The sequence below is a fragment of the Hemitrygon akajei genome, chromosome 16, assembly GCF_048418815.1.
Source record: "Hemitrygon akajei chromosome 16, sHemAka1.3, whole genome shotgun sequence".
Lineage (NCBI taxonomy): Eukaryota > Metazoa > Chordata > Chondrichthyes > Myliobatiformes > Dasyatidae > Hemitrygon > Hemitrygon akajei.
The window spans coordinates 71,190,375-71,262,463 of record NC_133139.1 but is presented as its reverse complement, the minus strand read 5'-3'; the positions used below and the strand labels follow the sequence as shown (position 1 = coordinate 71,262,463).

Here is a 72,089-nt window from a genome sequence, read left to right as displayed (position 1 = left end):
CCTTACCCTGCATGGATCTCCCCCTTTCTCCCCTACTCCTGTCCCTGGATCTCTTACTTCCACCTATCCTGTCACCCAGACTCCCCCTTTGCCCTAGCCTTTTGTTGGATTTCCCACTTCATCCTAACCTGTCACTGAATATGCCCTTTCACCCTGCTCTTTATGGATCTTCCCCTTCCAACTCTCCTGTTCCTGGATAGCTCCCTTCCATCTACCCTTTCTCTAAACCTGCCTATTCCATCTACCCTTTCTCCGGATCTCCCCTTTCCATCTACCCTTTCTATGGATCTTCCCCTTCCCCTTACCCCTACCCTAATGCTAGTTCTCCATCTTCCACATCTCTTGTCTCTGGATTAACCCCTTCCCATTCCCTTTGTCTCGGGATCGCCCTGGTCCCACTACCCTGACTTTGGACCTCCCCCTTCCCCCTACCCTGTGTTTGGATATTCTTCTGCCCCTTATCCTGCCTCTGGACCTCCCCCTTCCTTCTACATTGTCTCCGGACCTCACCCTTCCATCTACCTTTTACTGGATCTCCCCGTGTCATCTTCTGTTTTTGTGGCTCTCCCAGTTACTTCTATCCTTTCTTTGGATCTCCCCCATCCATCTATCCTTTTTCTGGATCATCCCTTTCACCCTATCCTGCCCCTGGATCTTCCCCTTTGCCTTGACTTGTGCCCAGATGTTCCCGTTCACCGTATCCTGTGTCTGGAGCTCTCACTTTGCCCTACCCTGTCCCTGGATGTCCCACCTTCACCCTGCTCTGTCCCTGGAACTTACCTTCCATCTCCATTGTCTCTGGACCTCCTCCATCCATACACTCTTTCTGTGGATCTCCCATTCCATTTACCCTTTCTCTGGATGTCCCCATTCATGCTACTCTTTATCTGGATCTCCTCCTTTACCCTAACCTTTCTCCCGATCTCCTTTGCCCTAGCCAGTCTCCAGATCTCCCCCTTTGCCCTAGCCTGATACTCCTCCACACCCCCATCTCTGGGATGCCCACATCCCCCATCCAGTACCCTTGGTTGTGAAACCTCATTCCTCTCCACTTTCTTCCCTCTGTAACGTCCAATTCTTCTCCCTATTCCCTCCTCCCATAACTTCCACTGAGATGAGCCGCTCCACTCTAAATCCTGTATCTGTGGTGCCCCATTCCTCTCACCATCCCCCCCATACAGACATTTGTGACACCCTGTCCATCCCTGAGATGGCCCCCTATGCCATCACACCACCCATCTCTGTAAAGCTCTCTTCATGCCCCCTTAACACCATTTTTTCCCTCCCACTATCTGGGATAACATTCCTATCCACCACCCCTGGATGCCTCTACCCCTCATCTCTTGCACTCCCCTTCTCAGGGAAGCATATCTTTTGCTCCCCCCCACCCCAACATCTCGGGTGGACATCTAGCCCCCCCCCCATCTGACATGTGCAACTAGCCCCCACTCTCTGTGATGTGCACCCAACCCCTGCCTCTGGGATGCTCACCTAGGCACACCATTCACCCCCACCCTGGTCTCTATGGTACACAGCTACCACTCCATCATATAGGACTCCTCCCAGACTTCCATTCTCAATTCCCCTATCTCTCTGATGCCTGTACCTGACCAGTCCACCCTATCACTTGGATATTTTTTTCCCATCCTGTCCCTGCCCCCATCTCCGAGGTGCCACCATTATTCATTTCTTATGGTACCACACCTTCTTTAAACCATCTATGTAGCACGTCTTTCTCCTTCCTGTCTCTGGGACAATCCCACCCCAATGTCTCATGGATACCCATTTCCTCCTCCACCCCGCTCCCGTTTGTGCTCTAACTACGCCTCTTACACTGAGGAAGTCCCAGTCAATATTGGGGATGTTAAAAATCATCTGATTCAACAGCCCTGTTGTCTTTAGATCTTTCCATAATCCACCTACATATCAGTTCCCCTCACTCCCAGTGGTTATCAGGTGGTGTCTAGTATAACTGCATCCGAGTGAATGTATCTTTCCTATTTTGAGTTCTACCATATTGTGGATGGATTTCCAGTGTGTCCTGTCTGAGTGCAGCTGTGACTCCCTCCCTGGTGAGTAATGCAACAAATCATCCTCTTTACTTCCCTCTCCATCATGCATGAAAGATCGACATCTGAACTGTTGAGCTGTCAGTCCTGTCTGCCCTGTCATGTCCACCCCATCATACTTCTGTGCACTGATTCACACACAAAGTTCATCTGCCTTACCTTAAATGGTCCTTGCATTGACCATCAGTCGGATTATGTTCCTGAACCCATCCCTCACCTTAACGTCAATGCTTTGCATTTACTGATCTGCTCTTTGTCTCCCAGCACCTTCCCCATCCCCTGCACACTTCAGTTTAAACTCACTCAACCAGGGGCAACACCAATAAACCTCCTGCGAGAATGTCGGTTCTCCTCCAGTTCAGGTGCAACCCATCCCTCTGGAAGTGTCCCACCTGACCTTGAAGGGAGCCAGCAATCCATATACCTGAAGCCCTCCCTCCTGCACCAATCTTTTTTTGGAGATTTGACCAGCTTCCAATCAGAGGGATCAGAAGCTTGAGATGAAGTAACTCACCCAGATTTGCTCATTGACTATTAAAGGCAGCCACTTGCAGCAGTTTTTTGAAGCTTTGACCAGTGACCAATCAGTGTTTGGGTTTGATTTAGCAAGAACAAATTAAAGTAAGCTGGGTGCAAGCAGAGTGGTCATTATTGGAATGGACAGAGTCAGAGTGGAGATTTTGAGGCTTCAGCTCTTCAAGGCTTTAGTCAGAGAAAGCAAAAACAAAAAGCTGTAGGTAGAGGTTACCCCCCCCCCCCCCGCCACCCCATTTTTTTTGCATTTGCTCAGGACAGTAGAAGCGCCAGGCAGGATCATTGAATGCTCTTTTGGGATGTAGGAAGGCAGGGAGACTTCCAGTGTCCCAAACAACTGCACCTGCAAGAAGAGCATCCAGCTGCAGCTTCTAACAATCCGTGTTAAGCAGTTTGAGCTGGAACTGGATGAGCTCCAGATCATTCAGGAGGCTGAGGGCATGATAGATAAGAGATATAGAGAGGTAGTTACATCCAAGGTATAGCACACAGGAAACTGGATGACAGGAAGGGGAGAGGGGTGAAGGAGCCAGTGCAGAGTACCCACGTACCCATCCCCCATAGCATAGGTATATCCCTTTGGATACTTTTTGGGGGGAATGACCTAGCAGAGAAAATTTACAGTGGTCTGCTCTGTGACTCAAGAGAAGGGGAGACAAGATGCAAGCTGTGGTGATAGGGGATTAGTTAGAGGAACAGAAAGAAGGTTCTGTGTGCGAGAATGAAATTCTCAGAGGGTCTGTTGTCTCCTGGGTGCCGGGGTTTGGGACATCTCACATTGAGAACTCAGCTTTCTCAAGTGGGAGGGTAAATAACCAGGGGTCATGGTTCACGTAGGTACCAATGACATGGATAGGAGGAGTGATGAGGTTCGGCAAAGGGAGTTCAGGGAGTTAGGTGCTAAGTTAAGTGGCAAGGCCTCCAGGGTTGCTACTCATGCCATGTGCTAGTGAGGCTAGAAATAGGAAGATTATACAGTTTAATATGTGGCTAAGGAGTTGGTGTAGGAGGGAGGGCATAAAATTTTTGGATCAATGGGCTCTCTTCCAGGGAAGTTGGGACCAGTACAGAAGAGACAGTTTACACCTGAATTGGAAGGGGACTGATATCATAGCGAGAAGCTTTGCTAATGCAGCACAGTGGGGTTTAAACTGGAGTTGCAAGGAGATCGGAACCAGAGTGCCAGAATAGTTAGTGGAGAGGTTGTGGAGATGGTTGTTGGTAAGACCTCAGACAAAGTCAGGAATCAAGAAGTTCAGCATGATGCGACTAATGTCCTGAGCTGTGTATATTTTAATGCAAGAAGTATCAGAGGGAAGGCAGTGAGCTCAGGGCATGGATCAACACTTGGAATTATGATATTGCAGCCATTAGTGAGACTCTGGATGCAGGAGAGGCAAGACTGGCCCTTCTATAATCCAGGGTTCCATTGTTTTACACGTGATATGGTGGGAGGGATTAAAGGAGGAGTGGTGGCGTTACTAGTCAGGGAAAATAACATGGCAATGCTCCATCAGGCCAGATTGGAGAACTCGTCTAGTGAGCTGTTATTGGTGGAACTGAGAAATGAGAAAGGCATGACCACGTTAATGGGGCTATATTATATACCACCCACCAGTCCCTGGATTTAGAGGAACAAATTTGCAGACAGATTGCAAACTACTGTAAGAAGAATAATGTTGTTATAGTATGTGATTATAATTTTCCATATATTGACTGGGAATCCCATTCTATAAAAGGACCTGATGAGATAGAATTTGTCAGATATGTTCAGGAAATTTTCCTTAATCAGTACTTAGAAGTTCCAACAAGAAAGTGTGTGATGCTGGATCTTCTGTTAGGAATGAGATAGGGCAGGTGACAGAAGTTTGTGTTGGGGAACACTGCACCTAGTGATAATAATACAATTAGTTTTAAAGTAAATATGCAAAAGATAGGTCTGGTCTACAGGTTGACATGGTTCAACAGAAAAACATTATTTTTTGTCAAAGTGAAAACAGATCTCAACAAAGTAATCTAAATTAATTACAAATATAAAACACCGAATAGTTGATTGCATAAGTTTCACCCCCCCCCTTTAATATGGCACACCAATTCATCACTGGAGCAGCTAATTGGTTTTAAAAGTCACATAGTTAAATGCAGATCACCTGTGTGCAGTCAAGGTGTTTCAATTGATTGTAGTAAACACACACCAGTATCTGGAATGTTCAACTGCTGGTGAGTCAGTATCCTGGCAAAAACTAAACCTTGGAGACAAAAGAACACTCCAAGCAACTCCATGAAAAGGTTATTGAAAGGCACAGTCAGGAGATGGAGAAAAGAAAATTTCCAAGTCACTGAATATCCCTTGAAGTACAGTTAAGTCAATCATAAAGAAATGAAGAGAATATGGCACAACTGTAAATCTGCCTAGAGCAGGACATCCTCAAAAACTGAGTGATCGTGCAAGAAGGGGACAAATGAGGGAGACCACCAAGAAACCTATAACAACTCTGGAGGAACTACAAGCTTCAGTGTCTGAGTTGGGAGAGAATGTGTATACAACAACTGTTGCCCAGGTGCTTCACCAATTGTAGATTTATGGGAGAGTGGCAAAGAGAAAGCCACTGTTGAAAAAAAATTCACATAAAATCTCTGCTAAAATTTGCCAGAAGTCATGTGGAAGACTCTGAAGTTAGTTGGAAGAAACTTCTATGGTCTGATGAAGCCAAAATTGAGCTTTTTGGACATCAGACTGAACGCTATGTTTGGCAGAAACAAATCACTGTACATCATCAAAGCCACACCATCCCTACTATGAAATATGGTGGTGGCTGCATCATGCCATGGGGATGCAGCAGGCCCTGGAAGGTTTGTGAATGTAGAGGGTAAAATGAATGCAGCAAAATACAGGAAATCCTGGGGGAAAGCTTGATGCAGACTGTAAGAAAACTGCCATTTGAGAAGATTTGTTTTTTAGCAAGACAATGACTCCAAGCATAAAGCCAAAGCTACACAAGAATGGTTTAAAAACAACAAAGTTAATGTCCTGGAGTGCCCAAATCAGAGTTCAGCCTTCAATCCAATAAGAATTTGTGGCTGGACTTGGAAAGGGCTGTTCATTCATGATCCCCATGCAATCTGACAGAGCTTGAGTGGTTTTATAAAGAGGAATGGTCAAAATTGCACTGCCCAGATGTGTGAAGCTGATAGAGACCTATCCACACAGACTCAAGGCTGTAATTACTGGCAAAAGTGCATCTACTAAATACTGACTTGAAGTGGGTGAATACTTATGCAATCAATTATTATGTTTTCTATATTTGTCATTAATTTAGATCACTGTAGAGATCTGCTTTCACTTTGACACAAAGGACTCTTTTTCTGTTAATCAGTGTCAAAAAAGCCACATCCACTGCGATTCAATGTTGTAAAACAATAAAACATGAAAAGTTCCAAGGGTAGTGAATACTTTTTTATAGGCATTGTATGTTAAAAGCAGAAGGACTGCAAGGGACAAAATTGGTACTCTGGAAGATCAGAATTATAATCTGTGTGGAACCAAAACAGTTGGGGAGATCTTAAATAATTTTTTTTGCATCTGTATTTAATCAGGAGATGAACAGAGTCTATGGAAGTGAGACTAAGTGGCATCAACTTCATGGACCCTGTGTAGATTTTAGAGGAGGAGGTGCTTGCTACCCTGAGGCAAATCAGGGTGGTTAATTCCCCAAGGCCTGACAAGACCATATGGGATGCAAGTGCAGAAATTGCCGAGGCCCTAGCAGAGATTTTTAAAACCCCCTTAGTGGCAGAAGAGTTACCAGAAGATTGGAGGATAGCCAACGTTGTTCCACTGTTTAAAAAGGCTCTAAGAATAAACCAAGAAATTACAAGCTGATGAGTCTGCCATCAGTTGTGGGAAAGTTATTGGAAGGTATTCAAAGGCACTAGATATATAAGTATTTGGATAGGTATAGACTGATTAAGAGTAGTCAGCATGGCTTTGTGTGTGTTAAGTCATGTCTAACCAATCTTATGGAGTTTTTCAAGGAAGTTACCAGGAAAGTGGATGAAGGCAAGACCATAGATGTTATCTATATTGTCTTTAGAAAAGCATTTGACAAGGTCCCACTTGGGAGGTTGGTCAAGAAGGTTCAGTTGTTCAGCATTTTGAGATGAGGTAATAAAATGGATTAAACATTGGCTTTGTAGGAGAAGCCAGAGAGTGGTGGTAGATGGTTAACTCTCTGGAGGCCTGTGACTAGTGGTGTGCTACAGGGATTGGTCCTGGGTCTGTTATTGTTTGTCATCTATATCAATTATCTGGATGATAATGTGGTTAACTGGATCGGTAAATTCATGGATAATACCAAGATCAGGGTGTAATGAACAGTGAGGAAGGCTATTGAAGCTTACAGAGGGATCTGCATTAGCTGGAAGAATGGGCTGCAAAATGGCAGACAGAATTTAATGCAGTCAAATGTGAGGTGTTGCACTTCGGATGACCAACCAGGGTAGGTCTTACACAGTGAACAATAGAGCACTGAGGAGTGTGGTAGAACAAAGGGATTGGAGAATACAGGTCCATAGTTCATTGAGAGTGGCATCACAGGTAGATAGGGTCGTGAAGAAAGCTTTTGGCAAATTGGCCTTTATACTGTATTTCAGTATATTGAATACAGGAGATGGGATGTTATGTTGAAGCTGTATAAGACATTGGTGAGGCCTAATTTGGAGTGTTGTGTGCAGTTTTAGTCACCCACCTACAGGCAATATGTGAATAAGATTAAAAGAGTACAGAGAAAATCTACAGAGATGTTGCTAGATCTGGAGGACCTGAGTTATAACGAAAGATTGAATAGGTAATATAAAAGATTGAGAGGAGATTTGATAGAGGTGTACAAAATTATGAGGGTATAGATAGAGTAAATGTAAGCAGGCTTTTTCCACTGAGGTTGGGTGGGACTACAACTAGAGGTCACGGGTTAAGGATGAAAGGTAAAGAGTTTAAGGGAAACATGAGGGGAAATGTCTTCACTCAGTGGGTCATGAGAATGTGGAATGAGCTGCCAGCACAAGTGGTGCATAAGAGCTTGATTTCAAAAGTTTGCGAAGTTTGGATAATGTATGGATGGGTATTGAGGGTTATGGACCTGGTGCAGGTCAATGGGAGTAGGCAGTTTAAATGGTTTGGCCTGCACGATGCATCAAAGGGCCTGTTTCTGTGCTGTACTTCTCTATGACTTTATGACTGTTATGAATCCTTAACCACATATTCAACTGCACTGCCTTTAATTCTTGGTGAGGGTAACTGTAGGAGGTCCCTCTAACTGCCCTGTCCCATTCTGGGACTGGTGGGCAAACTGTAGAAGGTGGTGTGGGAGGTGGTCAAACTATGTTTTAAGGCTAAGAAGTTTCAGACCCCCTTCTTCATGCCTCCCTCCCCATGATCTCACAAAGGAAATTATCTTGGGAAGTTTCCCTGACTGTGACTTCACAGAGCTCCTGGCCCTGGCAACATTGGTGAGGTGAAGTGATAGACATTCTGGGATGAGCCTAGAGAGTGAGGAACATCACAGGGCCTCTCTCGGACCATCCCTGAGCTCCAGTCAACTTTGGACATCGTTTTGTGCAACAGGAACACAACTTGTCTCTGGGAAGACCAACTCCTAGCCCACCAGATGACAGAGTGAAGGTGAAAGCTGGAGATAGGAAGGATTGGAAATTAAGACCATAAGACATAGAAGCAAAATTAAGTCATTCAGCCAATTGAGTCTTCTCCAGCATTCCGTCATGACTGCTTTATTATCCCTTTCAACCCTATTCTCCTGCCCTCTCCCCATAAAATGAGTCCCTATGTCCTGTATCCTAGGAGGGGTCCCGGCTCTCTGTTCTGTGTTATGAGTTCCAGCACTACGTCCTGTACCCAAGGAAGGGTCCCAGCTTGGTGTTCCATGTCCCTGTCTCTCCGTAGGCTCAGTGTCCTCTTCATGTCCATGTGCCTCGCCCAGCACAGGAGTAGATTGCCCAGCCCGGTGCTGGGATTCCCTTGTCCTGTGTTGGGGTTCCCTTGTCCAGGAGTCTGACGTCCAGTCCTGTTGCCTCTCCCTTGACCTAGGCTCTGTGTTTTCGTCTTGTCCATGTGCCTCGCCCAGCACAGGAGTACCTTGCCCAGCTCGGTGCTGGGATTCCCTCGTCCTGTGCTGAGTTTCCCTTGTCCTGTCCAGGAGTCTCACATCTTGCCCAGCCCTGTGCCTCTTCTCGTCCTGTAGCCACGTCTTGTCCTTGCCGGGTTCTGGAGTCCGAGCCCAAGTCAAGGCCCAGGTTCTGGGTCCTTGTCCAGTCTCTGGCTCAGAGTCCAAGCCCAGGCTCCTTGTCCTCAGTTCCATGTCCTGGTTCCCTATCCTCGTCAAGTCCTAGCCCAGGTCCAGAATCCTTGTCTAGTCCAGGGCCGGTGTCATGTCCAGCATCCTTTCTTCCCCACTTCCCTTGCTTCCTTCTCATGCCTAGTCCTGTTCCTGGTACTTCAGTGTCTGTGTCTTGCATTTGGGTTCGTTCCCAACACCCCCACTATGACAATTATAGGGGTATAGATAGGCTAAATACAAGCAGGTTTTTTCCACTGAGGTTGGATGGGACTACAGCTGGAGGTCATGGGTTAAGGGTGAAAGTTGAAAAGTTTTAGGGGAGCATGAGGGGAAACTTGTTCACTCAGAGGGTCATGAGAATGTAAACAAGTTGCCATTGCAAGTGGTGCATACGAGCTTGATTTCAACACTTCAGAGAAGTTGGATAGGTGCATGGATGGTATGGAGGGCTATGGTCCCTGTGCAGGTAGATGGGAATATGCAGTTTAAATGGTTCAGCATGGACTAAATGGCCCGAAGACCCAGTTTCTGTGCTGTACTTTATGAATCTATGAATTGATGTTGCCCTCACCTACATCTCTTCCATTTCCAGAATATCTGCACCCATTCAATCCTCCCAGTGCCTTAACTGTGATAGAGTTCCTGTTGTCCTTACCTACCAAACCATCCACATCCAACATGTTATTCTCCACAACTTCTGCCATCTACAATGGGATCCTACCACCAAACATAACTTTACTTGCCCCCCGTGATTCCCTTGCCAGTTTGTCCCTCTCCACTAATCTCCCTTCTGGCCTTTACTCCTGCAAGCAACTAAAGTGCTATACCTGCCCATTCACCTCCTCCCTCACCTTCATTCAGTACCACAAACAGTCCTTCCAGGTGAGACAACACTTCACCTGTGAATCTGCTGGGGTCGTCCATTCCGTCCGGTGCTCCCAATGTGGCCTCCTCTACATTGGTGAGACTTGTCATTGAGCACTTCAGTTCCATCCACCGGAAATGGAACTTCCCAGTGCCATACACTTTAATTCTGGTTCCCATTCCAGTTCCAACATGTCGGTCCATGGCCTCTGCTAGTACCAGGATGAGGCCACCCTCAGGGTGGAAGAACAACATCTTGTATTCCATCTGGGTCGTCTCCAACCTGATGGCATAAATATTGATTTCTCCCTCCAGTAAATAAACAGAATTCCCTCTCCCTCTGCTATTCCTCTGTCTGGCCTCTTACCTCTTCTCACCTGCCTATCTCCTCCCACTGTACCCTCCTCATTCCCTTTCTCCTATGGTCCACTCTCCTCTCCTATCATATTCTTTCCTCTCCTGCTCTTTACCTTTCCCACTCACCTTCAGGACCTCATCCCTTTTCCAACCTTTGTCATTGGTACAATATATACCATCACTTCCAACTGCTCACCCTCCCCTTTAGAATACCATTGGCCTGATCCAAGACACCCCTGACTCTAGAACCTGGGAGGCAACACACCATCTGTGTGTCACTTTCACATCCACAGAGTCTATTTTCTGCTCTAATTATGCAATCCCCTTTCGCTCCTGCATTCCTGATCATTGTTTGATACTGACAGCTATAGATCTGCCAATGACCCCATCTCAGAATAGAAAACAGACCAGGAAGAATCAGCGGGTTGAGCAGTATCTGGGATGGAAAGAGAGGCAAGGCAAAATCTGGAAGCATCAGTGTGGAAAGGAAGTTCTTTAGGAATGAGCAGTCCAGGAGCAGGGGAGATCACAGGGAATGTGAAGGTCACAGGGAGTTGGAGAGTTCAATATTGAGTCCACCTTGTTGTGAGCTGTCATCCATGTTTTTATTTCCTCCTCCCTAATGTGCCCATGGCTGAGGTTTCCTCAACCCCAGTCATTCCCTCACTCTCCAATTATTATACCATTTCCATACTTTCAGACACGTGATGTAGTTTGGAGCTCGTGATGTGAATGGGATGTAGGACAAAGTTCATTGTGGCAATCACGGGCAGGTGTTACGGTCAGAGGCCGTTTGCTGATCTGTGCGCAGGGAATGTCAAATTGGGGTGTCATTCTATTTTAGAGCTACAGAGAATTCGATTCTTGGAAAGTCTCTGCCCTTCAAAGTAAGGAGAGGTATGGGACTGGAGGCTGGAGCCAGTCCAGAGGCATTTGTCCCACTGCCCAAGACAGCTCTGGACACAGCACATTTGGGCAGACAACTACAAGCTCCTTCTGTCCACAGCATTGCTGGAAGTTCGGAGCTGGAGAAGTCCACACATCTACAATGCTGTCCACATTTCCCGCATTGCTGTGGAGACCTAATGCTCTCCATTTACTGCAAAGGCAAAGTGTTGCTGGCTGGTTTGCCAGGCTCGAAATGTCCACCCACTGCCCTAGAACAACCAGGAAGATATATGTACAGTGAAACTCTGGGCTTTACTCACCAGAGTGTTGTCGAGGTTATATCACCTCAGGCATTGGAAGATAATTTTTTTTTGAAAGATTGAGGAAATGAAAGATTCTGCATTTGTCACATCGCATTCCACAGGGTAAGAGCCCAAGCAATCCAAGACAATTTGCATTCAATATCGGCAGTGTTGGGTCTGACTGTCATTTTCTTTGCAGTTTAACGATTAATTATCTGCTTGGATTTTAAGTGGCCTTATATACATGATAGTTTGGTATGCCTCTAGTGGTTTACAAAGTATCAGTCTGGAAGCTTTACTGCATTAAGCGGCTAGTATTCTCTTCTTGATTAACTTTTTATTGCAGTATTGGATAAATATTTTCCAATTAATTATCTCTTATTTATGGAATTGTTCTTACTTTATAGTATAAAAGTAGCTATTTTGTGCTGTACACACTCTTTTCAAGTAGTAAATCCTCCTGTCACTTTTTCGTCCCTGTTCGCTTTGTTCTATTAGCTTTTAATAAAACGATCGTGAAGCAACAAATTTTATCTCACATTTCTGACTTCTCGAAGAACCTTGGATTTAATCACCAGAATCGTCACTGGCATCGTCGGTGAAAGGATGTTCTTGAGTTTAAAATTGGTTACACGAAGACAAAGGAGGGAATTTTTAGACAAAGGAGTCAGAACTTCCTCTGTGCCTGTTTGAGAGAAAAGTTCAGGCTTCGAATATCAGATGATATTGAGGCAGAATTGAGGACTGCCGTGTTGCTATTTAAAAATAGAAACAGCTCTGGAAATATCGGTTGCAATCGATTTGCTCCTATCCGATTCGTTTACGATCTATTTTGGCTGCACGGCTATCTAATTTTTGTACCTGCTGAGGATAGTACGATCTATTTGGTTGTAATCTATTTGTTTCGCGATATATTTGCTTGTTGGATCAAAGGAATGTAGTTGCAATCTATTTCGTTGCTGGAGCAATCTGTGGTATTTATTTGGTTACAATCTATTAATATGTTGAGATCTCGGTAAATGTGATAAAAGTACATACGATCGAAACAATGGCCAGAATCGTGAAATTTACTGATATCTAACCTGAATCTCAATTTGATAAAGTGAATGAAAAAGTCCGAATGAAAAAATACCATCAATGTTAAATTTATTAAAAACGAGAATGCATGTATTAAGTTCCAGAAAATGGCTGCTACTGATTTAGAGATAAGATCGCACGGTGGGTTTGACTGAATGTGTGAACGAGTGAAAAGAGTTAACGGGACAAATAAAGTCTTACATTAATCGAGAGAAACGGCAAACGTGATATACTACAACAACAGAATGATGGAGACTATTAACCGAATGAGCGGATGAACTACACGGTAATTCAGATAGTACGCATAATCGTTTCACAGTGAACTAAAACAAAATGAAAAAGCACAGCCACGACTTCAAGTGGGCAGGACCGCCCCGAGTGACGTTGCTAAGGACGCAACCGCTGATGCTCCGCCCTGGGAAACACCTACTTATGAAGCTCCACTCGGCGAATTACAGCTCAAATTAGTCTCCATATAGAGCTCCACCATCCGAACTCTGGAGAATTAGATAGATAGATAGATACTTTATTCATCCCCATGGGGAAATTCAACTTTTTTTTTTCCAATGTCCCATACACTTGTTGTAGCAAAACTAATTACATACAATACTTAACTCAGTAAAAAATATGATATGCATCTAAATCACTATCTCAAAAAGCATTAATAATAGCTTTTAAAAAGTTCTTAAGTCCTGGCGGTTGAATTGTAAAGCCGAATGGCATTGGGGAGTATTGACCTCTTCATCCTGTCTGAGGAGCATTGCATCGATAGCAACCTGTCGCTGAAACTGCTTCTCTGTCTCTGGATGGTGCTATGTAGGGGATGTTCAGAGTTTTCCATAATTGACCGTAGCCTACTCAGCGCCCTTCGCTCAGCTACCGATGTTAAACTCTCCAGCACTTTGCCCACGGCAGAGCCCGCCTTCCTTACCAGCTTATTAAGACGTGAGGCGTCCCTCTTCTTAATGCTTCCTCCCCAACACGCCACCACAAAGAAGAGGGCGCTCTCCACAACTGACCTATAGAACATCTTCAGCATCTCACTACAGAATGACGCCAACCTTCTAAGGAAGTACAGTCGACTCTGTGCCTTCCTGCACAAGGCATCTGTGTTGGCAGTCCAGTCTAGCTTCTCGTCTAACTGTACTCCCAGATACTTGTAGGTCTTAACCTGCTCCACACATTCTCCATTAATGATCACTGGCTCCATATGAGGCCTAGATCTCCTAAAGTCCACCACCATCTCCTTGGTCTTGGTGATATTGAGACGCAGGTAGTTCGAGTTGCACCATATCACAAAGTCCTGTATCAGTTTCCTATACTCCTCCTCCTGTCCATTCCTGACACACCCCACTATGGCCGTGTCATCAGCGAATTTCTGCACATGGCAGGACTCCGAGTTATATTGGAAGTCTGATGTGTACAGGGTGAACAGGACCGGAGAGAGTACGGTTCCCTGTGGCGCTCCTGTGCTGCTGACCACCGTGTCAGACCTACAGTCTCCCAACCGCACATACTGAGGTCTATCTGTCAAGTAGTCCACTATCCAATCCACCATGTGAGAGTCTACTCCCATCTCCGTTAGTTTGTGCCTTAAGATCTTGGGCTGGATGGTGTTAAAGGCACTAGAGAAGTCAAGGAATGTAATCCTCACAGCACAACTGACCCCATCTAGGTGAGAGAGTGATTTGTGCAGCAAATTACAACCTACACCCGACAGTCCTCCGAGATAGCGACACCATCGAAAGCCCGACAATTACAGGATGGACATGACAAGGATTCTACGGGGTCTCCTAGAGACTAAAGTGAGAATTCCAGCGATGAAACAATAAGTTTGACAGTTATGTTAAAGCTTGCTCCAATAAAGACCAAGGGATACGCAAGACCGAAGATGACAATATTGCTAATCAATGTATTGACAAGCCAGTGGCAGATTCATTAATTGTTGCTCAAGCACTCAACAGTCTGCTGGAGGGCAGTAACTGCTTAGATGACTCTTAAGGGAGAACAACAAAGTGTTTCAAACTTTAAAGGAAGGAACATTGTATACAGCAATTGCATTAAGAATCCCTGTACGTCAATGAGAAACACATGACAGCATTCTTAATTCAAGAACATGGAGGCTGACGGTGTCCTATTGGTTATCACTTTGCCAAAGATTTGATTCTGTACACTGATGGCTCCTTGATGATTGAGAGAAGAATCTGAGTGGTTGTTTCTGGAACTGAAGTGCTGGTATCAGGAAGCATGGCTCCTGGTACCCCCACGCACCAGGCAGGACTAAAAGCTTTGACTGAAGGCTGTAAGCTGACAGAAGGAAGAACAACTAATAGCTATATTTCTCACTGATTAAAGCACTGAGGAAGATTGAAAGCATCAAGGCATGTGAGTGTTCAGTGCTGTCTACCAGCCTCTCGCTCATTGCTGCCGGAGAAGGTGTTTGCATGTGACGGTCTCTCGCTCCCTTACACTCGCTACTCCCGAAGGAAGGACCCTGCATTCAAGTGATCTCTCTCCTCCTCGACGCTGGTGGAAGATGGTTGGAGGACGATCTTTCTCTTTCTCGATGCTATTGGAGAATAGTTTAACAAATGCGGTTTGGGGATTGGACTGTAGTTCACATTCAGATGTCTTTTTCAGGGCTTTGAATCAAGGTGGCCAGCACTGAGCTGAACTGAATATGAACTCATCCATTTTTGTGTTTGATATTCTGTGTTTTCGCTCGTTCGTTTTGTTGTCATTTGCGTGGTTTGTTTCGTGTGTGTGTGTGGTGGGGGGGGCGGATGGAAGAATGAGTTAATGTTTTACTTTGAACAGGTTTCTTGGCTTTCTTTGTTTTGCGGGCTTCTGTGGAGAGACAAATCTTAGGTTTGCATACAGCATACGTACTTTCATAATAAGTATACTTTGAATTCTTTGAACTCATGGATGTTGTCCAACTGCTATCAGAAGTTGTATTAAAATGTAAAAGCCACTTCAAAGTGAATACAATGGAAAGCTGTGAAAGTGAATTTGGGGATGAAATTGCTGAAAGGGCAGTACAGGAAGAAGTTACAAAAGTACCAAGAATACACAGGGAACCCAGCAACTGGAATTATGGAAACAAAGTTGAACTCTGTATCACAGATGAACATACAAGATATCAGAGAATTGCAGGTCCAGTGCTCCAGACAGGAAAAGTGGTTCTGGATGGAGAATGGTGTGAGGTTAAACAGAGAAGTATAGAGATATGAAGAAATGTATGGTAACTCCAACTATAAGCTGCTTCCTGATCTGGCACAGCAGATACACTCCCTAGGACACATTAGAGTGGGGAAAATGATCGACAGGTTCTCCCAGTGGTGGAGGAATCCAAACTTCAAGGTGCAAGCTTGATAAACATTGGAAAGATGCATAACATCCCAGGAAACAAATCCTTGAGCAGCGGAAAAGTGTGTGCGTGCGTGCGTGCGTGCGTGTGTGTGTGTGTGTGTGTGTGTGTATATACACACACACACACACCTTCTGCCCAGGCTTGTGATGATCATCATCACCATTGTCCTTCAAGACAGATGGATGCCAACCATTTTGTAATATTCTGTTTGTATAATTGAGATGCATTCTCTATTGAGTTCAAGTTTATAGCTAAGAAGGGATGAGTGTTGTGTATTTAATATTTGAGTAATCTTGTATATATATGGTTTGATTCAGCATTCTTGTTTGTTTAAATAATTAACTACGTAAAAATATGTGAATTGTATACATCATCACTATACCACATGATAAGTGCATACCTCACTTAGACCCACATTTGCGGACTCCTGTGTCTTCCTTTGAATTAGTTTAAAGTTTTGAAGTTCAAAAACCTAACCATAACCAGCTGTATGATCTTGTGATCTTCTCTTGGCAAGCCATGTTGCTCAGGGTGACTACATTGAGGGAGGTCTGCCTTGCACTGCTGCTGCCAAGCCTCATGTAAGTTTAGAGCAAGATCCCATCAGCTGCCAGCCCTGGCTGTGCACAGTCTCTCAGATCACCATTGCCTCCTTTCAGTGGACCAACTCAACACTGCCCTGGTTGCCTGAGGTCCGTGATTGACACTGCAAATCATTCGCAAAGGCTCCAGTGCTGTAGGCGCATGCATCCTTCTGGCAAATAAACAGGCTTCAGGCGAGATTTCCCTGGAAATCCTTCTGTCATGAAATATTCCATGTCCGGACAGTCATACTTTCCAGCGTAGAGATTTTAGGTAGTTCGCAATAGTTTCACCAACTAAGCCAGCCACTTCCAATCCTGAAACAATTTAGCTACACACGATCTTCTCTTGACCCATAAGAGAATGCTTGTCCTTTCTCCTGTGAGGTTGAGCTTGTTCATGAGACCCACTGCTGTATTTCCTTGATCTAGGAAAACACAAGTGACCTCTGTTTTGTTCCCCTCCTTAGACTTCACTTGTGCTGAAACTATGGGAAGTTCGATACTAGGGACTACCCATTGCTGTGTCTGATTCTTTCACAGCTTGTTTTAATTCTGCACCCATTTTGTTAGAGTGAATATGAAATATGCTGGGATGCTTGCTACTGTACACCTTGCATGAAAGGTGCTTTCTGCAACCCTTCCCTTGTCCTGTACACTAACAGCCAAAGCAGACACCATTTTCCTTTAGGAAGGCAATCTTCCTAAGGGGGGGGGGTGGGGTGAGAAGCACCAGAGGGAGGCAATTGGTGGGCAAGGAGATAACCACCATCAATGTTGCCCTCAACCGCAATTCTTACATTTCACACACATCTGCTCTTACCCCATCCTCCTGCCACTCTACCAGGGATCGGGTTCCTCTTGTCCTCACCTACCACCCCACCAGCCTCTGCGTCCAGCATGTAATTCTCTGAAACTTCCACCACTTCCAACTGGATCCCACCACCAAACACATCTTCCCCTCTCCCTGACTTGCTGCTTTCTGCAGGGATCACTCTGTATGCAACTCTCTTGTCCATTCGTCTCTCCCCACTGACTTCCCTCCTGACACTTATCCTTGCAGGCGGAACAAGTGCTACACCTGCCCCTACACGTCCTCCCTCACTACCATTCAGGGCCCCAAACAGTACTTCCAGGTGAGGTGGTACTTCACCTGTGAGTCTTTTGGGGTCATATATTGTGTTCGGTGCTCCCAGTGCGGCCTCCTGTATATTGATGAAACCCTATGTTGATTGGGAGACCGCCAGTTGTGATGACTCATGATGTATTATTGACAATCACAAATATTACATTTCAACAAAGCACCTGTCATGTAATAAGAAATTGTCTAAGTTCATAGAATAATATGTTCTTTATGTGCAGAAATGGAGCCTACACCTCTTTTCCATGTAATTGTTTAGGATCTTGCTATTTAGGGTATGTTTTTACTGCCATGAGACATATACACACCTCACCTTTACCTGCTGAGTCTAGAAGTAAATGAGACATTTCAGAAGGAAAATCATGTTGCATCAATTTTATTCCCTTGTTTTGGTGTTGCAAGGAGTACAAGAAATATTAAAATGGTGTTGCAGCCTTAGAAAGAGTAAGCTATGGCAATGCTGATGTCTTTGGAAATGTAACCACAGAAATGGTCACCATGCATAAGCTGGTTCTTCAAAACTGCATGGCGTTAGATTTTTTCTTAGCAGTTACAGGGGGAAAGTATGCATTTATAGGAAAGAAGTCTTTCACTTTCAAACCTGACAAGTCTGAAGATATAACTAATTTGGCTGATCATATTTGTAAAAAAGTTAAAGTCTGTCCCAAGCCTTATAGGCTCATCAGGCTGGTGCTTATGCCGGTTTCCATGGCATGAAGCGACTGAGAGTACGAGACTCCCCCCCCCCCCCCCCCGATAGGATGCCAGTCTATCGCGAAGTTAACCCCAGCATTTTGCCCGTACCCATTTTCAGCTGGGTGGACTGGAGCAATGTGTGGTTAAGTGCCTTGCTCAAGGACACAATACGCTGCCTCTGTTGGGGCTCGAGCTCACAACCTTCACATCACTAGTCCAACGCCGTAACCACTTGACCACACGCCACACAGTATTTGTAAAGAAGCAGCTAAATCAATCTGATGGATGGGATATCTTTAGCTGGATTAATTCCAGTCCCAGAAGCTGGGCTAACTCAATATTACAAGTCATATTATTTATACTAAGATGCTTTATTACAATTTTTACTTGTTTAAAGGCAATCACTAACAGTTCAAACTTGCTACCTTCTAATCTACCTAACCATGACATAATATTTTGAATATTTTGAAGAATATGCAGTATTCATGTTTTATTATTTTACAACATTGAATCACAGTGGATTTAATTCGGCTTTTTTTACATGGATCAACAGAAAAAGACTTTCATATCAAAGTGAATACCAATCTCTGCAAAGTGATATAAATTAATTACAAATAGAAAACAGGACACACATTGATTGCATAAATATTATTCGCTTCCTTTAATATGACACACCAAATCATCACTGATGCAGCAAATTGGTTTTAAAAGTCACATAATTAGTTATTTGGAGATCTGTTTTTGAGACCTATGTGTAGTCAAAATGCTTCAATTGATTGCAGTAAAATATACCTGTATCTGAAAGTTTCAACTGCTGGTGAGTCAATATCCTGGCAAAAACTACACCATGAAAACAAAAGAACACTCCAAGCCATGAAAAGGTTATTGAAAAGCACAAGTCAGGAGATGGATACAAGAAAATTTCCAAGTCACTGAATATCCTTTGGAGTACAGTTAAGTCAACTATCAAGAAATAGAAACAATATGGCACAGCTGTAAATCTGCCTAAAGCAGGCTGTCCTCAAAAACTGAGTAACTGTGCAAGAAGGGGACTAATGAGAGGCCACCATGAGACCTATATCAACTCTGGAGGAGTTACAAGCTTTAGTGGCTGAGATGGGAGAGACTGCACATACAACAAGTGTTGCCCAGGTGCTTTACCAGTCAGCATACACAAAATGCTAGAGGAACTCAGCAGGCCAGGCTGGATCTATGGAAAAGATGGGTGAGTGGCAAAGAGAAAGCCACTGTTGAAAAAACTCACATGAAATCTCGGCAGGAGTTTGCGAGAAGGCATGTGGAAGACTCTGAAACCTGCTGGAAGAAGGTTCTATGGTCTGATGAGACCAAAATCGAGCTTTGTGGCCATTAGGCTAAGTGCTATGTTATGCGCAAACCAAACATCGCACATCCCTAAACTAGTACACTACCCCTACTGTGAATCATGGTGGTGGCTACATCCTGCTGTGGGGATGCTTCACTGCAGCAGGCTCTGGAAGGCTTGTGAAGGTAGAGGGTAAAATGAATGCAGCAAAATACAGGGAAATGCTGGATGAAAACCTGATGCAGACTGCAAGAGGACTGTGACTTGGGAGATTTGTTTTCCAGTGACAATGACCCCAAGCACAAAGCCAAAGATATATAGGAATGCCTTAAAAACAATAAAGTTAATGTCCTGGAGTGGCTAAGTCAGACCTCAGTCCAACTGAGAATTTGTGGCTGGTCTTGAAAAGGGCTGTTCACTCACAATCCCTATGCAATCTGACAGAACATGAGCAGTTTTAAAAGAAGAATGGGAAAAATTGCAGTGCTCAGGTATGGAGACCTATCTACACAGACTCAAGGCTTTAATTGCTGTCCAAGGTGCATCTACTAAATACTGACTTGAAGAGGGTGACTACTTATGCAATTAATTATTTTGAGTTCTATATCTATAATTAATTTAGATCACCTAGTAGAGATCTGCTTTCATTTTGACATGAAAGAGTTGATCAGTGTAAAAGAAAAACCAAATAAAATACATTGTGATTCACTGTTGTAAAACAATAAAACATGAAATCTTTCGGGGGGGGGGGGGGGTGAATACCTTTTATAGGCACTGTATACTCTTTGATATTTAACAACCTAAGTAGTTTTTTGATTAGTTAATACATAACATATACAGCATGTTTTTGTTCCTCTCATTTGTCAAATGTAATGATTCTAAATGTGTGATTTGGAATCAAAGGGTAGGGTTGTCGGCTCCAACTGTTTAATTCTATGATTAGACTATTTAATTGTCCCAATGGCTAAATATTTTAATTCTGATTCCCATTCCCCTTCTGACATATTGGTCCATGGCCTCCTCTTGGGCCATGATGAAGCTACCCTCAGGGAGGAGGACCAATCTTTAATATTCTATCTGGATAGCCTCCAACCTGATGGCATGAATATCAATTTTTTCTTGTGGTAAAAAAAATTCCTCCCCCCTCCACTCTTATTCTATTCCCAACTCTGGCCACTTACCTCTTCTTAGCTGCCCCTCCCCCCTCGACTTGCCCTTAATCTTTCTCCTGTGGTCAACCCTGCTGTCCTATCAGATTTCTTCCTCTCCAGCCCTTTATTTTTCATACCCACCCAGCTTCACCTATCACCTTCTAGCTATCCTCCTTTCCCTCTTCCCCCCCCCCCACCTTTATATACTGACGTCTTCCCCCTGCCTTTCCAGTCCTGAAGAAGGACATCGGCCTGAAATATCAACCGTTCATTCATTTCTATAGATGCTGCCCGGCCTGCTGAGTTCTTCCAGCAATTTGTAAGTAGTAAGACCCCCTCTCTCTGTTCTGTTCCTGTTTGTTCTCTCAACTCCTAGTAAAACGGTTGTGAAACAACAAGTATTATGCCTCATTCTGGACTTTTAAAGGAACTATGGATTTAAAGACAGAATCCAACATGACTAACAGATTAACTGGTGTACAGCGTTAATATAAAATGATTGATGAGGCTATCAACTATTCCCAGAAAATGTTTTGTCATTTTCAATACTTTACAATATATAAGCATATACTCAGTGGCCATTTTATTAGGTACCTCCTGTACCTAATAAAGTGGCCAGTGATGTATATTGGTGGCTTTCTACTGTTGAAGCCCATCTATTTCAAGTTTCAACATGCTGTACATTCAGAGATGCTCTTCTGTTGTAGTGATTAGTTACTATTACAGTTGTCTTCCTGTCAGCTTGAACCATTGTGGCTGTTCTGCTCTGACTTCTCACACTAACAAGGCGGTTTCACCCACAGAACTGCTACTCACTAGTTTTTACTTCACACCATTCTCCGCAAACTCCAGCATCTGCAGAATCTCTGTTGTTCATGAAAACAACCCTACCCTCTTTAGTTAATCCATAATCCTAAAGAATCAATTTGATAAATTCCTTGTCTCTTTTTATAAAATCAAGGTCTTGTAGGCCTTCTAACCACTTTCTCAACTTTGAACAAATCACCATGGGTTTCTGTACTTGTTATACGCAACTGTGCTCTTTTTTCATTCTTACCAAAATATAACGATTTTTTGTTTCCCTGTACTTAATATCATATGCCAGCTGTCCAACAATTCCACCATCGTATTTGAAATTTGTTACTATCAAAGAGTCATAGAGACATTCAAAATGTTCTGTCCACAAACAAGAGAAAACCTGCAAATGCTGGAAATCTGAGCAGCACACACAAAATGCTGGTGGAACTCAGCAGGCCAGGCAGCATCTATGAAAGAAAGTGCAGTCAACGTTTCAGGCCAAAACCCTTCAGCAGCACTGGAGAAAAAAAGCTGAGGAGGAAATTTGCAAAGTGGGGGCAGGGGAGAGAGAAATGCCAGGTGATAGGTAGAACTTGGAGGGCAAGGGATGAAGCAAAGAGTTAAGAAGTTGGTTGGTGAAAGAGACAGAAGGCCATGGAAGAAAGAAAAAAGGCTTGGGGGCGGGTGGGGGGAACATTACTGGAAGTTTGAGAAATCGATGTTCATGCCAATAGGTTGAAGGCTACCCAAATGGAATATAAGGTGTTGTTCCACCAACCTAGGTGTGGCCTTATCCCTACAGTGGAGGAGGCCATGGATGGACATATCGGATTGGGAATGGGAAGTGGAATTAAAATGGGTGGCTACTGGGAGATCCTGCTTGTTCTGGCAGACAAAGCGCAGATGTTTGATGAAGTGGTCTCCTAATTTACATTGGGTCTCACCGATATACAGGGGGCCACACCAGGAGCACCGAACACAGTAAATGACCCCAACAGACTCACGGGTGAAGTGTCGCCTCACCTGGAAGGTCTGTTTAGGGGCCCGGATGGTAGTGAGGGAAGAGATGTAGGGGTAGATGTAGCACTTGCTCCACTTGCAAAGATAAGTGTCGGGAGGGACGTCAGTGGGGAGGGACGAATAGACAAGGGAGCGCGTATGGAGCCATCCGAGTGGATGTCGTTTCTTTCTGGAATGAAGGAGACGTCCTCCTTTTTAAAAGAAAGGGGCTTGCCTTACTCCACTATCAATACTGCCCTCAATTGCATCTCTTCCATTTCACACACATCTGCTCTTATCCTATCCTACCGCCACCTTACCAGGGATAGGGTTCTCTTGTCCTTACCTACCACTCCATCAGCCTGACTGTGCTTTTTTCCATAGATGCTGCCTGACCTGCTGAGTTCCTCCAGCATTTTGTAACTCATTGAGTCCATCGTGTCTGGTCCAGCATTCCAACAAGACTGATTTATTATCCTCTTCAACTCCATTCTTCTGACTAATCAAGACCTTATCAACATCTACTTTAAATAAACCCAGCGACTTGGGTTCCACAACTGTCTGTGGCAATGAATTCTCAGAGACACCACCCTCTGGCCAAAGATATTCCTCCTCATCTCTTTTCTAAATGGATGCCCTCAATTCTGAGTTCTTGTGCTCTGATCCTGGACACCCCCACTTTAGAAAACATCCCCTCTGCACCCTCTCTGTCTAGGCCTTTCAACATTCTACTGGTTTCCAATGAGATTCCACCCCCCCCTCCCCATTCTCCTAAACATCAGCAAGTACAGTACCAGACCCATCAAAAGCACCTCATACATTATTCCCTTCATTTCCTCAGTTATTCTTGTGAATTTTCTCTGAGCCCTCTCAGATGCCAGCACACCTTTTCTTAGATAAGGGGCTCAAAAGAGCTCATGTTACTCCAAGTGGATCAGACTAATGCCTTATAAAGTCTCACCCCATTCCATCCTTGCTTTTATATTCTAGTCCTTGTGAAAGGAATGCTAGCACTGCATTTGTCTTTCCTAGTGAATCCAGTCAGGAAATCTGAGGTGTGGGGAGAGTGTCTCTGAACTAAATACCTCCAAACACAGCCTAAACCTTGGGATAGGCTGCTCCACCCATCAATCTGTCCCAACCCTCATCTGAATTCATCTTCATTTAGAGGAGCCCGAAAAACAGGAGTTGGCCACTCAGCCCCTCAACCTATCTCTGGATTGCTGCCTGTGACACACACCACCGAGGGTGAAGAATAGTATGATTGGCAGATGAGTGTGTGGCTGAGGAATTGGTGCAGGGGCATGGTTTCAGATTTCTGGATCATTAGGATCTCTTCTGGGTAAGTTATCTGTACAAAAAGAATGGTTTACACCTGAACCTGAGAGAGACCGATACCCTTACGGGCAAGTTTGCTAGAGCTGTTAGAAAGGGTTTAAACTAATTGGGGGGGGTGGTTGGGAAGTGGTGTGCTAGGGCTGAGGATGGGACAGTTGATATACAAATAGATGAAGTGTGTGGTTAGGCTGTGAGGAAGGACCGTCAGATGATTGGATAAAATAGCAGTCATTGGACTGAGGAGCTGTAACATAGGACAAAATTGAAAGGGGTGATGAATACAGGACTGAAGGTGATATGTATTAATGCACACAGTTTATGAAATAAAGTAAATAATCTTGTAGTGCAGTTAGAGATTGGCAGTTATGACTGAGTCGCTGCTGAGGGAAGATTATAGCTGGGAGCCTAACATCCAAGGATGCATTGTATTGAAAGGACAGGCAGGTAGACAGAGGTGATAGGGTGGCTCTGTTAGAAAAAACAATTAAATCACATCCTTAGCTGGGCATAGGATCAGAAGACGTAGGATCTTTGTGGGTAGAGTTAAGAAAATGCAAGGGTAAAAGGACCCTGATGGGAGTTATATACAGGTTTCCAAACACTAGCCAGGATGTGAGGTACAAATTACACCAGAAGATAGAAAAGGCATGTAAAGAGATCAATGGTATGATAATCTAGCATCAAACTAATTTTCCCAATTTATCTGCATACTTAGGTGCTAGATCCCCAGAGAGATAACTTGTAGAGTGCCTATGAGAAGGCCTTTAAGGGCAGCTTGTGGTTTAGACCACTAGGGGATGGGTTATTTTGGATTGGGTGTTCTGTAATGAATCAGATTTGATTAGTGAGCTCAAAGTAAAAGAGGCAGTGATCATAATACAATAGAATTCACCCTGCAGTTTGAAAGGGAGAAGATAAAGTCAGATGCATCAGTATCACAGTGGAGTAAAGGGAATTACAGAGGCATGAAAGAGTAGCAGGTCAAAGTTGATTGGAAGGGAATGGCAGAACAGAATTAGCTGGAGTTTCTGGGAGCAATACGGAAGGTTCAGGGTAGATACATCCCAAAGAAGACTAAGTATTCTAGAGGCATGATGAGGCAACTGTGGCTGACAAGAGAAGTCACACGGCATAAAAGCAAAAGAAAGGGCATATTATATAGCAAAAATTAGTGGGAAATTAGAAGATTGTGAACTTTTTAAAAACCAACAGAAGGGCTGGCCAAAGAATCTGATGGGACTAAACATTTCAATTCCCATTTCCATTCCTATTCCGACTTGTCGGTTTATGGCTTCCTCTTGTGCCAAGGTGAGGATGGAGAAGCAACACCTTATATTCTCTCTGCTTAGTGTCCAACCTGGTGGGATGAATATTTATTTCTCCTTCTGGTAAACAAATTTCATTTCCCCCTTCCACTACTCCCCACTCTGACCTTATACTTCTCAGCTGCCTATTGCTTTCCCCTGTACCCCCTCCCTCCTTCCTCTTTTCCAATGATCCACTCTCCTCTCTTATCTGATTCTTTCTTCTCCAGCCCTTGACCTTTCCCACCCACTTGGCCTCACCTATTGCCATCCAGCTAGCCTCTTTCCTCTCCCTCCACCTTTTTATTCTGGCATCTTCCACACTCCTTCTCAGTCCTGGAGAAGTGTCTTGGCCTGGAACATGGACTATTCTTTTTCCATTGATGCTGCCTAACCTGCTGATCCCTCCAGCATTTTGTGTGCATTACTTAAACAAATGTATATTGTTTTAATCAGATCTGTCTTTGCTTATGGCTCAGCCTTATAGAACATAGAACATAAAACATAGAATAGTACAGCACAATACAGACCCTTCGGCCCACAATGTTGTGCTGACACTTAAAACCTGCCTGCCATATAACCCCCCACTTCAAATTCCTCCCTATACCTGTCTAACAGGCTCTTAAATTTCACTAGTGTATCTGCCTCCACTACTGACTCAGGCAGTGCATTCCATGCATCAACCACTCTTTGAGTAATAGCCCCTATATAAAGCTCAAACTCAAGTACTGATATTATGTAGTGCTTTTACATCATCCCCGATTTTGGCATTACTGGTAGAGATGGGTGAAGTACCTTTACGTCTGCACAGTAACAGTTAGCAATGGCTTATTGTGTTAATGTAAGAGGACGTAAAGTTGCTCATCCAATATCAGCAACATTTTATTCGGATAGGCACATGTAAGCTTTGTACTCTCAGAATTTCACTTCTCAAGGTCTCCAGCTTAGCAGGTTGGGAACATTGCATTTGTAAGATCCTCAGTTTGGGAAATGAACGGGCAAAAATTTTGGGTTATTTAATGTGGATTATGGTCCCTCTTTGTGCCACTCCTCCATAGTTTTTACCCCTTGCCTATGGTTGATGTAAGCCTTCATGAAAAGATCAACATGAAGATTGATTGCATATCAACGGCACAATATGTGCAATATATACAAATCAGATATTATGGAATCCTGCATATCCGCACAGCTTATGTTCCACAGGTGACTATTAAGAAAAGATTATCAGATTATCAGTATTCCTGTCTGAGATGGTGAAGAAACTGCAGCATATATTGTCTAAATGCGGTTCCTATGAGGTGTAAAAAGAAATATCTAATTGCTAAATTGAGATCTTTGCGGCAGACGGAATCTAACATGGAAAGTTTATTCGGTTAGCACTGCCATTATAATGAATAGAAGTACGCGTTTGACTTTTTTGATATTATTTGAGGTTCTTTTTTGAGGGGGCGGAATTTAGTGGATGTACTTCGTGTCTCTGCTCCACACTCCAACTCAGTAGGTGGCGGTAATGCACCTGATTTTGCTCTGCTAACCGCCATTAAACATTACCAGAAGAAGCAGAAGAAGAAGAAGGTAGGAGCGGGTCTCTGGGCGGGGGTTTCATCAGCATCAGCGTCCGCACTGCGACAGAGGGACAATAGCCGCGAGCTCCGGACACACCGTGGGCCCGCATCCCGGGACAGTGCCGGTACTTTCCCTTTGCACCTGAACTGGAGGGGAGAACTAATATCCTAGCGGGAAGGTTTGCTAGCGCTGCCCGGGGGTGGTGGTTTAAACTCGGGTTCCAGGGGGATGGGAACCTGAGTGCCAGAACATATAGTGGAGACAGATGTTGTTGAGACCTCAGACAAAGTCAGGAATCAAAGGGCTGTGCGACTATTGTTTTGAGCTGCGTGTATTTCAATACAATAAGTATTGCAGGAAAGACAGGGTATGGATCAATGTCTGGAATTGTGATTTTGTAGACATTAGTGAGACTTGGATGCAGGAGGGGCGGACTGGCAGCTCAGTATTCCGGGATTCCGTTGTTTTAGACGCGATACAACGGGAGGGATTAAAGGAGGATGAGTGGCGTTACACGTTAGGGAAAATGTCAAGGAAGACTGGAGAACTGGTCTAGTAATCATTTATGGGTGGAATTGAGGAATATTTTTAAAACGTATGACTGCGTTAATGGGAATACATTATAGACGACCTAACAGTCCGCGGGATTGAAAGGAACAAATTTGTGGAGATCCAGACTGTTGCAAGAGACATAAGGTTGTGATAGTAGGTGATTTTAACTTTCCACATATTGACTGGGAAAAGGACGAGGTGGGATAGAGTTTATCAAAAGTGTTCAAGAAAATGTCCTCAATCAGTACATAGCAGTCCCAACAAGAAAGCATGCAATACTTGATCTCCTATTAGAGAATGAGACAGGCAGGTGATAGAAGTTTGTGTAGGTGAACACTTTGTATCCAGTGATCATAATGCCATTAAGTTTTAAAGTAAATATGCAAAAAGATAGGTCTAGGCCGAGGGCTGAGATTCTAAATTGTAAAAAATAAGGCCAAATTTGATGGTATCAGGAAGGATCTAACAAGTGCGGACTGGGACAGGTGGTTTTCTGGCAAAGGCGGACCTGGTAAGTGGGAGGCCTTCAAGAGTGAAATTTTGAGAGTACAAAGCTTATATGTGTCTGCCAGAATAAAAGGTAAAGCTAATAGATCTAGGGAACCTTGGTTTTCAAGACATGTTGAGGCCATGGTTCAGAAAAAGAAGGAAGTGCAGAGCAGGCACAGACTGGTAGGAACAAAGGAGGTTCTTATGGAGTTCAAGAAATGCAAGAAAACACTTTAGAAATAAATCGGGAGGGCTAAAAGAAGGCATGAGGTTGCCGCAGGTGACAAGGAGTAGGAGAATCCTAAGGGATTCTACAGATATATTAAGAGCGAAACAATTGCAAGGGGCAAAATTGGGCCACTGGAAGGTTAGAATGGCAATTGATTGTGGAGCCAAATGAAATGGGGGAGATCTTAAATTGGATTTTTTGCATTTTTATTTACTCAGGAGATAGACACAGAGTTTATAGAAGCAACAGTGAAGTCATGGACTCTATACAGATTGCAGAGGAGGAGGTGTTTGCTGTCTTGAGGCAAATTAGGGTGGATAAGTCAGTAGGTGTTCCCTTGGACCCTGTGTGAGGCAAGCCCAGAAATAGCAAGGGCCCTAGCAGTGGTATTTAAGCATCCTTAGCTACGAGGATTGGAGGATAGCTAATGTTGTTCCGCTGTTTAAGAAAGGTCCTAAAAATAAACCAGGAAATTATAGGCTGGTGAGCCTGATGTCAGTAGTGAGAAAATTATTGGAAGGTATTCTGAGGGATCAGATATGTGAGTATTTGGATAGACAGGGACAGATTAGGGATAGTCAACTTGACTTTGTGTGTGGTAGGTCATGTCTAACCAATCTTATAGAGTTTTCTGAGGAAGTTACCAGGAAAGTTGACGAAGGCAAAGCGGTGGATGTTGTCTAATGGACTTTAACAAGCATTTGACAAGGTCCCGCATGGGAGATTGATCAAGAAGGTTCAGTCGGTTGTCATTCAGGATGAGGTAGTAAATCGGATTAGACATTGGCTTTGTGGGAGAGGCCAGAGAGTGGTGGTAGAGGGTTGCCTCTGACTGGAGGCCTGTGACTAGTGGAGTACTGCAGGGACTGGTGCTAGGTCCATTATTATATAGATCATTGATATGGATGACAAATAATATATTTGTTAACTATATCAGCAAATTTATGCATGGCTCAAAGACTGGGGGTGTAGTGGACAGCGAGGAAGCCTGTCATAGCCTGTGAGGAATCTGCATCAGCTGGAAAAATGTGCTGGTAAATGGCAGATGGAATTTAATGCAGACAAGTGTGAGGTGCTGTACTTTGGTAGGACCAACCAGGGTAGGTCTAACACAGTGAACAGTAGGGCACTGAAGAATGCAGAAGAACAAAGGGATCTGGGAGTACAGGTCCATAATTCATTGCAAGTGGCAGCCGAGGTAGACAGCATCATAAGGGAAGCTTTGGGCAGATTTGCCTTCATAAATCAAAGAATTGTGCACGGGAGGTGGAATTTATGTTGAAGTTGTATGAGACATTGGTGAGGCCTAATTTGGAGTATTGTGTGCAGTTCTGGTCACCAACCCATGGGAAAGACGTAAATAGGGTTGAAAGTGCACAGCGGAATTCCACAAGGGTGTTGCCAGGACTGGAAGACCTGTGTTATAAGGAAAACTCAGGTCTTATAACCTTAGGACTTTATTCCTGGGAACTGAGGAGATTTGTTAGAGGTATACAACATTATGAGGGGTAGATAGAGTAAAAGCAAGCAGGCTTTTTCTACTGAGGTTGGATGGGAGTACAACTAGATGTCATGGTTTAAGGGTGAAAGGTTTAAGGGGAACATGATGGAAAACTGATTCACTGTGAAGGTGAGAGTGAGGAACGAGCTGCCAGCGTAAGTGGTGCATGTGAGCTCGATTTGAATATGTACACGAGTGGGAGGGGTCTGGAGTGCAATGGTCACGGCGCAGGTCACTGGTGGTAGACAGTTTAAATGGTTCAGTATGGCCTAGATAGGCTGAAGCTCATGTTTCTGTACTGTACTTTTCTATGACTCTGTGACTTTCTCTCAGCGCAAAGATCCATACCCGGGCTCCTGGGAGTTTTTGAGCATGCACATCGCTAGGGCTGTGGCTGAAGATGGATTTCTCGTTTAGTGACAGCGATTGGTGACACTTCCAGTGATCTCCCCCCCCACCCGCCAGTCGGTAGGGTATATTTAGAATCACAGGCGGAGGGAATGGGGGCAGATGAATTTCTCAGATGCTCCCAAACTCCAAATATCTAAAGCCAAGGATTAGGAACTCAGAACAAAAATGTGGCTCTAAGTCCATCTTGGTTGACCAGTCTACCTTCAAGTTACTGAAAATGAAATTTCCATAGGGATTGTTCCCACGTGATTCCTTTGTCCATTCATCCCTTCTTCCTAATCTTCTTCCCGTACTTGTAAGCAGCCTAAGTGCTACTCCTGCCCATTCACCTCCTCCCTCACCTCCATTCAGTCCTTCCAGTGAGGCAACATTTCACCTGCGAATCTGCTGGGCTCGTCTGTTGTGTCTGGTGCTCCCGGTGCGATCCTCTCTACAGTGGTGAGACCCGTCGTAAATCTGGGGAGTACTTTGTCGAGGACTTCCGCTCCATCCACCAAAATCAGAATTTTCCGGTGGCCAAACATTTAAATTCCCATTCCCATTTCCATTCCGACAGGTTGGTCCATGGTTTCCGTTTGCGCTAAGATGAGGTCACCCTCAGGATGGAGGAGCAGCGCCTGTATTCCGTCCGAGTAGCCTCCAACCTGATGGGAAAAGAAAATCCTTCCTCCCTGCCCTCTGCTTCTTTTCCCCACTCTGGCCTCTTACCACATCTACCTGCCTATCACCTCCTCCTCCTCTCTCCTATTGGATTTTTTCCTCTCCAGCCCTTTCCCCTTCCTACCCACCTGGCTTCACCTGGAACCTTCTAGTTTATCATCCTTCCCCTCCCCCACGTTCATATTCTGGCCATCGCCCGAAAGGTCATCACCTGAAACCTTGACTGTTCATTAATTTCCATACATTCTGCCTGACCTGCTGAGTTCCTCTACCATTTTGTGTGAGTTGTTTTGAGTTTCCAGTATATGCACACGTTCTCATGTTTCTGAAAATGTCATTTAGTGCTGCGTGAGAAAAAGGAACAAAACCCTCCCATCAGCTTTAGTTCTTGAAAAGATCACCATTGTTCCCCCTCCTGTTGTTCTGGGCCTTCCTACCCATGAGAGCATGTTTTATACCATTCTCACTGGGTAGATAATGATATCAAACACCTTTGTCCTGGTTAACAAGTGACTTGTAGCTTTCACATCACGAAGGTGTCACACTCCAATGAGAAAGACGACTGCCCCCACCCCCTCACCTTCATTGGCATTGCTGTCAGTCATCGGGGGGAGGGTGGGTTGGGACAGAGTAACTGGAAAACCTCTAGGAGCAGCCATGTGATATGTGTTCTTTGTAGTGCTGTGGGACATGATCAGAACTTGAAATAATACTAATGAAGGGAGACAAACTGAGCCAAGTCACAATTTGAAGACTGGTAGAAATGGCCCATTCTGATAGAGACAGATAAACAGTGAGACAATTTGATGGTCAGTCCAGAAGCCTGATCCGTGCCCAGTTAGAAGATGATTTGTTCCTCCAACCTTGCTGTAACAGTGTTGTGTCAGAGTTCACCATAGAGACTAAACTGATCTCATCTGAAATGCTGTCCTTCACCCATTGATGTCTTTTGTAAATCTTTTTACAGGTTAGAAACCCCAAAGAATTTTGAATGGGAATTCAAACACAGCAACATGTCGGTTTTGCTCTCTCAGTCCAGATATTTAAGGAGTGACCAGATATTTCCTTTGTGATACCAATATATCCGTTGTTGATCCTTGAAGATGAAGAAGTGTCTCATCCCAAATGAAAACGAGCTTTGTGTCTGAACTGAAGTTTTCTGTTGTAACTCAGTGAAATCCCACTGGAACCGGGGTGCTGAAGCACACCAGCATTTGTTCACTCGAGATCAGTTCTTCAACTACACAGGGATTGACTATGTCTGACTTCTGAATCGCCAGAGAACTGACTTCAGGGAGATATAATTCTCCTTTTCTCAGTGTGGGAAGGGATTCACTTGCTCAGCTGACCTGTAGACACACCGGTGAGTTCACAGTGGGGAGTGGACATTCACCTGCTCTGTGTGTGGGAGAGGTCATACAGCTTGAAGATCCATCAGGAAGTTCACACATTGAGAGGTCGTTCACCTACTCAGACCGTGGGAAGAGTTTCAGTCACTCAACCCACTGCAGACACACCAGTGAGTTCACAGAGGGGAGAGACCAGCCAGCTGTTTTGTGTGTGGGAAGATATTCACTCAGTCATGCGATCTGCTGACACCCGAGTGAGCTCAAACTCAGGAGAGGCTGTACAACTGCTCTGAATGTGGGAAGGGATTCACTCGGTCAACCTGCCTATAGACACACCAGTCGGTTCACACTGGGGAGAGGCTGTTCATCTGCTTAGCCTGTGGGAAGGGATTCACTCAATCATCTCTGAAGGTACATCAGCGAGTTCACACTGGGGGAAGGCCATTCATTTGCTCAGACTGTGGGAAGGGATTCATTTGGTCATCTGATCTATTGGCCTACAGGTCAGTTCACACTGGGGAGATGCCGTTTACCTGTTCCGTTCACCTGTTCAGTTCCACTTCCTTAGACTGTGGGAAGGGATTCACTCAGTCATCTCCACTGTTGGCACACCAGTCAGTTTACACTGGAGAGAGGCTATTCACCTACTCAGACTGTGGGAAGGGATTCTCTTCATCATCTGACCTATTGGCACACCAGTCAGTTCACACTGAGGAGAGTCTGTTCATCTGTTCAGATTGTGGGAAGGGATTTCCTCGGTCATTTCAACTGAAGCTACATCAGCAAGTTCACACTGGAGAGAGGACTTTCACTGACTCGGCCTGTGGGAAGGGGTTCACTCAGCCATCCAACCTACAGACACACCAGCAAGTTCAAACAGGAGAGAGGCAGTTCAACTGTTCTTTAAGTGGGAAGGAATTAACTCAGTCATCTCACCTACAGACACACCAGTCAGTTCACACTGGAGAAAGGCCGTTCACCTGCTTAGACTGTGGGAGGGGATTCACTCAGTCTCAACTGAAGGTACATCAGCAAGTTCACGCCGGGGAGAGGGCTTTGAGTGGAAAGGGATTCACTCAATCATCCGGCCTATTGTTACACCAGGCACTTCATACTGCGGAGTTCAGCTACTCAGACTGTGGGAAGGGATTCACTTTGTCATCTCAACTGAAGGTGCATCAGCGAGTTCACACTGCACCGAGGCCATTCACCTGCTCAGACTGTGGGAAGGGATTCACTCTGTCATCTCAACTGAAGGCACATCAGCGTGTTCACACGGCAGAGAGGCCGTTCACCTGCTCAGACTGTGGGAAGGGATTCACTCAGTCATCCAGCCTACAGATACACCAGTCAGTTCACACCGGAGTGAAACCGTTCACCTGCTCAGACTGTGGGAAGGGATTCACTCAGTCATCTGACCTACTGGCACACCAGCGAGTTCACACTGGGGAGAGGCCGTTCATCTGCTCAGACTGTGGGAGGCGATTCACACACTCATCCAACCTCCAGAGACATCAGTCTATTCACACTGGGGAGAAGCCGTTTACCTGCTCAGTCTGTGGGAAAGGATTCACTCAGTCATCTGACCTACTGGCACACCAGCGAGTTCACACAGGGGAGAAGCCATTCACCTGCTCAAACTGTGGAAAAGGATTCACTCAGTCATCTCAGCTGAAGGTACATCAACGAGTTCACACTGGAGTGAGGCCGTTTATCTGCTCAGACTGTGGGAAGGGATTCACTCGGTCATTTCAGCTGAACGTGCATCAGCGGGTCCACACCGGTGAGAGGCCATTCATCTGCTCTGAATGTGGGAAGGGATTCACTCAGTCATCCAACCTTGTGACACACTACCGAGTCCACACGAGATAAAAAGTTTAACTATCCTGCCTGCTGGATACTTAACCATCACAGTTGCTGAATTCAGAGGCAAGTTCAAAAGTGATCATTGGTGTTGAACTCTGCAATTACTGCTGCTAATCATCACACCCAGTTCTGCACCCTGGGCACTGGGCATGGGAGGAGTCTCTTCTGCTGGTGTTTATCTTTAATAAGACTGCAGTTTAATATTCTGCATGGAATAAACAAACTCCTTGCATCACCTTTGGTTCTTTAGCAAATCATCTTTGTTGAATGTCATCTGGTTCTGAATCCTTCTGCCAAGTGAGACCATTGTTCATACTATTCTGTCTGGGTGTATAATGATAATGAGTACCTGGATAACAAGTGACCTGTAGATTTCACACCACAAAATGTCCCACACATTAACAATCTGCAAAGAGAAATTCTAATCACCTACCCTTGACATTCATTGACTTTGCCATTGACCATCACCTCAAGGTCACAGTGATCAGAAGGTCTGCAGGAGCAGCTGTGTAAATACCGTGAACTCCGAGTAGGGCAGTGGGACATGCCCAGAGCTGTGGTGCTGTAACAATGGACAGAGGCACGTTGAGCCAGATCACAGATGGACAACAGGCACGATTGTCCCATTCTGCTGCGGATAGGTAGGCAGCCAGGGAAGTTGATGCTGAGTCCAGACACCTGAAGTCTGATGAGACAGAGGATGAGAATTTGTTCCCTTAACTTGCATGGAGCCTCACTGTAACAGTGTGACGTCAGAGCTCACCTTGGAGACCAAAACTATCTCGTCTGAGATAGCCCTTCACCCATTGATGTATTTTGTAAAATGTTACAGGGTGGAAAAGCAAAGGATTTGTAAATGGCAATCTCAAGCACAACAACTCAGTTCTGTGAATCTCAGTTCACCAGCACTTGAATACCATCAATCTTTGAATGTGGCATTGGAGATGCTAGATAGCATCTAGGTAGGTACCACACCAGTTGTAGCAAGTAGAACCCAGACATGTGTTCAGTGTAGGGGTGAGGTTTGAATGAACCAACCTGGAGGTAAACCTTGTAAATTGTCTTCAAGTTATTAAAGGTGTGAACGGATATTTCCTTTGTAACACCAGTGTATCAGTTGCCAATCCATGGGAAAGAAGGCATTTCTCATATCAGCTTGAAATGTGCATCTGCTTTGTGTCTGAAATGAAGTTTCCTATTTTAACTTCTCATTGAAACCCACTGGAACCAGGACTCTGAGAACACTCCAGCATATCTTCACTGGAGATCAGACACGCTACTGTTTGAAACGTGGGAGGGATTCGCTATGACATCTGACCCGGTGAGACATCTGAGAGCTCACAGCAGAGAAAAGTCATTCATCTGCTCTGAGTGTGGGAAGGGATTCAGTTGTTAGCTGCTCTGTGAATGGGAAGAGATGTAATCAGACAGGTGTGGTTGTTGGTGTCAGATTCTGCAGTTATTGCTGCTGTTCACCACACCAGGTACTGAACACTGGTCGTTGGGCACAGGAGGTGTTTGTTCTAATGATAGTAGTTTTAATTGGACTAGAGTTAAATATTGTGGATCTGTCATAAATAAATCAGTTCTATCTTAAATCTTGTGTCTCTTGTCCCTACTGACTGCAGTACACTTAATGTACAATAGAGACCATTTTACCCCTCTGCTCCCTGCCAGTGTTCCTGTTCCTTCTCCTCGCATCACCCAGTCGTGAAGTTCTTTATCTCTGTTCACTGGCTTTTCCCTTAACTCCATCCGTGCTGCTCACCTCCGGCTGCCCCCATAGGGACAGGTTCCCAATGGTCACCACTCTGAATGAAGAAGTGACGTCACTGATCAACTGGTCTCTGACATCTGGCATTCGTTCTTCCTTCAAACTTTATTTACGTTTGTACTTGTGCGTAGGGGCAACAGTCCAGCCCCTGTCACTGAACTGCTCTGAAAATTCTGCGCAGAATTGTCAATTTTACATGGATGTTGGCCAATTGAAATCTTGTGCAGCTTCTAATGCCTTACTTGCATGCATAGAATACTTAGCACGATACATTCTTACAGGTAGTAATAACCAAGAAAGCTGCACACAATTTACACTTGCAAACTGCTGGAGGAACAGCAAGTCAGGCAGCATCTATGGAGGGTAATAAAATGTTGATGTTTCAGACTGAGACCCTTCATCACCTGCTCTCTAGGACTCTATTCCCCACCACCAATCCCAACCCCTTCTCCCTATTTTGGGGTCACTCCTTTCCCCCCCCCCAATCTCTGAGTCAAACCTTTCACCAGTCCCCAGTACTTGGCTTGCTCACATGCCCCCCTGCCCCCTTTCTGGGTCACTCATTTGTCTCTACCCTGCATCTCTGGGATAACCCCCAGTATTGTTGACCCCCTCCCTCCCTCATCTTTGGACTGTATCCTTTCTCCCCGATGTATCTGTCACCCTTTTACGCCCTCTCTCCTTCACTAGATCACTCCCTCCCCCACCACTTCAGTCCCCCACTCGGTCTGGGTCTCAACCTTTCCCTCTGTTTCTACGTCACCCATTTTCCCAACCTGACAACTTCCATCACTGGGTCACAGCTACCCCATTCCTTCTAAATCCCCACTTATTATTGTCTCTGGGTCACTCCTTTCCACCTCCCCTCCTGTCTCCAGATCTCCCATTCCCCCTCCCCCATCTATTGGTCTCCTACTTCCCTCATCTCTGGATCTCCTTCCCCCTACCCTGTCTCTGGGTTTCCCTTCTCCCTCTTCTCTGGGTTCCACCTCCCCTTGTCTCTGTGTCACTCCTACCACCTCTCACTACTACCCTCTTGCCCCCTCCCTCCCTCTGTCACTGTGTCAGTCTGTCTCACTGCCTCAGTCTTCTGGGGTGCATCCTCTCGTCCCTCCTAAAGCCCCATCCTGTTTCTGGACACCCTCATCTATCTGGTCTCTAGGACAGCCCCTCTCCCCCTGCCCCCCAGTCGTGTCTGGAACATCCCCCTCCCCTCTTACCATATTCCCCACATCCACCCTCTCAGCTCCATGATGCCCACTTCCCACCATCGAGGAATCCTTGTACAGCCTCCTCATCTCTGGGGCACCTCTCCCTGGTCATGAAGGGATATCCCTTTTCTCCTCCTCTCACCCCCGAACCCATCACTGGATACCCTCCCCCTCCCATCTCAGGGCGACCCCTATCCACATCTTAGGAAAGGCTCCCTCCCGCTGTATATCGGAGACTCCCTTCTTGGAATGACCATTCTCTCTGCCATTTCTGGGATGCCCAGTACTCCCCGTCTCTGTTATGTCATCGTCAGTCCCATCTCACGTATCTGGAATAACCCTCCAAATCCCCTTCTCTCTAATTCCTCCTTCCCCACTCCCAGACCTGACTCTGGGATGCCCCCTTTCCTCTTCCTGAACACGCGTCTGTGGCATCCCATTCCTCTCCTCCCGGCTCTGTGAGTCACCCATTTCACTCCCCGATTCCTATCACACCCCCTTCCCCACACCACCTTCCCCCTCTGGAAGCCCACTTTTTCACTCTATCCCCCCACAGAGTGTCTGGGATGCCCTCATTCCCCAATCTTCACCCCAACCCCCAGCTCTGGGACACAACTTTAGCCTGCTCCCCTCTTACTGGGACACTCCTGGCCTTCCCCTCTCCCCATCTCCCCCCATCGCCCATCTCTGGGATGACCACTTCCCTCTGCATTTGGCACGTCACCCTTTTCCCTTACTCCCTTCTCTGAGTCACACCTCCCATCCCTAAGATGGCCCCCTACAGCATCACCACCCCACCATCTCTATGAAGCTTCCTTCACCCTTTTCTTCTCTCTCACTCTCTGGGATGCGGCCTCTGCATCCACTGTCTCTGCAATGTGTCCACCCCTCGTTTCCTGTATCTGGGATGCACACATCCATGCTCTCCTCTTTTCTAGAATGCTGCCTCGCCACCACCACCCTCCCCCCCCCCCCCCCCCCCGCCGGCCTCCTCTTCCACCTCCCACCTCATCCCTGAAAGACCCCTTCCCCCTGCCCCCCTTCTCCAGGTTGCCAACTTAGCCCTGTATGCCCCATTTCTGGGTTGCCTCACTTCACCTCCCACTCCACATCTCCCTCACATCATTAGCACAGGACCTTCACATCCCACCCAAACCCCGTTCCTAGGGTGACCTTTTCCCCGTCTGACCTGTCTTTTAGGCAGTCTCCCGAGTCTCTGGGTCCCCCTGCCCACCCTCCTGCCTTCCAACACTGTGTTGTCCCCTTTCTGGCAGTTCTCCAACCCCACCTCCCATTCTTTACAACACACAATTCCCCTTCTGTCAGTCCTTCATCCCATCTCTGGGATACTCCTCCCCTCCTCCTGTCTCTGTGTCCCTTTTACAACACACCCCCCACCATCTGCACCCGTCTTCCCTGCCTCTGGGTCATTTCCTTTTCCGGCTTACCCCACCCCTGTCCCCATTCTCTGTGACGTACCTTCCCCCCCATTGCTCTTCCCCCTCAATTCTCCTACAGTCACCCCCTTCTCCCCATCTCTGGTCTCCCCCTTCCTGTCAATGATTTGCCCCTACACCCCTCACCTTCACCCCTTTCCCCTTCTCTCTTGGAGGCTCCCTTCCCTCAAACCCTTCTGCCCCTGGGAATTCCCTCCCCCTCTTCCCCATCTCTAGGGCATCCATTTTGTGCCCAACTCCCATCGCTGGAAAGCCTTCTTTCCTGATCTCCTCTACCATGTCTTAGCATGTCACCCTCATACTCTCCCCCCCCCCCGCCCCCCGTCTCTGAGGTACTCCATTTTACTCTGGGATATCCATTATGCCTGTCCCTGTCTCTGAAATAATCCTTCACTTTCACTGGGACACTCTCTGCCCCAGTTCGCCCCTTCCATCTCCATCTGCCCAACTCTGATGTACCATTTCTCCCCCTCCCCACCAACTCTGGCATGACCCCTTCCACCCACTTCCACACCCGTCTCTGGGATGATCCCTCCCCCCACCCCAAGACGAACCTTTCCACGCTCTGTTTCTGAGAGCCCCTCCCTCCCATCTCTGGGACGATCCTCCTCTCCCATCTCTGGAATGACCCCTTCAACCCCTGTCTATGGGATGATCCCTTCCTCATTCCCTTTCCAGACACTGGATGTCCCTATCACCTTCCCCTTCCTCTGGGATGCCCCCAACCCAATTCTGTCACCCCTCTGATTTCCCCTTCTCCCCCCCATTTCTGATGATTGAACTCTCTAGTAATTACAAAGAGACCGTCTGGATGCTTGTTTTGTGGAGAGCTGCTGATCCTGTAAAGTTCTCCCAGTGCGTCCTTGATGTTTGTGCTCAGGGGGATGTAGACAGCAGTGATTAACACAACAGTAAACTTCTTGAGCACAGAATGTGGCCGGTGTTTAAATGTATGATGGTCAATTGCCCCAGAACGGTGACTGCCAACTACCCCAACCTTTGTGAACTAAGGCAAAGCAGCAGGAAGGACCAGCTATGGATTACAGAGGAGGAGGTGCTTGTCCTGAGGAAAATTAGGTGGATAAATCCCCAGAGCCTGGTAAGGTGTCCTCTCAGACCATGTGGAAGACTAATGCAATAACTGCAGTGGGCCTAGCAGAGGTATTTAAAATGTCCTTGGCCACGGGTGAGGTGCTGGAGGATTGGGGGATAGCTAATGTTATTGTGTAGGAGGAACTCTAAGAAGTCACCAGGAAGTTATAGAGCTGTGAGCCTGAAATCAGCAATGTGTAGGTTTTGGAGGTATTCAAAGTGACCAGATAGATAAACATGAGGGTAGACAGGGCCTGATTACTGTTGGGACCCTATTTCATGGCGTATAGAAGAATGAGGGGAGATTTTATAGAGCATACGAAAGTATTAGAGATTTAGATAGGACAAACTATAGAATAGAGCATTAATGGTAAGACTCTTCACAGTGTGAAGGATCAGAGGGATCTTGGGGTCCGAGTCCATAGGACACTCAAAGCTGCTGTGCAGGTTGACTGTGTGGTTAAGAAAGCATATGGTGCATTGGCCTTCATCAATCGTGGGGTTGAGTTTAAGAGCTGAAAGGCAATGTTGCAGCTATATAGGACCCTGGTCAGACACCATTTGGAGTACTGTGCTCAGTTCTGGTCACCTCACTACAGGAAGGATGTGGAAACTATAGGAAGGGTGCAGAGGAGATTTACAAGGATGTTGCCTGGATTGGGGAGCATGCCTTATGAGAATAGGTTTTCTCCTTGGAGTGACTGAGGATGAGAGGTGACCTGATAGAAGTGTATAAGATGATGAGAGGCATTGATTGTGTGGATAGTCAGAGGATTTTTCCCAGGGCTGAAATGGCTAACACAAGAGGGTATAGTTTAAAGGTGCTTGGAAGTAGGTACAGAGGAGATTTCAGAGGTAAGTTTCTTTTACTCAGAGAATGGTTAAGTGCGTGGAATGGGCTGCCGGTGACGGTGGTGGAGGTGGATACAATTGGGTCTTTTAAGAGACTCCTGGATAGGTACATGGAGCTTAGGAAAATAGAGGGCTCTGGGTAACCCTAGGTAATTTCTAAGGTAAGGACATGTTCAGCACAGCATTGTGGGCCGAAGGGCCTGTATTGTGCTGTAGGTTTTATATGTAAACACAAGCAGGCTTTTACCACTGAGGTTGGGTGAGAGAAGTACTAGAGATCATAGGTTAAGTGTGAAAGGTGAAATATTTAAAGAGAACATCTCCACTCAGGGTGGTTGGAGAGTGGGATGAACTGATGGCAGAAGTGGCAAATGCGGGTTTCATTTCAGCATTTAAGAGAAATTGGATCATCATGTGGACGGGAGGGGTATGGATGGCTATGGTCTCGGTGTAGGTCAATGGGACGAGGCAGAATAATATTTTGGCATGGATTAGACGGGCCGAAGGAGCAGTGTCGGTATTGTGGTGCTCTGTGACTGTCCCAGGTGACCAGAGCTGCATGCAGCAGTCTGAGCCGTCATCTTGTACACTTGTACAATTTTGTTGCAAATCTTGTAAGGAGTATCCTGAGTGATACACACTGCCTTCCCCATCCTGTCCATCCATATCTCCACATTCAGGAAACTGTGTGCCTGTACCCTACTTTCCCTTCACTCCTCTACCCCAGGTCACCCTGTTCTACCCACTTTCCCTTCACTCCTGTGCCCTGGGAAACCCTGTTCTACCCACTTTCCTTTCACTCCTGTACCCCAGGTCACCCTGTTCTACCCACTTTCCTTTCACTCCTGTACCCCAGGTCATCCTGTTCTACCCACTTTTCCCTTCGCTCCTGTACCCCAGGTCATCCTGTTGTACCCTACTTTCCCTTCACTTCTGTACCCCAGGTCACCCTGTTCTACCCACTTTCCCTTCACTCCTGTACCCCAGGTCACCCTGTTCTACCCACTTTCCCTTCACTCCTGTACCCCAGGTCACCCTGTTCTACCCACTTTCCTTTCACTCCTGTACCCCAGGTCACCCTGTTCTACCCACTTTCCTTTCACTCCTGTACCCCAGGTCATCCTGTTCTACCCACTTTTCCCTTCACTCCTGTACCCCAGGTCATCCTGTTGTACCCTACTTTCCCTTCACTTCTGTACCCCAGGTCACCCTGTTCTACCCACTTTCCCTTCACTCCTGTACCCCAGGTCATCCTGTTGTACCCTACTTTCCCTTCACTTCTGTACCCCAGGTCACCCTGTTCTACCCACTTTCCCTTCACTCCTGTACCCCAGGTCACCCTGTTCTACCCACTTTTCCCTTCACTCCTGTACCCCAGGTCACCCTGTTCTACCCACTTTCCCTTCACTCCTGTGCCCTGGGTCACTCTGTTCTACCCACTTTCCTTTCACTCCTGTACCCCAGGTCATCCTGTTCTACCCCACTTTTCCCTTCACTCCTGTACCCCAGGTCACCCTGTTCTACCCACTTTCCCTTCACTCCTGTGCCCCGGGTCACCCTGTTGTATCCTACTTTCCTTTCACTTCTGTACCCCAGGTCATCCTGTTCTACCCCACTTTTCCCTTCACTCCTGTACCCTGGGTCACCCTGTTCTATCCACTTTCCCTTCACTCCTGTACCCCAGGTCATCCTGTTCTACCCACTTTCCCTTCACTCCTGTACCCTGGGTCACCATGTTCTATCCACTTTTCCCTTCACTCCTGTACCCCAGGTCATCCTGTTCTACCCACTTTCCCTTCACTCCTGTACCCTGGGTCACCCTGTTCTATCCACTTTCCCTTCACTCCTGTACCCCAGGTCACCCTGTTCTACCCACTTTCCCTTCACTCCTGTACCCCAGGTCACCCTGTTCTACCCACTTTCCTTTCACTCCTGTACCCCAGGTCATCCTGTTCTACCCACTTTTCCTTCACTCCTGTACCCCAGGTCACCCTGTTCTACCCACTTTCCCTTCACTCCTGTACCCCAGGTCACCCTGTTCTACCCACTTTCCCTTCACTCCTGTACCCCAGGTCACCCTGTTCTACCCACTTTCCCTTCACTCCTGTACCCCAGGTCACCCTGTTCTACCCACTTTCCCTTCACTCCTGTACCCCAGGTCATCCTGTTCTACCCACTTTTCCCTTCACTCCTGTACCCCAGGTCACCCTGTTCTACCCACTTTCCCTTCACTCCTGTGCCCCGGGTCACCCTGTTCTATCCACTTTCCCTTCACTCCTGTACCCCAGGTCACCCTGTTCTACCCACTTTCCCTTCACTCCTGTACCCCAGGTCATCCTGTTCTACCCACTTTTCCCTTCACTCCTGTACCCCAGGTCACCCTGTTCTACCCACTTTCCCTTCACTCCTGTACCCCAGGTCACCCTGTTCTACCCACTTTCCTTTCACTCCTGTACCCCAGGTCATCCTGTTCTACCTACTTTCCCTTCACTCCTGTACCCCAGGTCACCCTGTTCTACCCACTTTCCCTTCACTCCTGTACCCCAGGTCACCCTGTTCTACCCACTTTCCCTTCACTCCTGTACCCCAGGTCACCCTGTTCTACCCACTTTCCCTTCACTCCTGTACCCCAGGTCACCCTGTTCTACCCACTTTCCTTTCACTCCTGTACCCCAGGTCATCCTGTTCTACCCACTTTCCCTTCACTCCTGTACCCCAGGTCACCCTGTTCTACCTCACTTTCCCTTCACTCCTGTGCCCCGGGTCACCCTGTTCTATCCACTTTCCCTTCACTCCTGTGCCCCGGGTCACCCTGTTCTATCCACTTTCCCTTCACTTCTGTACCCCAAGTCATCCTGTTCTACCCCACTTTTCCCTTCACTCCTATACCCTGGGTCACCCTGTTCTACCCACTTTCCCTTCACTCCTGTACCCCAGGTCACCCTGTTCTACCCACTTTCCCTTCACTCCTGTACCCCAGGTCACCCTGTTCTACCCAATTTCCCTTCACTCCTGTGCCCTGGGTCACCCTGTTCTACCCACTTTCCCTTCACTCCTGTGCCCTGGGTCATCCTGTTCTACCCCACTTCCCCTTCACACCTGTGCCCTGGGTCACCCTGTTCTACCCCACTTTCCCTTCACACCTGTACCCTGGTTACCCTGTTCTACCCCACTTTCCCTTCACTCCTGTACCCCAGATCATCCTGTTCTACCCCAATTTCCCTTCACACCTCTACCCTGGTTACCCTGTTCTACCCCACTTTCCCTTCACTCCTGTACCCTGGGTCACCCTGTTCTACCCCATTTTCCCTTCACACCTGTACCCTGGTTACCCTGTTCTACCCCACTTTCCCTTCACTCCTGTACCCCAGATCATCCTGTTCTACCCCAATTTCCCTTCACACCTGTACCCTGGTTACCCTGTTCTACCCCACTTTCCCTTCACTCCTGTGCCCTGGGTCACCCTGTTCTACCCCACTTTCCCTTCACTCCTGTGCCCTGGGTCACCCTGTTCTACCCCACTTTCCCTTCACTTCTGTGCCCTGGGTCACCCTGTTCTACCCCACTTTCCCTTCACACCTGTGCCCTGGGTCACCCTGTTCTACCCCACTTTCCCTTCACACCTGTACCCTGGTTACCCTGTTCTACCCCACTTTCCCTTCACTCCTGTACCCCAGATCATCCTGTTCTACCCCAATTTCCCTTCACACCTCTACCCTGGTTACCCTGTTCTACCCCACTTTCCCTTCACTCCTGTGCCCTGGGTCACCTGTTCTACCCCACTTTCCCTTCACACCTGTACCCTGGTTACCCTGTTCTACCCCACTTTCCCTTCACTCCTGTACCCTGGGTCACCCTGTTCTACCCCACTTTCCCTTCACTCCTGTACCCCAGATCATCCTGTTCTACCCCAATTTCCCTTCACACCTCTACCCTGGTTACCCTGTTCTACCCCACTTTCCCTTCACTCCTGTACCCTGGGTCACCCTGTTCTACCCCACTTTCCCTTCACTCCTGTACCCCAGATCATCCTGTTCTACCCCAATTTCCCTTCACACCTGTACCCTGGTTACCCTGTTCTACCCCACTTTCCCTTCACTCCTGTGCCCTGGGTCACCCTGTTCTACCCCACTTTCCCTTCACTCCTGTGCCCTGGGTCACCCTGTTCTACCCCACTTTCCCTTCACTTCTGTGCCCTGGGTCACACTGTTCTACCCCACTTTCCCTTCACACCTGTGTCCTGGGTCACCCTGTTCTACCCCACTTTCCCTTCACACCTGTACCCTGGTTACCCTGTTCTACCCCACTTTCCCTTCACTCCTGTACCCCAGATCATCCTGTTCTACCCCAATTTCCCTTCACACCTCTACCCTGGTTACCCTGTTCTACCCCACTTTCCCTTCACTCCTGTGCCCTGGGTCACCCTGTTCTACCCCACTTTCCCTTCACTCCTGTGCCCTGGGTCACCTGTTCTACCCCACTTTCCCTTCACACCTCTACCCTGGTTACCCTGTTCTACCCCACTTTCCCTTCACTCCTGTACCCTGGGTCACCCTGTTCTACCCCACTTTCCCTTCACACCTATACCCTGGTTACCCTGTTCTACCCCACTTTCCCTTCACTCCTGTACCCCAGATCATCCTGTTCTACCCCAATTTCCCTTCACACCTGTACCCTGGTTACCCTGTTCTACCCCACTTTCCCTTCACTCCTGTGCCCTGGGTCACCCTGTTCTACCCCACTTTCCCTTCACTCCTGTGCCCTGGGTCACCTGTTCTACCCCGCTTTCCCTTCACTCTTGTGTCCCAGGTCACCTTGTTCTACTCCACTTTCCCTTCACTGTGTCCTGGGTTAATTTGCCAAAATACAACTCTTTGAGTTAAATTCCATTTACCATACCCTGATGCTCTTCCCAACTTAGCCCAGATACTGCTGTGAACTTGGATAATTTACCTCGATCTTCACTACACCAATTTTGATGTCATCTACAAACTTACTAGCCATGTTAACAACATTGTTATCCAAGTGGTTAATATAGATGACAATTTACAGTAGATCCAGCACTGATCCCTGCAGCATACCACTGGACACAGGCCTCCAGTCTGAAAAACACCTCTCCATGATGCCTCCTCCTACCAAACCAATTTTGTATCCACCTGACTAGCTCACCCTGAATTCCATATAATTTAATCTTCTGCACCAAGGACTTAACGAAAAAAAAATCTTCCTTGCATCCCCTCTAAACTATTATTCTTGAGTGTAAACTGTCCTCTGGTTACAGAGGTAAAAAGTTGTTACTGTGCTTTCTGTCTAAGTTTTAAATTCTGAATAATTCTGTCTAGCTCCCATTTCCATTGAACATCGAATAGACTTACTTCTCCAATCAGTCCTACCTATTCCTAATATCAAGTCTGTTGGATGCAGCTTCCCTAACGAGAGTAATGAATTCTTCATTTCTGACAGAAATACCAGAGTAGATCCATATTTGCACAAAATTTAAAAAACATGAGTGAATTTATGGGAAGAAGTGCTTCTCAGGTGAGAGAGAGGAAAAGCATAGTACCTTGAGGGATCAGACACGGCATCTTTTATCTGACTATCTCCCCTCTTTCCTTCAAGTCCTGAAACTTCAGCTGTCTATTTCCTCCACAGATGCCAGCTGATCTGCTGAGTTCGTACAGCTTTCTGTGTGTTGCATATGATTTTCAGTTCACTCTTTGGTCTGGCTCCATTACATGAAGCCACTGTGATGTCTGACCACCTCTTAATACAGTACTGCCAATAATGAGCAAATTCACTGCCTTCACAACTGTATGTGTGCCTTCAGCTGCCAAGGCTTCATGTGCTGTCTGCTCTTTCCAGTTTTGGGACACAGACACCTAAGTACAAAGCTGACACATTGTTACTCTCAAACCAATGGTTCTGTGGACATTCTGTTTCCAGACCTCTCTGTTCCGCTGCACAGCTGAATGCATGTTGCAGGAGATCGATGTGGAGCACAAAAGCTGTCAGAGAGCTGTGGTGCTAAATGGGTTTTCACTGTGCAAAAACCTGGAAATAATTCATTCTACCTTCTGTGGCCATGACATTCAAACAGAAACATACCACTGGGCAATCCTCCCTGTTCTATTGACTTGTTACAGTAAAGTTGCAAAATGAGAACAAGGTGTTGATAACATAGGTGAAAGGTGATACCGAGCACCAGATGGACACATAGATCACGTAGATATAGGGATGGGAGGAACAGAGCTAGAGGTGATGGGATATGTACAGTATATATATAAAAGCGAGAGAGAATAAAAAACACATCTGACAGTGTATCCTTGACAGTTTAAGGAAATGGATATATGTTTCCCAGTTTGCACCATCTCATTCACCAATTAGCTCTCTGCTGATTGCAGTCATGATATTCTCAACCTGATTTCAGTGCCCTGCGAGGTCTTGACGCACTTTCCCCATCTTAGCAATCCTCACTAAGTTTTAAATCTGCAGTGTATGTGAGTTCCCCAGACTCTGTTTTCTTTTAACCATGGCAGCTGTGCTTGCTTCTGCCAAGGCCACCTGTACTATAGTTCTGAGCACACAGGACAATGTTTGATGGAACACTTTTAATGCACGAGGAGCGATCCCGTAAAGTTCCTATTCCAGCCTTCTATTTTAACTGTAGTTTTACCAAGCAGCTGAGTGCCCAGCACTGCCACTTGCACGAGGTTGGTGTGCCGTAAAGCCGATGGGCTGAATGACACATTCCTGTGCGGTCAACTGCTAAATTATTCACTCTTGTTACTGCCGCACGACAATTCTAGTAGGAGCACTCCATGGGTTAACACTGCTCTGTGCTGTCAAGCTGCCAAGAGGGAAAAAGACTGAGAACGCAGGTAGCCTTTGATTGAAAGTCACAGACGGACACTGAGTATCAGGTGAAAAGGAGGAAGCTGGGAGAGTGCGAGGAGTTACTAACACAGAGATGGAATGCAGTTGCAGCTCACTGTACAGTTCTCCACAAGCAGTGTACTCTCAGACTCGGACTCGCTGTTTGGCTTGGCGTTTCGATATCTCAAGTTGTGGCCTGGAAGACATGTGCCTTCGGGGTGTGGCCCCATGGACACAATCGAAGCATTGCGCTGGTTTCAGAAGAAGGCCCCTGTGCTAGGCTGATCCTGTCTCACCACTCTCTCTTTTGATGGTGAGTGAGAGCCGGTCGGTCCTCGAGTCGGGGGACTCGGAGAAGCAATGCGGAAGATTATAACATTGAAGCAGCAAGCTGCTGGTCTCCCACTCGTTCTTGGTGGAGCGATCTCTTTCCCTCGCTAGTGAGAGAGAGCCTGTCTGAGATACCGAAGTGCTGGGATGGACTAGTTTTTGATGGACTCGAGATCATGGTTCCTTTGGGGACCTTGCTATTGCTTGCGAGGTTGGGTGGTGGGGGTTCAGTGATTTTACCAGTGCACGTGGGGGGAGTTGTGAGGGGGAAGGTCAATGCTTTTGCTGCCTCTTGTGCATGGGAGGGGGGAGGAGGATTTTGGTGTTCTGACATTCTTGTTGTTCATTCCTTTGGGTTTTTTTCTGCTTCGTGGATGTCTGTGAAGAACAAGAATTTCAGATTGTGTACTGTATACATTCTCTGATATTAAATTGAATCATTGAGACACTAAATGGATCCATTAATAGTCTGATCTATTAGGCTGTAGGGGCTGTCACTATTCACCAAAGTGGATGCCCAGTAGGTTCTAATAGAAACATACCACAGGGTAATCCTAGTTCTAGCCAGGAACACACAGATTGAGAACAAAAGGCATTCCCTATCAGGGGTGCAAATCACACGGACATCTACCAGGAAGGCAGAAGCATCTACATTACTGCCTGACCAAAGCTGATCAGTGTGGACAGTGGGGTTTGAATATCCCAGCTCCTGTAATGTAACATCAATGAAATCGTCTCCAATCTCTTTTACTCAGTCAGGTTCCCCTAGGCACAGCTTGTTGATCATGAGGGGGTACAGATAAGCTGAACGATGACCATCTTTATCCCAGGGTCGGTGAGTCTAAAACTAGTGGGCATGGGTTAAATGTGAGTGTTGCGACAGACTGAAAATGAGCCACATGAAAGCTGTATCTGTGTTCACTCAGCAAACCTTCAGGAGAGAGTGCCCAGAGGAATCTCACTTTGCTGACAGGATGTTTTATTCTTCTTCAGGACAAAGATAACAATAAATGAGTTTCAATGGCTATAATCACCTACTTAACTTTAACACTTTGAACATTGGTAAATGTACAGAGTTATATTTTTACAATAGCAACATATCTCAACTAACAAAGCCACTTTGAATATTCTATGCTGGTATCTGTTCGAAAGCCTATGAGTACAAACTCCTCACAGCCAAAATGTATCTCTTTTGTTCTCATGTTGAAGGATGGTTCCATGAATATATAACTAACCAGAAAGTTAAGTGACTAAACAAACCTTTCATGGACTGTGCATGAAGTGGCAAGGATATAGCTTTAATAACCAAATGGTAATAGCAGGGACATTTATGTGTTGTTTTTTTGCCATGTAGTGTCAATGGGGAAAATCAGAATGATTGGTTTCCCTGGCCACCAAACATCAGTTGGAAGTTAATGTTTTATTTCCTAAAACTGGTTCTCATTCTAGGTAATCCATAATTATGCTACACTTAATGTCGTAACTCCAGAGTGATCCCTTAACAGTGAGAATAGGAGATTTAAAATGGATAAAGCCAGGAGGCAAGAGTTTGAATAAAGAGAACCTTTTCTGGTTGGCTGCCGTTGACTAATGATGTTCCACAGGGGTCGATGTTGCAACCACCTCTTTTTATCTTACATTCCAATGATTTGGATAATGGCATTGATGGCTTTGTGGCCAAGTTTTCAGATGATACAAAGATAGGTGGAGGGGCAAGTAGTTTTGAGGAAGTTGAGAAGCTACAGAAGGACTTAGATTAGGAGAATGGGCAAAGAAATGGAAGATGGAATACAGAGTCAGAAAGTGTATGGTCATGCACTTTGATAGAAGAAATAAAAGTGTTCACTATTTTCTAAATGGAGAAAAAATTCAAAGATCAGAGGTACAAGGGTCTTGGGAGTCCTTGTGCAGGATTCTCTGCAGGTTAATTTGCAGGTTGAGTCGATGATGAGGAAGGCAAATGTGATTTTAACATTCGTTTTGAGTGGACTAGAATAAATAAATAAGGACATAATGTTGAGGCTTTATAAAGTACTGGTGAGGACTCACATCGAGTATTGTGAGCAGTTTTGGCTCCTTATTGAAGAAAGCATGTATCGAAACTGGAGAGGATTCAAATGAGGTTTATGAAAATAATTCCTGGATCGAAAGGCTTGCCATATGAGGAGTGGTTGATGGCTCTGGGCCTCAATAAGAGGAATAAGAAAGGTATGACCATGTTAATTGGGCTATATTATATGTCACCCAATAGACCGCAGGATTTAGAGGAACAAATTTGTAGAGAGATCACAGATGGTTCATGAAACATAAGATTGTGATAGTAGGTAATTTTAACTTTCCAATCCCATTCTGTTGAAGGATTGGATTGGAAGTAGTTTGTCAAAGGTGTTCAGGAAGGTTTCATTAATAAGCACATAGAAGTCCTAACTAGAGAGAGTACAATATTAGATCTCCGTTAAGAGAATGAGGCAGGGCAGGTGACAGAAGTTTGTGCAGGGGAACACTTGGCGTCTAGTGATCATAATGCCATTGGTTTCAAGATAACTACAGATAAGGATAGATAAGGTCCTTGGCTTGAGAATCTAAATTGGAGAAAGGCCATTTTTGATGGTATCAGAAGGGATTTGGCAAGTGTGGATTGGGACAGGTTGCTTCCTGGCAAAGGTGTACTTTGTAAGTGGGAGGCTCTAAAAGTGAACTTTTGAGAGCACAGAGCTTATATGTGCCTGTCAGAATAAAAGGCAAAGAAAACAAGTGTAGGAAAACAGGAGATACTGAGGTCTTCACTCACTTGGAAGAAAGTCACTGTGTTGGAATGCTCTCTCTCTCTCTCTCTCTCTCCCTCTTGCTCAATCCTGTGGGAAGATGAATCTCAGGCATGTACACTGAGTGCATCATGGTGCTCTTTTTGAAACTGATCCGTGACAATTTATCGTTTTCTCTTCCCTGTGCAGTCCATTTATTTTTGTCTGTCCTGAATGTTCTTTGTATGTGTCCTATTTTGTTGCATTTTCTGAAAGTTTCAATTTTAAACCTGCATTGATCTGGTGTATGTGAGCTTTTGCCACAATGGTAACACAATTTGTTCTGCTTAGACATTGCAATTTTGTTCATTTTAATCTTCATTCCTGACTGAAATTCAACTGCATCTCTGGCTGCAGTTTCCATTATGACAGCTATTTCAAATTTTCTTTTGAATGCAGTTGTGTTTCAGTAAGGAGTTGTTCTTGAATGTTTTCTTGTAAGACTCCACAGAAGTAAATGATCTCTGAGTGCATCATGAAGCCCAACACTGAACTGACAATGCTCAGACAATCTCACCAGTTCAGCCATGTACGCTGAAAAGGACTCCCCTTCCTTTTGATTCCATTTATGAAACCTAAAGCGTTCTGCAATCAACAACGGCTTTGGTTCGAAATGATCCTGCATTACTTTCACAATATCAGCAAAGCTTCTTTCTGCCGGTTTGGTTGGAGCAATCTAACTCCTAAGCAAACGGCATGTCTTTAAATTCAATGCACTCAGCAAAACTGTTACTCCTCACTGACTATTTCATTTTTTTAAAAATACTGCTCAATCTGTTAAGTTTACAAAACTCAATTATCTATTGTTCAATTGAACACATCAAGTTTACCGATGTAACCAGCTATTACTGCTCTTTTTTTTAATGATTATCACCACCCTGTATTTACTGTTTATGAACCCATGAATTCTTCCATTTTCTGCCTTTTTTTTAAAACTCAATCGTGTCTTCCCTTTGAAGAACATGTGCTGTGCTTTTTTTAAAACTCGGATGTCTTGCTGTGCTTCTTGGGTTTGTTTTAAAAATACCTCGTTGCCACTGTTATGTTTTGTAACTCCAAGACAGTAAACTAATTAAAAGAAAGACACAAGAGTCTAAAATATGAGTCTAACTTTGTATCATGTGGTAGCATCATGACATATGCAATTCACTTATTTTTACATATAATCCGTGGTGAATTATTTAAACAGACAAGAATGCTTAATCAAACAACATATTTACAATATTTCTCAAATATTACTGAAATATTAAATACACAATACCAGGTGCTAGCTGAGTCCAACTCAGTGACAGTGGGACAGTGCTGCATCCACCCTCTGTTGTCCATCTTCCCCCTCACGTTCTCCAGCTCATCTTTCGGTCCTGCCATCCATCTTCCCCCAACTCTCTCCTCCTCCAGCTCCCCTACTGACCCCTCCACCATCTTTCCTAACCTCTCCCAGCCACTTCTACCATCCCCCTCCATCTCCATTTCTCATATCCTCTTCCCCTCTCCCACTCTCCCAATCTCCTTCTATCATCTCCCCTACTCTCTGCATTCTCCCCCCACACACATCCACACCCGCTCTTCACTATCCCCTACCCTAACACATGGAACTTGCCCTCTCACCCCACCCTCCAGCATCTACCCTCTCCACAACCTCTTCCAGCACTCTTGCATTCTACATCTACCCTCTCCACCCTCTACCCCCCCCCCCCATGTCTTCCCCCATGCTCTACTCTCCACCATCTCCTCCCCCCTCACCAGAACCAGAATCAGAATCAGGTTAAATATCACTGGCATATGTTGAGAAATATATTAACCTAGTAGCAGCATTACAATGCAATACATGATAATATATTAAAATAAATAAGTTAATCAATTACAGTAAGTATATGTATATTAAATAGTTAAATTAAATTAGTGCACAAACAGAAATAATATTTAAAAAGTGAGGTAGTGTTCATTGATTCAGTGTCCATTTAGGAAACAGATGGCAGAGGGGAAGGAGCTGTTCCTGAATCACTGAGTGTGTGCTTTCAGGCTTCTGTACCTCCTTCCTGATGGTAACAGTGAGAAAAGGGCATGCTCTGGGTGACAGGGGTCCTTAATGACAGACACTGCCTTTCTGAGTCACTGCTCTTTGAAGATGCCTTGGATGTTACGGAGGCTAATACCCAAGATGGAGCTGACTAATTTTACAACTTTCTGCAGCTTCTTTTGATCCTGTGCAGTAGCCTCCCCCCCCGCCCCCCACTACATACCAAACAGTGATGCAGCCAGTCAGAATGCTCTCCACGGTACAAAGTTTTTTGAGTGTTTTCAGTGACAAACCAAATCTTCTCAAACTCGTAATGAAATATACTGCTGTCTTGCCTTCTTTATAGCTGTATCAATATGTTTGCACCAGGTTAGATCCTCAGAGACCCTGACACTCAGGAACTTGAAATTGCTTACTCTCTCCACTTCTGATCACTCTGCGAGGATTGGATTGTGTTACCCTTCCTGAAGTTTACAATCAGCTCTTTGGTCTTACTGACCCCATTCCCTTACCCTCCACTCCCCACCATCTACCCTGCTACTTCACTGTATCCTCTTCCCTCACCCTCCTCATCTCCCCATTTACCCTCCCTCAGCCTTCATCACTTCTGCCCCAACCATCACCCTTTCAGCCCGAAACTCCCTCACCACCTCCTCTCCCTTCAGACACCCCTCACCCTTTCTGTGCTCCCCTGCACTGTTCACCTCAAGACAGGTTCTCTGCAGTCCTAAGGGTGTATCACAAACAGTACTGTCCCACTGTTCGGCAAGTGTCTGTGATGTGGAGCTGGGGCTCACACCACCCCCCCCCCCCCACCTCCCACTTCTCCCCTCTGCTGTCTTGGGGAGTGGAGACAATGGCTGAACAAGGCCTGTCAGGGTCCTGAGGACGGGTGGAGTCAGGACATCTTGGGGAGAGTGTCATCTCAGTATTAATTACTCTCATACACCACCTGTCCAGCAAGAGGACCACAACCTTGTCATAGTTTGGAGGCTTTCGTACCACAATGACCTGGAGAGTTATATTAGCTGTCATCAGGGCTTTATGCTTTGGCTCTTGGTAGGGTCACCCATGCCAAACAGATCAAAGGGTAGAGGCCAGACTAAGAGTTGTCCACCAATCCTCCGGTTTCAGGGGATCTGCTCAGGGTTAACAACTCTTCCTGGTTAAACAAAACTGTCAGAGAAACAGCAATGAAGGATCACTCTATGTCTGTGTGTGACCCTGATCCACATCTGGGGCTCAACAGAGAAGACCTTCATTGTTGCCGTCAATGTTAGTGGCATAGTGTGCAGTAAGTAAATAGGACACAGCCTGTACCTTTCCTTGGAATAGGCCATTCTCCCCATCAATCGGTCTCAACCCTTATCTATATTTAGAGGAACCTGAAAAGCAGAAGGAGGCCACTCAGCCCCTCTAGCTGCCCGTGGATTGCTGTCTGTGCCATGTGCCAGCGAAGGCAAGAATATGACGATTTGGCAGATGAATGCATGGCTGAGGAATTGGTGCATGGGGCAGGGTTTCAGATTTCTGTATCAATGGGATCACTTCTGGGGAAGGCATGATCTGTACAAAAGTGACTGGTTACACCTGAGCTCAAGGGGGACCAATAATCTTGCTATAGCTGTTAGGGAGGGGTTAAATTAATTTGACAGGGGATGGGAGCTAGAGAAATAGGGCTGAGGATGAGGCAGTTGGTGTATGTGTACAAACCCATGTAGATACAGTCTATAGTGAGACTGTTGGGAAAGACAGGCAGATGATTGGGTAAAATTGCATTCACTGGGATGTGTTGAAGTGTATCATGGGGGAGGCAAAGTCAAAAAGGATGAAGAATACAGGACTGCATGTGTTATATTTGAAGCTTAAAAAAGATTGTAGGCAGGAGCTTAACATCCAAAGATACACATTGTATTGAAAGGACAGACAGGTAGGCAGTGGCTGTTGGGGTGGTTATGTTGGTAATAAATGAAATCAAATCCTTAGGAAGAAGTGACATAGGACTGGAATATGTAGAATCCTTGAAAGTAGAGTTAAGAAACTGCAAGGGTGAAAATAGCTTGACAGGACATATATACAAGTTTCCAAACGGTAGCCAGGATGTGGGGTACAAATCCCAATGTGAGATAGAAAAGGCATGTAAAAAGGTCATGGTATGATAGTCATGGGGTATTTCAATAAGCAGGTAGAATAGGAAAATCTATTTGGTGCTGGATCCCAAGAGAGGAAATTTGTAGTATGCCTACAGGGTAGCTTTTTAGAGCAGTTTGTAGTTGAGCCCACTATGGAAAGGATAATTCTGGATTGAATGTTATATAATGATACAGATTTGATTAGGGAGCTTAAGGAAAGGGACTCTTAGGAAGCAGTGGTCACAATATGATAGGATTCACACCGCAGTTTGAGAAAGAGAAACAAACAGCAGAATGAAGGGGATTACAGAGGCATGAAAAATGAGCTGGAAGGAACACTAGAAGGGATGATGGCACTACAGCAATGGCTGGAGATTCTGGGGAAATTTGGAAGACACAGGATAGATACATTCCAAAGAAGAAGTATTCAATGGGAGAATGAAGCAACCGTGGCCGACAAGGGAAGTGAAATACCATATAAAAGCATATAATATAGCAAAAATTAGTGGGATGGAAGCTTTTATACACAAACAGAAGGTGACAAGAAAAGCAATACGGAGAGAAAAGATGAAAATGGAGGTAAGCGCGACAACATTATAAAAGAGGCAAGAGTGAATAACGGACAGCTGGAAAATGGCTCTAGAGGGGTAATAGCAGGGGACAAAGATATGGAGAGTGAACGTATTAAGTATTTTGTGTCAATCTTCACTGTGGAAGATACCAGCCATATGTCAGAAATGCAAGAGTGTCAGAGGGCCAAAGTGAGTGTAGCTGCTATTACTAAGGAGAAGTAAAGGTCTGAAGGTAGCTAGATCACCTGGACTAGATGAACTACATTCAAGGATTCTGGATGAGGTAGCTATAGAGATTGTGGAGGCATTAGTAATGATCTATCAACAATCAATAGATTACAGAGGACTGGAAAATTGCAAATGTCACTCCACTCTTTAACAAGGGAGGGAGGCAAAAGAAAGGAAATTATAGGACAGTTAGCCTGACTTTAGTGGTTGGAAAGATGTTGGAGTCCATTGCTAAGAATGAGATTTTGGGGTACTTGCAGGCACATATTAAAATAGGCCACAGTCAGCATGGTTTCCTTAAGGAATAATCTTGCCTGCCAAATCTGTTGGGATTCATTGAGGTAATAACAGGCAGGATAGACAAAGGAGTCAGTGGATATTTTTTACTTGGATTTTCAGAGGGCCTTTGATAAGGTGCTTCATATTAACAAAACATGAGCCTATGGTATTACAGGAAAGATACTTGCATGGATAGAAGATTAGCTGACTGGCAGGAGGGAATAAAGGGAACATTTTCTTGTTGGCTTTCGGTGACTAGTGGTATATTGCAGGCATTGGTGTTGGGTCCACTTTTTTTCATGTTATATATCAATGATATAGATGGCAGAATTGATGGTTTTGTGACCAAATTTGCAGACGATACCAAGGTAGTTGGAGGGGCCGGTTATTTTGAGGTAGCAGGGAGTCAGCAGAAGGACATGGACATATTATGAAAATGAGTAAAGAATTGGCAGATGTAATGTTTGGAAGTGTATGCTCATTCACTTTGGTGGAAGGAATAAGTGGCATAGACTATTTTCTAAACGGGGAGAAATGTCTCAAATCAGAGGTGCAAAGGTACTTGCGAGTCCTTGTGCAGCATTCCCTAAAGCAGGGGTGGCCAACCTTTTACATTCCACACGTCAATTTTTTCATGCACGAGTTCAGATGCGCCATACAACTCTTGTACCCCCATTCGATTCTTGTAAAAATGTTAATATAGACATATTTAGCATTTTTACATAATATAGTTTTAATATAAAAACAATATAAACATTACTTACCTTAATGAGACTTTTAACAAATATATTTTGTCTTCTTTTGATTTCTTCCTTTTTCTTAATCACATATTCTTTCCGTAACTCAGACCCAAGCACTAGCTTCAGTTTTCCTTCTATTTCAGTATGATTTTGTGTTCTATAGTGTCTATTAAGATTGTCTTCTATTATGTGAGAAAGTATTTTCACAAACAATGCACAACGATTTTCCTGACAGACCCGCTATAAGTAAGAACTCATTTTCTCACTGTTCATTGAATTCACGCTTGCTATCACTTACTGCTTTTCTTTTGCACTGTGATGGGTAACTGAACATAAAATCAAGGCTTAATTTTCAAAAAAGTACAAAACTGCAAATGTTCACAAAGGACAAACAAAGCACAACTCCGTGGCACACCAGTGTCAATTGTAAACTGACTGGCAAAAATTTGCGACACACCACTGGTGCTGACGCCTGGTGCCTCAGGATCAAACAAGTATCAAACGTATATTGAACAACTGCAGAACAAAAGTCCTTCTTTCCTAGTTTGATTCATTGAACATTTTTTAAAATTGAAAACAGATTAATGTGAAAGAAGATAACATTTGCCAAAAGATGTACACGAAATAATAAAATCACTAAAAATAATTGCTAAGTTTTAGATTTATTCTCAGTAAAACCCGTTTCTAGCTCTAAGCTACTTGATTTCCTGTTATAGACCTTTTTTTCTACAAATCATTTCTTGGTTAATACTTTTTGCATGAGTAGGCTTTCATTTTTTATTATTATCACTGGGTGCAATGCGCTACTTCTAATCATCCAATGCACCACTTTTGGCACATGCACCATAGGTTGGCCATCACTGCCCTAAAGTTTAACCTGCAGGTTGTGGCGACAGTAAGGAAAGCAAATGAAACGTTAGCATTCATTTCAAGGGGGCTAGTATATTCAGGATTATTTATTGTCATTCTTCAGTACACAAGTATAAAAGAGAGCAAAATGATTGTTCTCCAGATCTGATGCACATAAAAAAATACAATAAGCATAATGAGAACAATAAAAATGCAATAAATAAATACATGATTAGCTTTTAAACATAGACTTATTGCTTGTACATAAAGTGATGCATGCAATGCCAGCATTCATTTTGAGAGGACAAAAATACAAAAGCAAGGATGTAATGCTGGGGCTTTATAAAGCACTGGTCGGACTGCAATTGGAGTATTGTGCGTAGTTTGAGCCCCTTGTCTAAGAAAAGATGTGCTGGCATTGGAGAGGGTCCATAGGAAGTTCATGAGACTGAAAGGGTCTAAGTGGGGAGTCTAAGACCAGAGGGAACAGCCTCAGAATAGAGGAATCTCTATTTAAAACAGAGAGGAGGAGGAATATCTTCAGCCTGAGTATTGTGTATCTGTGTAATTCATTGCCACAGATGACTGTGAGGCCAAGTCATTGAGTATATTTAAAGCAGATGTTAATAGGTTCTTCACTAGTAAGGCCATCAAGGTTTATGTTGTGAAGGCAGGAGAATGGGTTTGAGACTGATAATCAATCAGAATCAGATTTATTATCAGTGGCATTATTGTGACATTTGCCTGTGGCAGCAGTACAATACATAATAATAGAAAAAACTGTGGATTACAGTAAGCATATATATATTAAATAGTTAAATTAGTGCAAACATAGAAAAGTGAAGCAGTGAGATAGTGTTCATTGGTTCAATATCCACTTCATCACCATGAGTGCTACTCGATGATAGACATTAAGACAGCTCACCCTGCTCTTCTTGGACACTGATATAACTGCACAGCCAGATGATCAGACCTTTCAAAGTGTTTGGCACAATAAGTGCTTTTGATGGTAGTGTGACAGTGGGCCAGTGTGTTTATTGTTCTGCTACAAATAATTTGTTGGTAATAATTACTCAGAGACCTCTTCAATCTGGCCTGGTTAAAATCCCCAAAATGACACTGGCCTAAACCTAAGGTGGGATGTACACTGTTACCAAGATGATCGCTGAAATATCCTGGGGCGACACTTATTCATAGAAAGTTTCTGGTCAGGTGAGCAGGACTGAGAAGGCATCACAATATTTGTATACACAAGGAGTTGGTCATGAAGCATACTCCATCTCCACTGCCTTTGAAAGACTCAGCAGTCCTACCTCGGCGGTGCATTGTGAACCCATCGAGCTGCTTCACTGCGTCCGGGGTGGAGGGGTTAACCAAGAATCCACAAAACAAAAAAACTCAACAGCTTTTAATGTCCCTCTGGTACAGCAGTCTAGGTCTGAGATCTTTGATTTTATTTATCAGGGACTGTACATTTGCCAGCAAGATAGTCTGTATTGGGAGTCGAAAACCATGCTTCCTTAGACAGAGCAGCATCCTTTCTTCTGCTGTCTTAAAGGGGAACCGCACCAGTGATGGGTTGAATGTCCTAATTCTGCTCCTATGTCTTATGGTTATTCAACACAATAGTGGCTGATCTCAGCTTGTGTGCCCATGTCACACCACTCCTCAGTTCCCCCTTATTTAGCAGCAATCGGCTCCTTTCACTGATGAAGAGAGATACCTCATCAAGATGCTCAACAGATACCCTAACAAAGCGCCAAGGATCGGATGTGAATATACTATAAACTCAGGCCCAAATTGTCTCACCTCTGCGGGTAGATCATCCCAGGAACTGTCCTGGTGAAACTCCTCTGGACAGTCTCCAATGTTGCTCTTTCATCTCTTTTAGCTCAGGGACCAAAACCATGCAAAGACCTCCAGGTGTGGCCTTGCCAACATTCTGTACAAGCGTAATTACACCACCATGTGTCTACACTCCTGTCCCTGTTCAGTAAAGGTCAAAGTGCTGTCTGCCTTCTAAACCACTTGATGGAGAATCACAATGTCGTCTTCAGATTCCCTACCACTGTGTCTGTTATCAGAACACTTGGACATCACACATTTGAATCCCTCCTCCTGGTCAGTAAACAGTGAACAATTGTGGCCTGGAACCGATGCCCGGGGTAGTCCAAAAGTTACCTCCTTCCAGTCTGAAAATGACCCACTTATTTCAGCCACACACAAAATGCTGGAGAAACTTAGTGGGTCAGGCAGTGTCTACGGAGAGAAATAGACAGCTGACACAAACTTTGTATCACCTTTGCTCATTTAGGAAAGAATGTTTGTTCACTGTCCTGTGGTTCCGAGTATCTGCCACTGAAACCACGATTTTTTTCCATTCCCGCTGGACACATAATAATGTGACCAGTAGCATCCACACCACAACGGTGCCAGGAAAACCTAATCACTTACTCTTGAAGTCAATGGCATTGCTAACAGTGAGATTACCTCTGTCAAGTACCAGGAGGGCTGCAATAAATCAGAAGCAAGCACATAAATACAGTGTGTTCTTAGTGGGCACAATTGAGTGCATCCTGACCGGCTGCATCACTCCCTGGTATGGGAACTGTACTTCCCTCAATCACAGGTCTCTGCAGACAAGCCCAGCGCAGCTGTAGATGTGAACTTCCCACTAATCAGGACATTTATAAAGACAGGTGTGTAAAAAGGGCCCAAAGGATCATTGGGGACCCGAGACACCCCAACCACAAACTGTTCCAGCTGCTACCATCCAGGAAACAGTTCATATTTTTTTACTGAGTTAAGTATTGTATGTAATTAGTTTTGCTAGAACAAGTGTATGGGACATTGGAAAAAAAGTTGAATTTCCCCATGGGGATGAATAAAGTATCTATCTATCTATCTATCACAGCATAAAAGCCAGGACAAACTGCTTCTGGGACAGCTTCATTCACCAGGCCAGCAGACTGATTAATTCACGCTGATACAATTGTATTTCTGTTATACTGACTGTCCTGTTGTACATTTAATGTATTACAAATTACTATAAATTGCACATTTCACATTTAGATGGAGATGTAACATAAAGATTTTTTACTCCTGATGTATATGAAGGATGTACGTAATAAAGTCATTGCAATTCAATTCAAAGAGGGGCCAGCATGAGGCGGGGCTTTAGGGCTCCAGAAAGTGGTAGGGGTCAGAGTTTTCAGGGAGGAGGAGGAGGGAATTAGACCAGGAGGATGCAGCTATAAATGAAATATCAGCAACATTTGGAAACTGATTTGACTGAAAAGAAATGTTGGTTATTTCTGCAAAATGCCGAAGGAAGTCAGCAGGTTAGGCAGCATCTGTTGAGAGGAACAAACAGTTGACTTTGGGCCGAGACCCTTCATCATGCCTAGACTGTTCATTCCTCTGCTCGGAATGCTGCCCGATCCTGAGTTCCTTCAGCACTTGTGTGTGTTGCTGAATCTGTTGCTTTTGTATCTGCACTTGTAAGTGGGTTGGACTTATATATGCGACACACGGGATGTCTGTTGATATTGAGTTTGCTGAGTTTTTAAACATAACAACATTGTTTTGAGGCACATGACATAGCACCGCCGCTTGCAGATATTTGTAATGGCACCTTGCCTTCCCAGAAACCTCCGCCGTTCAAATGCGCAGGCGTAAAATTGCGCATGCGCCCAGCTCACAAAAGGCTCGGGAGGATTAGGAGCAGGTAGGAGTGGCGTTGCGGGCGAGGATATTACTAGAATTGGCGTACGCACTGCGACTGAGGGCCAATTGTTGTGAACTCCGGACACACCATAGTCGCGCAAGCCAGGACAGTTTAGCCCCTTTCCGTCTCTCTCAGCGCTAGGATCCGCACCCGGGTCCCGGGGAGCTTTCGACTGACGAGCAATGGTCCTGGCGCCATTTTATGGGCGCATGCGCATTGCGGGGACCGAGGCGGATAGACGGGTTTCTAGTTGGTGGGGCTTTCTGGGAAAAGAGGCAGCCATCGGTGAGGTCGGCAACTTCCCCCCCCCGCCAGTCTGTAGATTGTACATGGAAACGTAGGCGGAGCAGATGGATCTCTCAGACACTGCCGCGCTCCATCTATCCAAATCCCAAGTATTAGGATGTCGGCATAAAAAGATAGTTGCTTGTTAATCTCAATCAAGAGCCTACCTTACAGTGAATAAAAATGTCAATTAGCGCTGCACAAAAAAGAGAGCAAAATCCTTCCATCAGCTTTAGTTCTTGAGAAAAATCACCTTTGTTTACTCCCTCTTGATTTGGACCTTTCTACCCAAGAGAACATGTTTGTACCATTCTCGTTGTGTACATAATGACATCAAACACCTTTGTGCTAGGTAACAAGTGACCTGTAACTTTCACATTGCAAAAGTGCCACACTCCAATAACAACGACTACTGCCCTCGCCTTTGCATTCATTAGCAATGCCATCAATGAATTCACCACCCACAGTCATTTGGGGGAAAGGTCAAATTTTTTAGAAGGTCTCTGGTTGGTTGCCATTGACTGGTGGTGTTCCTGAGGGGTTAGTATTGGGACTGTTACTTTGTCAATGATTTGGATAATGGAATAGATGGCTTTGAGGCAAAGATAAGTGGAGGGATAGGTAGTGCTGAGGAAGCAATGTAATTGCAGCAGGACGTAGACAAATTGGAAGAATGGGCAAAAAAACGGCAGATGAAATACAGTGTTGGGAAATGTACGATCATGCATTTTGGTAAAAGGAATGATAGTCTGGACTATTATCTAAATGGGGAGAAGATTCAAACATCAGAGCTGCAGAGGGACTTAGGAGTCCTCGTGCAAGACTCCCAGAAGGATAATTTACAGGTTGAGCCTGTGGTAAAGAAGGCAAATGTAATGTTGGCATTTATTTCAAGGGTTATAGAATATAAAAAGCCTTTATAAGACACTGGTCAGGTCAACGGTTTTGGGCCCCATATCTCAGAAAGTCTAGAGGAGTTTCACAAGGACTATACTGGGAGTGAAGAGGTTAACATATGAGGGGCAATTGGCAGCTTTGGGCCTGCACTCACTGGAATTTAGAAGAATGCGTGGGGATCTCATTGAAACCTACCGAATGTTAAAAGGACCAGATAGAGTGGATGTGGAGAGGTTGTTTCTTATGGTGGGGGTATCTAGAACAGAGGGCACAGCCTCAAAATTGAGGGTTGACCTTTTAGAACAGAGGTAAGGAGGAATTCTTTTGGCCAGGGAGTGGTGAATCTGTGGAATGCCCTGTTACAGACTGCGGTGGAGGCCAAGTTCGTGGGTATATTTAAGACGGAAGCTGATCGTTTCCTGATCGGTCAGGGTATCAAAGGATCTGGCGAGAAGGCAGGTGTGTGGGGTTGAGTGGGATTGAGGATCAGCCATGATTGGATGGTGGAGTACACTCAATGGGCTGAATGGCCTAATTTTGCTCCTGTGTCTTATTGTCTCGAGGAGCAGCAATGTAATCTCAAATGCTCTTTGTAGCCCTGTGGGTCATGAGCAGAACTTGAAATAATATGTATTGAGAGAGGCAAATTGAGCCAAGTCACTGTTTGAAGACTAGCAGAAATGGCCATTCTGATAGAGGAAATGAGAGAATTTGATGGTCAGTCTGGATGCCTGATCCATGCCCAGTTAAAAAGAAAATTTGTTCCTTCAGCTTGGGCTGAACCTTGCTGTAACAGTGTAATGTCAGAATTCATCATACAGTAAAATGATCTTATCTGAAAATCTGTTCTTCACCCACTGAAGTCTTTTGTAAATCTTTTTACAGGTTAGAAACGGCAAAGGATCTGTGGATGTCAATTGCAGACACAACAATATGCCCATTTTGCTCTCCCTGTCCAGATGTGTAAGGAGTAACCACGTATTTCCTTTCTAATATCAATATATCTGCAGTTGATCTTTGGAGATGACAAGGTATATCATCCCTGCTGGAAATGTGCTGTGGTTTATCTCTGAAATTAAGTTTTCTCTTTTAACTCAGTGAAATCCCACTGGAACCTGGGTGCTGAAAACAAACCAGCATTTGTTCACTAAATATCAGTTTTTCAGCTGCATTGATTGCACGAGGGACTCACTGCATCTGACTTGATGAATTGCCAGAGAATTGATAGAGAGCTCTGAGAAGGGATTCTGTCACTCATCCCTCCTGCAGACACACCAGCGAAGCCACACTGGGAAGAGGCCGTTCACCTGCTCAGAAAGTGGGAAGAGATTCACTCAGCCATTTGACCTACTGGCACACCAGTCAGTTCACACTGGGGCGATGCCGTTCATCTGTTCAGACTGTGGGAAGGGATTTTCTCGGTCATTTCAACTGAAGGTACATCAGCGAATTCACACTGGGGAGAGGCCGTTTACCTGCTCAGACTGTGGGAAGGGATTCACTCGGTCATCTCACCTACAGACACACCAGCGAGTTCACACTGAGGAGAGGCCGTTCACCTGCTCAAACTGTGGGAAGGGCTTCACTCAGTCATCCAACCTACAGAGACACCAGCGAGTTCACACAGGAGAGAGGCCATACATCTGCTCTGAATGTGGGAAGGGATTCACACAGTCATCTGACCTACTTGCACACCAGTCTGTTCACTCTGGGAAGAGACCATTCACCTGCTCAGACTGTGGTAAGGGATTCACTCGATCATCTGACCTACTGGCACACCAGTCAGTTCATACTGAGGAGAAACCATTCACCTGCTCAGACTGTGGGAAGGGATTTCCTCGGTCATCTCAACTGAAATTACATCAGCGAGTTCACAGTGGGGAGAGGCCATTCACCTGCTCAGATTGTGGGAAGAGATTCACTCATTCATCCAACCTACAGACACACCAGCGAGTTCACACTGGGGAGAGACCATTCACCTGCTCAGACTGTGGGAAGGCATTCACTCAGTCATCCCATTTACTGGCACACCAGTCAATTCACACTGGGGAGAAACCATTCACCTGCTCAGACTGTGGGAAGGGATTTCCTCGGTCATTTCAACTGAAGGTGCATCAGCGAGTTCACACTGGAGAGAGGCCATTCACTTGCTCTGAATGTGGGAAGGGATTCACTCAGTCATCGAACCTTGTGACACACTACCGAGTTCACACTGGGGAAAAAATTTAAATAAGATGTATGTTGGATATTTAACCATCACAGTTGCTGAATCCGGAGACAAGTTCAAAAGTGACTGTTGGTGTTGAACTCTGCAATTACTGCTGTCGCTCATCACACCCGATCTGCACCCTGGACACTGGGCACGGTTGGGGTCTCTTCTGCTAGTGTTCACCTTTACTGAGACTGGAGTTTAAGGTTTGGGATCTGTGACAAATAAATCAGTTCAATTTTTATCTCTGTCTCAGGTACTTAGTGAATGTACAACACACCCAGTGTACAGTAGAGAGTTAACTCAGCCTTGTTGGTCCCTGCTTGTGTGTTTGTTCCATGACAGTTCTTTTCAACTTCCCTGCTGTTCACCTCTTGTTCTCCCTATGGTGTTGGGTGCCAGTCAACCCTCTGTGGGTGAATAGGTTTCCCTTGAACATCCTGCTTGACTTTCTGCAGACTGAAGATGAGCTGACTGTAGTTACGTCTGATGTGTTCTTCAATCCTCTAGGCTGAGGAAGAATGACATTGGTTGTTAACTTCCTTACTCCCTACTCGTTTCAACATGATTGGTTATTTTCACTGCTTCTAAAGGGCTGTGTCTCACACAGCTGGGTTGATCGAATGCGCCACTACCCCTAAAATCTGAATGCAGAATGGGGAACCATTAGTTGGATGTTCAATGGAGCTGGGTCAGAAAGTGACGATGGTTCAGCACAGGACAGAGTTTTGGGCTCTGGACAGTGGTAGGGGTAAGAGCATATAAGGAAGAGGAATACAGAACAGGGAAGGGCATAGCAATGAATGACGGAGTAGCAACATTTGGAAAAAGAAACGTTGACTTTGATGTTGACATACACAGTGCCTGTTGACATTGAGTATATTGCTTGTGGGAGCTTGCTGTGTTAAACTTGCTACTGAGTTCTCATAAAACATGTCTGGATTGGTGCCTTTGGCAGAGGGGAGGTAATACATGTAAACTCTTTCAGGGGACTGTTCTTACCCAGAAATCTGAGCTTCAAAACTTATTATCACTGTAAATTGAATGTGCAAGTGCCTGAAGTCTAAAGTTGTGCTGATAGGCGTGTATGTGTTCTGTGGGCAACAGCTTCTGGAAAATGTTACAATGAACCTCCCAGGCACAGCTGAGTTCTTATTATCTAAATCTAAGGATTTGGGACTCGGACGAAATATATAATTCCAAGTTTATCTCGCATGAAGAACTTACAATGTATCTTTCAGATGAGTAGATAACACAATTTTCTACAAATTGAAGTAGAACCTTGAGAACAGATCTGGTGTCCAGAACCAGCTGATGTCCATATCTCGGTTGATATTGGGAATAGTTATGATTGAGGCCTAAAAGAAAGAACTGGATCCAACTTCCAGTGAATTGAAATGTCAATTAGAGCTGCATGGGATAAACAAACACCTTGCATCACCTTTATTGAATGTCATCTGGTTCTGGATCTCTCTGCTAAGTGAGACCATTGTTCATTCTATTCTGTCTGGGTGTATAGTGATAATGAGTACCTCTGCCCTGGGTAACAAGTGACCTGTAGATTTCACACCACAAAATGTTCCACACATTAACAATCTGCAAAGAGAAAGTCTAATCACCTACCCTTGACATTCATTGACATTGCTATTGCTGAGTTCATCACTCAGTCACTTCAGAGTCACAATGATCAGAATCTTCAGGAGCTGCCGTGTAAATAATTTATGCTCCTAGCAGGGCAGCGGAACATGTCCAGAACTGTGGGTACTATAGCAATGGACAGAGACACACTGAGCCAAATCACAGACAGATGAAGGGCAGGCTTGTCCCACTCTTGTACAGGCAGGTAGACAGCCAGGGAATTTGATGCCGAATCCAGTTGCCTGAACTGGGACAGGATAGAAGGTGAGTATCTACTCACTTGTTTTGAGCCAGTGTGATGTCAGAGCTCACTCTGGGGACTAAAAATCTCATTTGAAATGCTGTCCTTCACCCGTTCATGTCTTTAGTAGAAAAGGCCAAGGTTTGTGAATGGCAATCTCAAACACAACTCATCAGTTCTGTGCATGTCAGTTGACCAGCACTTGAATAACATTTGATCTTTGAATGTGGCGTTGGAGATGCTAGATAGTATCTAGAAAGATACCACACCAGTTGTAGCAAGTAGAACCCGGGCATGTGTTCAGTGTAGGGTTGAAGGAGTGAATAAATATTTCCTTTGTTTTTTTTATTAATTTTTTAATGAGTTTTTACAATGCAACAAATCAAAAAAAGGGGTTTATACAGTGCAAAACAAACATATCAAAGTACAATTCATAACAATTAAGCAAAGCACCCATAGTAGAATCATATAAAGTTAGTTACCATCCCACCCTCACACTACCCAGCTCCAAGCCAACCTTACAATATATCAAAAAGTTAATCAGAACTATATCACCGCAAAGCTGTATTTATAAAAAGAAGGTATATTGCCTACTACCTAAACTATAATATGTTTACACACAAAAAAACCCATAAATCTCAACCGTAAGAAGCTGGAAGTAAGGGATTTAAATGCAAAAAAAAGGGAGGGCTACACCCTTAATCTAAAAGGGAATTATGAAAATATTCAAGAATATTTTGGAACTTTATATCTGAATTAAGAAGTGAATAATGAATCTTTTCAAGGTCTAAGCAGGACATAATATCTCTAAGCCATTGAGCATGAGTGGGTAGGGCAGCATCTCCACTAAAAAAGGACTGCACATCTGGCCAAAAGAGAGGCAAAACACAATGTACGACACTTAGTCGGAGTTAAATGCATGTCAGCTTCTCCCGAAGTACCGAAAAGAGCAATCAAGAGGATTAGGTTTCAAATAGCAATGAAGTATGTGAGATAAAGTTAAAAAAATCTCTCCAGAATTTCTCCAAGCTAGGACAAGCCCAATACATATGAATAAAAGAGGCTTCACCCCCTTTGCACTTATCACAACAGGGACTAATATCAGGATAGAACTGTGACAATTTAGTTTTAGACATATGAACCCTGTGTACCACCTTGAACTGTAAAAGACAGTGGCGAGCACATAGAGAATTTGAATTAACTGACTTGAGAATTGAATCTCAACCCTCGTCGGACAAAGAAAAATTTAAATCATGCTCCCAGGCAGTTTTAATTTTATTGAAGGGGGCTTGCTTCAACATCGTTAAAATATCTCGAATAGTAGAAATTAAACCTTTACCCAATGGATTCATATGAAGAAACAAATCCACAACATTTTTAACGGGTACCTCAGGAAAGTTTGGTATTCAAGGGTTGATAAAATGTCTAATTTGGAGTTATCTAAAGAAATGAGTGTTAAGTAGGCCAAACTTTACAGACAATTGTTCAAAAGTTGCAAAGCGCTTGTCTATGAAAAGATCTTTAAAACACCTAATGCCCTTTCCGTGCCAATCTAGAAATGGTAAATCCTGCATAGAAGGCTGAAAAAGATGACTGCAGTATAGGACTGGAGAGAGAAAAACCATAAAGCCCATTATGTTTTCTGAACTGAGCCCATATTCTCAGAGTGTGTCTGATAACCGGAATAACAATTGATTTAGGCACATGGCAAGGAAGTGCGGAGATGGAGAGATTCTTATTAGAGTTCAACTCCATTGCCACCCATATTGGGCCGTCCGACTGATTATAAAAGTAAGACCAAAAAATAAGGGAACGTATGTTGGCTGCCCAGTAATATAAACGAAAATTGGGCAAGACCATACCACCTACCCTTTTAGGTTTTTGAAGATGAGCTTTATTTAGTTTGCCCTTACATAAGATAGGATGAAATAATAGAATGTAATGAATCAAAAAAAGCTTTAGAAATAAAAACTGGTAAAGATTGAAATAAGTATAAAAATTTTAACAAATAAACATGTTAACAACATTAATTCAACCTATCAAAGACATGGACAAGGGTGACCACTGTGCTAAGCTCTGTTTTGTATGATTTAAAAGATTAGTAAAATTTTCTCCAAAAAGACACTTATGATTTCTTGTTATTGTAATGCCAAGCTAAATAAATGTAATATTTACTACTTTAAAAGGGAGGTTATGAAATTCTAGTGATTGTGCTTCTCTATTTATTGGAAAAAGTTCGTTCTTATGTAAATTAAGTTTGTATCTGGAAAGCTGACTAAATTTATTAAGGAGTGAAAACATTGGGGATAAGGAGGTGGTTGGGTTTGATATAAAAAGTAAAAGATCATCAGCATAGTGCTCAACACCCCCCTCCCCTCCAAATCCCCATCAATTCAGTACAACTTTGAAACTCAATTGCCAATGGCTCTATAGCCAAATAGGAACTTAAAGGAAACCCTCACCGGGTGCCACGTTTAAGATTAAAAGGTTGGGATTGCTGAGAATTAGTCAAGACAGAAGCAGTGGGGTGTGAATATAACAATTTAATCCACGTAATAAAACTTCGTCTGAAATCAAATTTTTCTAAAACCGCAAAAAGATAATTCCACTCCACACGATCAAATGCTTTCTCCGCATCTAGAGAAATGACACCTTCAGGAATCCCAGCCGAAGGTGAGTATAAGATATTAAATAGATGCCGTATATTAAAAAAAGATGATTTTTAATAAAACCAGTTTGGTCTTCAGAAATAATTAAAAGTAGAATGTTCTCCAATCTATGGGCCAAAACTTTAACATCAACATTTAGCAAAGAAATCAGCCTGCAGGAGGAACACTTTATTGGATCTTTACCTTTTCTCGCCAAAAGAATGATACATGCCTCATTAAATGATGCTGGCAATTTACCATGTTTAAACGAGTCAGTTAAAACTAACATTAGTTGAGGCGAAAGCAGTGAGGAAAATGATTTATAGAATTCTGCAGAGGTCCAGGAGATTTCCCAGACTGCAGTACAGATATAGCTGATGATATCTCCTCAAGTGATAATGGTGCGTTCAATTTTGCCTTAAAATCAGGAGAAAGCATAGGAATGTTTAAACTGTTTAAAAAATGCTCGACAGAAATATCATCTAGAGATTCAGAAGTATAGAGTCGAGAATAGTAGTTCTGGAATGTATCATTAATTTCAGAACGATTCAAGGTAATATTCTCATTTTCCATTCAAATTTTTGTAATATGTTGCTTAACTTTAGAGCGTTTTAGTTGGTTGACTAAAAATTTACCAGATTTATCACCATGGAAATAAAATGACTCCTACTTTCCAAAAGTTGGTGTTCAATTGGGTGAGTGGAATTAAGTTCAAACTTAGTTTGAAGTTCCACTCATTTCTTATACAGCTCTGGATTTTTAGTCTGGGCATATAGTTGGTCTATTGCTTTAATTTGATTGACCAGATCTAATTGCTCTTTATGGGTCTTTCTGTTCAAATTCACAGTATATAAAATTATTTGACCCCCTTAGGTATGCTTTCATAGCGTCCCAAACAACCTGACTTGAGGTTTCAGATGACGTGTTAGTATTTTAAAAAAAGTTATCTGGTCCTCCATAAATTTTACAAAACTATTATCGGTCAACAAGGTCAGATTAAAATGCCAGTGTTTATTGATTTGGGGGAAACCTGGAAGAATTATAGACAGGGTGACTGGTATGTGATCTGAGATCAATATACTCTGATAGTGACAAGAGCGAATAGATGGAATCAACTGATTATCAATTAAAAATAATCAATTCTAGTAAAAGTATGATGGACATGTGAAAAAAAAGAATAATCTCTCACATCTGGATGAAGAAAACGCCATACATCTGAGATACCATAATTAGAAAGGAAAGACTGAATTGATAAAGCAGATTTACTTGGTAATCTAGGAATAGAGGACAATCGATCCAAAACTGGATCTAATCAACAGTTAAAATCACTACCCAATATGAGAGAATATGAACTCAGCTCAGGCAATAAAGAGAAGAAATGATCAAAAAACTCCACAACATCCAAATTGGGGGCATAAAAATTAGGCAAGACTACCAATGTGTCGTATAATTTCCCCGAGACAATAATAAAATGACCATTTGTAAATGGAAGTGTTGCCCCACCCATCTGAACATAAGACCAGAGTTATCAGAACTACGAATGTGTGTTTCTTACAAAAAAGCAGTTGCTGCATTAAGCTGTTAAAGATGTGAAAACACCTTCCTCTTTTTACCAGGATGGTTAAATCCCTTAACATTCCAGCTTACAAAATTCAACGGACTAACCACTATCCTTTTAAAAAAATAGAGGATAGTAGGCATAAGCATTGTCTGAAATTCAAGTAACAGCTCTGAGGCAAAAGTGTAAAACAAGAAAAACAGGACAGAGAAACATCCTGAATAATACAAATGTCTAAAAGTTCTATGAATAATGTTGGCATTAGAGTTCCCTTCCCCCCCCCCTCAAACCCCAGAACAAGAAAACTACCAAAAAACAGCAGCAAGCTCTTCAAAAAAAATCACCCCATAATCCCACTTCCTGTTTCTTAACATCATCATCAGCTCCATTTAGTATCAGTTACAAAGAAGAAAACTTTTAGCACTACAAACTAAAGTTATACAAAGTGAAAAGAGAAACCATTCTACCGAAATTTGATGTGTTTAACTCAAGGTAATAATCCAAAAAAAAGATATGAACTAGTGTTTAAGAAAAAATATAAAGACAAGTAAAGAGATTTTACCCAATAACCTAATAACCTAGCCGCAAAAAACTATGAAAACAAATTTACTGACTTAAGAGAGAAAAATTGAAAAAAACGGAAAAAAAGTTACTTCACCACCAATGTAAGTCATCAGACTGAGCCAGAAGGAGTTGAAGCCACAGGGAGGTCATCAATAAATTTCTGAGCATCTGAAGCCGAGTTAAACCACTTTTTGTCTCCACTAGTAAGAATTATTCAGAGGTGAGCTAGAAATAGAAGGGAAGGCCTGAATCTACGATTAGATAGTTCTTTCATAACTCCTTTAAACTCGGCTCACAGACTCAGAACTTGTGGAGCATAGTCCTGAACAACACGAATTGGTTGATCCTTATATTCCAGCTTTCCTCTCCAACGAGCTTCTTTAATGAGGGTATCTTTTGTCTGGTAGTGATGAAAACAGATAATTACAGGGCATGGCCTGTGTCCTGGGTTCAAGATAGGCCCTGAAGTGCGGCGAGCTCTGTCTATCTCGGGCGGGGTCAGAAGTATTTCATTCCTGAAAATCTCACATAGCAGAGTAGAGAAAAATTCGACGTGTTACGGCAACAATGAATATAGAATTGAGACAGGTTTTTTACAAACAAATAAACATTTATTTAAACTCTGCTCAATAAAAATGAAAAGTAAACAAATGACTAACTTAACCAGAAGTTAACTTCTATATGGCAGCTCGATCAGTTTTTAAAGCGATAAATGCAAACACAGTTCTTAAAGTGATAAATGCGAAAGTCCAAATGATTTATACAGTCAATTAGGAGATACTTTCCTGAAGTAAAGAATTCCTCAACGTGACGTTACTGCTGATCCCAGCCGAAATATGCCTTGCCTGAAGGATTCATGATGAAGGAAATAAAAATGGCTTGAAGGAATTGACCTTTTTCTTGGCGAATAACACTGCGCCCAATCCTTTCTGCTCTTACAATGCAGGTTACTATCTCCGGAACAAAGATACAGTAGGGTTGATCCTGTATTACCGCCGACGACACCAACTTTACTCGATCCTTCGGGTTTCTGTACTTCGGTAAATTTTCACTCTCCAATACTCCACTCCCTGTATATGAACCACACTTTCCTGCCCTCTGTTCCTGAGGTGTCTCCTTTTCCTCCGTCTCTGGGATCCTACCTTCCCCCTTCCTACTCTCCCTACCCTTCAATTTCTGGAATGCCCCTCCCCATACCCAAATCCCCACCCACCTTTACTATATCAACATCCCCATCTAGGACTCAAATCCTCTCCTCGTCTCTGGGCAATCCCATCCCATGTACTCACAAAGGGATGTCCCCTTCCTCTTCCTCTTACCCTAACTCTGTCTCTGGA

The 72,089-nt window shown here is 44.5% G+C and overlaps 1 protein-coding gene across 1 annotated transcript; it reads left to right on the top strand.

Annotated features, from left to right (window-relative positions):
* The first annotated feature begins 26,676 nt into the window (after positions 1-26,676).
* Positions 26,677-64,347, top strand: LOC140740168 (uncharacterized). The gene is made up of 3 exons (XM_073069142.1): positions 26,677-26,724; positions 31,525-33,716; positions 63,294-64,347. Exons 2-3 carry the CDS (start codon positions 32,429-32,431, stop codon positions 64,121-64,123), a joined length of 2,118 nt encoding a protein of 705 aa, XP_072925243.1. The 5' UTR covers positions 26,677-26,724; positions 31,525-32,428; the 3' UTR covers positions 64,124-64,347.
* Positions 64,348-72,089: the final 7,742 nt, after the last annotated feature.

What these genes read in the sequence shown, in the direction of transcription:
- LOC140740168 (XM_073069142.1), top strand. Translation starts at nt 32,429, where the DNA reads ATGCCGTTTACCTGTTCCGTTCACCTGTTCAGTTCCACTTCCTTAGAC. An exon ending in GCCATTCATCTGCTCTGAAT is followed by an intron (nt 33,717 to 63,293) that starts GTGGGAAGGGAT and finishes TCATCTGTTCAG; the next exon opens with ACTGTGGGAAGGGATTTTCT.